Raw genomic sequence first — 72089 nt, forward strand, 5'->3', positions numbered from 1 at the left:
GAGATGATAGGACACCAAGTAGCAAGCATTATATGGAGGTTCCTTTCACAGCAAGGAGGCATTTGGAGAAAGAGGAACCTCATCTCCAAGTAGATCTGAAAACTTCTTTAAAATAGCAAGAGATATGCTCGAATTTCTAACTTAATATAGGACAAGCAATGGATGTAAAGAGAGAAATACCAGCAGGCTATTTTCCAACTAGAACCTCATGCTACCATAACATTTCAAGAGGCTGGAGGCTTGTCCACCTCCTAAGTCACACCTAGGATCCAGACAGATGTTGTAAGTGCTTAACAGATGTTGTAAGTGCTCAAAGGGCAGGGAGGATATTCTTCCTTACCTATGAAGAGATGAACCTAGAGAATAAATAATTCTATAAGGTGATCTCACCATCTCTATGTCCAAAAAATACCATGGCTCACCTTAATCCTTCATCTCAAACTTCTACTTCAAAAGCCTCCTAACACCATGTATGTCATGTATGTCAGCATCACTATCACCAATGAAATCAAATCATCCACATAAATGACTAATAGCATGATCCCTCTATCTGTCTTTTTCACATAAAGTGAAAAATTTGCATTGGATATCTAAAATCCAATGGTAACTGGGATGCCTAGCATCGCCAGCCTCTCAACTAGGAATCCACTCTTTGACCCAAAATTAATATGCCATGAGAAACCTAATGCATAAGAAGAGGTAACTCTCACTTACCTCACTCGTGTGCTTGTCAAGGGATTCTCTGTAGCCGTCATGTCATAAGGAAGAAGTGTGCAAGAGCTCAACCTCCTTGTCATCACCACCACACTAAAGCTCGACCCTCCTCACAACTCAATCTCACACACTCCCTCTCTCACATACATGCAAGCAAGCACACATAAGAGCTCAAACAAGCAAGAGGCAATCAAGAAAGTAATAGCATAGGAGAGTAGAGGAGAAGAGCACTCTATTGAATTAGCATAAGAGAATACCATTTATGAGTTAAAATTGACCCATATACTTGGCCCATAGTGTTCACACTTTGGTCGGTCATACTTTAAAGATAGGTCCAAGACCACCTAGGCTTGTGTAAATACCTAACACAAAGTATGTAACCTCACTAGCTAATCCCATGGCATACCCTTTATAGATAATTAGCGATCATGCACGCAAACTATACAATACATGGCACATAAGTGAAAATCAGGGTTATCATCAACTTAGCCAAAGTGGATGGAATTTATTGGGTGACCAGTAGTTGGTCTTTAGGTTTATTGTTTGCTCTTTTCGCGTGTCATTTTTTCTTTCTCTTTTATTCTCTCATTCACCCCTTACATAAAAAAATGATGAAGAGATATTCCCTTGAGCTTCTTTGCTAGTTGATATTGTATAAGAAGTAGAATCTTCCTTATAATTTCTTTATCTTGTTACGTATTCCAAACTTTAAGTTACTTTGCAAAGCCAAACTTGTTGAGATGTGGGCACTGGAGGTTCAATTTGGATTTGCTTTCCTTTATGGACTTTAGAGTAATGCAAGCTAGGATTAGATTCCAATGATAAGACTCTAATGTACTTGGGCAAGTTGTCTAGTGCTTTTTTTTTTTGGGAACACAAATCCAAATGTTACCTTCAAAGTAGCTGTGTGCTTGCAAAAGCCTTTTTGGAAACCAACATTGAGTAACATGTGGGTTTGTGTTGCCATGGTCATTTCTTCTCTTTCTCTTTGATTTTACTAGTTTGGGCTATGCAGTTGAAGAAGTTATTTTGTCCTCTTGACATGTAGGCATTAATAACCTTTTTTTAATGTTGCAGCGGTTCTTCTTTCTTAGGGAGTTAGATGTAAGAAATGAAGTTTGTGAACCACTAGATAAGGTTTGTGTAAGTGGACTGAAGGGGGTAATACTATGTGTATTTGAGCTTAAGGCTTCTTCCCTATGTCTCTCCTTGGAAGTGAGCAGATGCAATGAAAGGTGCATGGAGTGTAAGGCCTTGAAATCAAGAGATTTTGTTGTACTCCCACTTTCATCAACCAAATCCTCTGTACCATCGGTTGCTAATGACCAATTATTACCAACGATGATTGGAACACTTTCATCAACCGTTGGCTGCTAATGACCAGTATCACCAATTGTGGCCAAGGATGATTGGACCATTGAATTTGTCCATATGCATGACCAAAACACTACCAATGAAGTGCTCATTGCAATAAGAGATGTCAATTTTTAGCAAACTAAGCATCTTAGTGTTTTTCTTGTTGTTTCCATTTACTCTCATGTCACTTGGTTCAAGCTAGGATTTTCCTTGACACCAAGCAAAAAAATGAAAGTTAATTATGTGGAGATTTATTATCCATCAATGCACTAAAGAGATATTTTCCATAGGCACTAGCCAACTCAATACACTTTCATTGTGGTGCTGAAGCTATCGCAGTTGAGACCATAGCTGGTTTAGCACACAATGTAGCAGCTACTGTAGTGGCATGTCTCTCAAGGTGATTGAACTTTTCAAATATAGCTCTTGGGCTAACTAAAGTATTTATCCCACTTGCCATTATTTTGTGTGGTATTTTCTTTGAGGGGGGGCTAGAAGGTTCATTGATCTTTTTTGAGGTGGGGCTAGAAGGTTCATTGATCTTTTTTGGTTCTTTTTGAGGACTACATGGCCTTGGAGGAAATCCTATGGGAACCACACAAGGAACTTTGGGTGAACTGGCTAGTGATTGCTTCAATGGTAATGAAGCTTTGGTGATGTCGGGTGCAACTACCATTGATGGCTCTAGGGGTTGTTGTGTAGAAGCTACAATACCGAGTTCTACTCCCTACCATCCCTTTGAACCGAGTATAACATCTTGTCCCACATTATTATGGATTCTATGCACTTGCTAGGTTGTAAGTGAAAAAAGTCAAGGTGTTATTAATTCGAGGATATGTTTGGATGAAGGGAATATGTAAGAGCAATGGCATATGTAGAATTATGTATTGTGGACAAAGAGATTATGGTTGAGAGTCATTGTGTATAAAGTGGTTAAGAGTTATTGCGTGTAAAGTGTGACCTCCTTTAACTTTATGATGAAAGGTGCACTGGAGGCAAGCATGTAGAGTCTAGGACTTTGGACGAGAGAGCTAGTTCATTTTTGGACATAGTGTAAAAGGGGTTTGTCACTTTCCATAGGGTTCGTTGAGGCCCATACTACCTTGGCATAGTAGTGTAAATACCCCCTTTCTCTCACATTTGGGGTTGGTGCGCTCGCTACTGATAGGATGTTAACTCTCTTAGGTTTGGTCATATCCCTTAGTCCAAGATCATAATTTTTGGAGTCACACACTTTTGTTTGTGATTAGTGTTGAAATGATGGATTTCACTTAAAATCATTGTACAAGTTCTAAGATAATGAAATAATATCAGATTTTCCACATACTTGAGGTGGTTTGTACAACCATCTCTCTCCTATATTGATGAATCTTGTACTTTCATGTGTCTAAACCATGGTAAATCCTAGTACATAGTTTAGGTGGTTTGTACAACAATCTCTCTCCTATATTGATGAATCTTATACTTTCATGTGTCTAGGCCATGATAAATCTTAGTTTTACCCTTTGTCATTAATTTTTGGTGAAGCGAATGGTCATAAAAAGATTCACACTATGCACAAAAAGATGAAAGGATCATCCAACACATGTTCGAGTATGTTTTTCATATGTATACGGGTCAAGATGGATATGCTAAGAGAGCATATATATGTGAAACTTGTACAAGGAAAGCACAAGCTTTAGAGGTTTAGGCATGTGTGATATTTGTTAATGAAGAGGGTACAAAATACCTAATAAAATGTTAATAAAGAGGGGTACAAAATACCTCTCTAGAGAGGGGTACAGAATACCGGTACAAAAGACCCCTCTTTATGTATGATGATGGTTCTCATATATATTAAAAAATCAAGGTACATAAGAGGGCATATATGTGAAAACCCAAGCTTAGAAACGTGCCAAAATAAAACAATTGCCAATGAAGAGGGTACAAAAAACCTTAAATCAGGAATAAAACGTTGGGTTTACCGGGGCCAGCCGGTCGAGCCGGTGCTCCTTCTGTCTCTCTCTTTCTTTTCTTTGGCCTCTGACTAGTTTTTCCCAGCGTCTTTCTGTGCTCGCGAGCAGGATCCACGCCGTCTTCTTCACGGAAAGGCCCTCGCTTCAGCTCGCGCCAGGTATGTTCCTGTATATACCTCAGTCAGAGTTGCTACAGCTATGGTTTACGGTTAAGGCTAGGGTTAGTTTTCAGGTTTCGACCCTTACCGTTTGCGTCAAGCATCTCCCTCGCAGCGCTCCATTGCTAGGGTTTTTCCTCCCGGCTTCCTTCTTGATCTATTCTGTTGCGCGACATCTCTCTAAGCTTCGACTGTGTATTCCTGTATTTTCGATGTTAGAGTCACGCAGGTTAGGGTTTCCTTTTCAGGAATCCATCGCTAGGGAGGCTACCTTGATCCTTGCTACACATTTCTTCGTGGCTGATTTTCGCTCATGGAATCCTAACGGCGGGCCTAAACCTTGTTGATGGTTATTTGTGTGCCTTTTACCTCTTCTATGAGTCTACATTAATGATCTTGCATGATTTAATTATCTTTTATGATGTTTCTTGAAATTCAGGAGCATTGCTATAAGTGGATGTGGATTTATATGCGGGAAGTTTTCACAGCTGCAGTTATACAGGTGGTATCAGATTCTTCAGCATAAGCAAGGCATTCCAAGGTTTCCTAGGGCAATGATTGGACGGCACAACTGACATCTTGCTTGGATGTAAGGATTCCAGATTGAGCCATAATCCACCGGTTAGGATGCAGTGCAGAAGGGCTGACCGTAATACGAAGGAAGGTCTTTGTTTATCTGGAGAAAACATAACGATGAGAGACATCAACTCTACTTTGCGACAAACCCTGGGGACGGGAATCTTGGAATGGCGCGTCTCTGGTCAAGGAGGAGATGAAGACAGAGAGAGAGAGAGCCCGGTTCAGTTCAATTCAGCAAAGGAGCTACATGGAACTGATTTTATTGACCTCGAGAAACCATTAGAAATGGAGCAAGAAGAGGACCTCTGTCAAAGTTTGAGGCGGCGGAAGAGGAAGCAAGAAAGCATTAAGATACACAGGGTTAACCCCAACTTGGCTCGCTGTAAGGAAACTGTTGTGGGTCACCAGAGTAGGGCTTTCGGCAAGGCACAAGATGAGCAGGTAGAAGCAATGGAGATGGAACAAGTAAATGGAGATTTTGGCAATGTGAAAGGAATGTTGCAGGCTGGTGGTTCTCGACCTCAAAGTTTGAGGAGGTGTAAGAGGAAACAAGAAACTGGTCAGATACATAGAGTTGGTTCTGACATTGGTATGACTGCTGCTTATGGCTTCCAGCATGGTTCTTGTCGCAGAACACACGATAAGCATGTAGAAGGAGCTGTGGGAGCAAAACTAGCCACTAAAAATAGATCTCAGGGGACAATACACTCAAAAGTACCCTCTGACAAGGAAGTGGGGACCACACTTATTGCTTCAGCTGTGACAAGTAAAGCAAGAGGAATAGCTTCCAACACAACAAAGAAATCAACTCGAAAAGGTTCAAGGAGGGCTAAACTTGAGCTTGAATGTGCAGCCCCAGCTGAGACTCCGCTTTACAACGGTGGTTCAAGTAGATTTGGAGCGTTTCTGCAGAATGACCACGAGAATGGAGGGGAGATTATGACCAACCCGGAGGAAGTGTGTGCAAGGGAGCAAACAGAGAATCAAAAGCTGAGGGCAGCGGTGGCTGCTTTACAAAACCAACTGGAACTTCTTTATGGTCTTGCTGACAAAGGGAGCAAGTATGTACACTGTTTGCTAGCGTCTCATTGTGTGTGTCACCTGTCCTTCCCCCATTTGTTTAGTTTGTACCTGCATTTTTGAATACGTACATTATGATATGTTAGGGACTACGCTTGTGTACTTTCTGCAAACCTACTGCGACCTGTCTGCTTGCACAGGGAGTTGCATGTGGCTGGCTTCTGTTGAAGCCTCGTGCTTGGTCCAGTCTACGCAGCCTCTACATTCTTCTGTCACCTGGTGTAGTGGCAGGTGCCTTGGAGATTTGATGAGGCCCTTTCTGCAAAGTGGTCATAGCTGCACAGATATTGTCAAGCTGACAGATGCCAATTATGTTGTGCTTAGATGCTTGTGAAGTAGTTTCACCAACAGTGACACTGACAAGCTGGCTACTGCAGATTAGGTTGTGCTCTCAGTTTGCCACAGGAAAAAACATGATAAAGAGGAGCAGTACATTTGGAGCTTTGGCTTGGGCGAAACTAGATTCTCTAGAATTTAAGAAAGCTGCAGCACCCCACTTGCCATATCCTCGGCAATTGCCTATTTTTTGGAGCAACTTGGTGATTAGTGTTGCCCAGCAAACATGGACCAGTAGCCATTGCTTTGTCATTGCGTTGCATCATTCCTCCCATCTCCATTGGCTTCAGGCAGGGCAAACGAGTATTTCTTGTGCCCAATGCTAGATTTTCGATGTCATGTGCATGCACATGGACATAGCTGATCCAAAACTAATCCCTCATTTTTTCAGACAAGCTCAGGAAAAGCTTAGGCATTGCAGAGATTTACCTCAGGTCGGCAGTGTTCATGTGTTTTTGGTGTCCACTGGAGCTGGCCGACAGCAGTTGGCCAGATGGCCTGGCTGCCATGGGCCTATAAAGGGCACAACATCGCTCATTGTTAGTTACCTCTCTCCTATATGGAGTCAAGTCTTGGATAGGACCCTCGAGGTCCAGATTAGGCTTTATGTCTCCTTTTTGGGAAGGCCAAAGGCCACAGAATATTGTACCTTTTTGTACTAAAGAAATATACTGAAATTACAGCACTCCTCTCTCTCTATTTTCTGTCTATGTTGATTGTTCTTGCATCAAGAGTTCCTATGCAGTGTGCTTAGGGCCGCAAGAAGACACATAGCTCCGTGCATGTTATAGTGGTATCAGATCATCAGGCTTAGCTATGCTGTCACAAAATTTCTTACAGCTTCTATTTTTTCTACTATTCATGTGTGGCATGTGGAGCCTGAGATGACATACATGTAATGATGTATGGCTGGTGTAGCTTGACATGGTGTGATGTGACAGTGTGGCCTTATTGTCCAGGATGATTGTTTCATCACCCAGATACACTGGAGGGGCATTGCTTTTGACATATGGGGACTCTTTCTTCATTGGATGCTTACTGTGTTATGGAGTGCAATTGAGGACGCTTGCTATTTTTTCAAGAGGGGGGTATGTTATTGTCAGAATATGCAGCGGAAATGATAACCAAACTTGGGTTGACAAGAGCAAGTAGAATGCAGAAAATAGACAGCACAAGAAACACAGAGAGATAGGTGTGTAAACTCTTCTCTATACACAAGATCCCGCAAATAACTGAATGATACAATGGTGGGGGGCATGGGGCCTATTTATATGCCCCATGCATGCAGTCGGCCTGCTGTAAAAGCTCTCCACGACTGCATACAGCAGTCGGCCAACAGTAAATGGCCTCCACGACTGTAGGAGCAAGTCGGCTAGCCACCAGCACCTCCACGACTGCTGAATATGCAGTCGGCCAGCCACACGACTGCTAAATGGACAATCAGCCAGCCACAAGGTACTCCTGCTAACCATCTGGCATCCATCCACACCATGGAAAAATGGGAAAAAATACGGGGAGTGAGGAAAAATGATAAAACACCTTATACAGGGCGGGCACACCCACAACAGAGGCCCTGGAGTATTAATATAGACAGGAGATGACTTCTAACACCCCCTCCCAGCTCCTGGCTGTGAAATCAACCCAAGCGAGCTGGAGTGCCGCCTGAGCGTAGCCTGAGGTAGAGACTTCGTGAAGAGGTCCGCTGCATTGTCCTCCGTCGAACAATAAAGTAGCAAGATGTCACCAGCCACTTCTCACGTACAAAGTGATACTGTATCTCTATGTGCTTGGTTCGGGCTGAAATTGTGCAAAGATTAAGTGCTGAAATGTGCATGAGGATCACACGTGAGAGAGAAGGAAGAGAGCGGTTGAGAAATGAAAACCGTAGGGATGTGAAATCCCACGATTCCCTTCATGCATATATTATTATTATCAATAAAAAGTCATAACCACTTACAAAGGTTTTGTACCACTTATTCATGTCCATACATTTATTAATGTCCATTGTGCATTGTGCACATTAGATTGACCTCATTAATTCTGACACTCCCCCTTAATGATCAATCTATTTTCTTTTACACCCAACATATTTCTAAACTTTTCAAACTTATCCTTTGAGAGAGCTTTTGTGAGTATATCCGCTGCTTGGTCTTCAGTAGAGCAATAAATCAGCTCTATCTCCTTTGATTGCACCTTTTCCCGTACAAAATGATATTGTATTTCAATATGCTTTGTACGTGCATGAAACACTGGATTCTTTGCTATTTGTATGCAACTTTGATTGTCACAATATATTATTGTTGGATCAGCCTGCTTCACTTTGATTTCTTCCATGATTCTTCTCAGCCATATAGCTTCACATGTTGCACTCTTTGCTGAAATATACTCAGCTTCAGTAGATGATAAAGCAACGGTGGGTTGCTTCTTACTTTTCCATGATATTGCTCCACTTCCAAGAGAAAAACAATAACCTGAAGTAGATCTTCTATCTTCAACACTGCTGGCCCAATCTGAGTCACAGTAGCCAGCCAAAGTGAGAGTACATGCTGAATTATATTCAATACCATAGTTGAATGTACCTTTAAGATATCTCAACACCCGCTTTGCTGATTTTAAATGAGGTTCTCTTGGATCAGCCATGTATTGGCTGAGCATACTAACTGCATATGATAAATCTGGCCGAGTTATTGTTGCATATATAAGGCTGCCCACAAGCTGCCTATAAGCGGTAGGATCCACCTTTCTTTGATCTCCACTTGATGTGAGCTTTTCATTGACTTCCATTGGAGTAGAAAGAGCTTTTGAATCAGCCATATCAAACTTCTCAAGCACATCTTTGATATACTTTGATTGTGTGAGAAACATGCTATTCTCTTGACGCCATACTTCAATACCAAGACAATAATGAAGTTGGCCCAAATCTTTCATATCATATTCCATGGATAAGCTCCTCTTTATCTTGTCAATAAGAGAGCTATTACTTCCTGTGATAACTAGATCATCAACATACACTATTAGAAGCAAAAGATCTTCATTATGCTGAAATATATATAAGTTTGGATCACTTTTACTTCTCATGAAGCCATTGGACAGCAAATACTCATCAATCCTTGAGTACCATGCACGTGGAGCTTGCTTTAATCCATACAATGCTTTCTTGAGCTTGCATACCAGCTTTTCTTTGCCTTTGACTTCAAATCCTTTTGGCTGCGACACATATACCTCCTCTTCAAGAATGCCGTTGAGGAAGGCACTCTTGACATCCATTTGAGCAATCTCCCAATCATGATGAGTTGCTACAGCCAAAACAACTCTTATAGTATTCATCTTTGCCACGGGAGCAAAGGTTTCTTCATAATCTATACCTTCTTGTTGCACATAGCCTTTTGCAACCAGCCTTGCTTTGTATTTTTCAAGAGTACCATCAGCTTTGTATTTGATCTTATATACCCATTTTGTTCCTATGGCTTTCTTCCCATGTGGAAGATCAACAAGACTCCACGTATCATTCTTCATAATGGAATTATATTCTTCTTCCATGGCTGTCCTCCACTCTTTGCTCTTGTTGGCTTCTTCAAAAGAATCTGGCTCTTCTTCACTTAACACTCTTGCCATGAGTGCTAAATTGACATTGGCTGAATGTTTGCTCTTCAATCTTTGGCTTCGTTTTTCACCTTCAATACTAGATTCTGGCTGCTCCTTCATTTGACCATCTTCTATGGTCTTTATGTACCATTTTGGAAGCTTTTTAACATGGGTAGGTGCTGTCTCACCTCCCCCATCATGTGAGATTCTCCTTGGACTGTTTGAGACAGCCCCTTGAGGACTTTGAGGATGTCCCATATCATCATTAGTGGCTGGTCCCTTATGCTTTTGCTGATTTTCATCAAGAACACGAGCACCTGTGTCTTCATCAATCTCATAAAAGATTAGTTGATCATCAACTTCATGAATTTCATCATTATGGACAGCAAAGGTACCTTCATTGAAGATCACATCCCGGCTGATTATGATCTTCCTTGCAACCGGATCATACAACTTATATGCTTTGGAGTGTGTAGAGTATCCTATGAAGATACACTTTCTTGACTTATCATCAAGCTTTTGCCTCCTTTCTTTGGGAACATGTGCATATGCAACACAACCAAAAACCCTCAAGTGAGAAACATTGGGTTTATATCCGGAATATACCTCTTCGGGTGTCTTTCCATCCAACACTTTAGTTGGTGATCTATTTTGGAGGTACACGGCTGTTTGGACAGCTTCGGCCCAAAAATTTGATCCAATATTTGCATCCTTCAACATGCATCTTGCCGCTTCCACAAGAGTGCGGTTCTTTCTCTCAGCCACTCCATTTTGTTGTGCACTATATGCTGCGGTTAATTGCCTAAAGATGCCATGCTCCATACAATGAGAATCAAAAGCCTCCGAGTTAAACTCACCTCCCCGATCAGTCCGGAGTATCTTTATCCTTTGTCTTGCTTCATTTTCAGCTTGAGCTTTCCATTCTTTGAAGACTTCAAGTACATCTGACTTATGTTTGAGAAAAAACAGCCAACACTTCCTTGAGTAATCATCAATAAGGGAGAGGAAATACCGTGCACCACCCAATGAAGGTCTTTGGGCTGGTCCCCATAAGTCACTATGAACCAATACAAGTGGCCTCCTTGCTCTAAATGAGCTTGCTTTTGGAAATGGAGCCCTTGCATGCTTGCCAAGAACACAAGGCTCACATACTCCCGGTATTCCTTCAATCTTGGGTAAGCCCGTCACCAAGCCTTTGTCATGAAGATACTTCAATGCTTCAATATGCAAGTGACCATACCTCCTATGCCATAAATGAGATAATTCAGCTTTTTGAGTCATCAGAACTTGCTGTCCACCCATTGTAATCAGCTTATACAGCTTGTCATTGCTTCGTATGCCACGGGCCACCTCTTCACCATGCTTCTCAAGGTCTTTTATGATAAAATGGTCCTTAAAGAACTCCACGGACATGTGCTGGTCTGTAATACAGCCAACGGAAAGCAAATTTCGTGCAAGATTAGGAATCCAAAGCACATCTTTAAGCATACCTGTGTCACCATTTCTGAGCTTGATTGGTATATCACCATGTCCTTCAATGCTTTGAGTGCTATCATCACCCAAAACCACTTTGTTTTTGTTGCCTTCATCAACATAAGAAGAAAACCAATCACCATTGCCCGTCATATGGGCTGTAGCTCCCGAATCAACATACCATTCTCCTTTGTAATGAGAGTGAGTTGATTCAGCCATCAAAAGGAACTCATCTTTGCTTTGTCTTCCATCATGTGGGCTATCTTCTTCCACATAATTGCTGTTTTGCTTTCTTGAGTAGTTGGAGAAGCCTCTCCCCCTACCTCTCATGCTTTGTGCATGTTGTTTGATTCTACATTCACTTTCAATATGGCCATCTTTACCACAATAAAAACAGGGACCTTTACCTCTTGGATTGTTGTTGAAGCCTCCTCTTGAGCCTCCTCTAAAGTTTCCTCTTGAATTGCCTCTATAATTACCTCTTCCACGAGAGGTGTAGCCTCTTCTATCATCATGGGAAGAGCTTGAATCTCCCCCTTCTTCATTGCTGGTCTGATTTTGCCTTTCATTGTTTCTCCAAGTTCCTCCTCTACCACGGCCACGCCATGGTTTGCCTTTGACATTGAAAGCTTCATCCTTTGCTTTGACACTTTTTGTGCTATTCCCTTGTCTTCTTAGCTCTTCTTGGAGAAGAAAAGCACTCAGCTCTTCAAATGATGGTGTAGATTCTCTCACCATGAGAGAAGTAACTAGTTGTTGCCATGGGGAGTTAGGCTCATTCATTGTGAGCCCATTCATTGCAATGCTCACCATATCTACATCACTCACCATCTCATCCACCGACACAAGCTGATCAGTAATATCCTTTAAGCGAGTCAAATAAGATGTGATTGACTCACTAGATTCCTTCTTAAATGTGTGTAACTTTTGCTTTAAAAACAGCAACCTTGTTGTGTTTACCGATTCATAAAGGCCTTGAAGTATGCCCCATGCTTCATTTGAGGTTGAAGCACTACTTATTTGTGGAATAATGCTGTCCTTCACATTCATGTTGATGTAGACAAGAGCCATTTGTGCTCTCCTATCATACTTCTCCCTTTGAAGGAGTTCTCTTTCATATCTTTCCTCTTCAAGCTGTCTTTGATTCTCTTCAAGAACCTCGGTGATCATGGGTCTTCTCACGGTTGGTCTTTCTTCCTTGCCATTCGTGATGTCCCACAAGTCCTTCACCTTGAGAATATTCTTTAACTTGAACTTCCAAATGGGATAATTTTTCCCATCCAACTTCCCACTCTCCGGTAGGATCAGCATATCAAGCTTTGCCTCTGCCATGTAGGCTTTTGGACAGCACACACTTAGTGAGGAAATCTTCTCCACACAATGGAGATTAATGTGGTTCAATAACCACACAATGGACAGCACCACTCTTCCACAAATGACCTTTAATTTGTCATAATTTAAATGCTACATACATTACCAACATGTTGCAGCTTTCCATCAGCTTCATGGTTGATCTTTGACCTTGCTCTTTGCTGGTCATACATGCCATTAGCCCTCTTCCCGGGCAATCCTTTGAATGCAAAATTCTTCAAGTCTTCAAGGGCCTTGACATGCCCAAACACATGGGTTGTGGACAGCAGCACTTTACTTCCATTTTTGACATAAAATCAGGTCCTAACTTCAAGTTTGACACTTCAAACATGAAATGCTCCACTTTGGCTTGAAAAATCAGCAAGTATGTGGTCCCTTGAACATCACATGCATGGCTGGAGCAGTAATTTCTTCTTGGACAGCAACTTGGGCAACATTTGCCTCAACTTTCTCCATGATTTGGAAACCCATTGATAGGGCCATCAATTAATCATTCATTTGCCCCAATTTGGGCAAGTTTTCCATCAAATTTTGGAAGAAAAACAGGGCTGAAACCCTAATTTCAGATTTTCATACCTTCCATTGATCAAATTGGCTTCGTTTTGGGACTGATTTGCTCACCTTTGAGGGCTGAATCATCTCCAATTCTTCATGCAAGAAATCGCCTCTGATTTGGGGCCCAATTCTCCATCGATTTGCATCAAAACAGGTCGCTTTGCTTCTATGGTGCTTGCTCCTTCAAATCGCCTCTTTCCTGGGATTGCATGGGACTTGAATTAGGGATTTGAACCCTCTAAATCAATGCTGGTCACCCCTGGACAGAAATCGTTTTTCTCCATGCTCTCTCTTTCCTGCGTTTTTGCTATCCCTGGAACCCCCTTCTTCTCCTCTACACGTTTTGCTCTGATACCATGAAATTGTGCAAAGATTAAGTGCTGAAATGTGCATGAGGATCACACGTGAGAGAGAAGGAAGAGAGCGGTTGAGAAATGAAAACCGTAGGGATGTGAAATCCCACGATTCCCTTCATGCATATATTATTATTATCAATAAAAAGTCATAACCACTTACAAAGGTTTTGTACCACTTATTCATGTCCATACATTTATTAATGTCCATTGTGCATTGTGCACATTAGATTGACCTCATTAATTCTAACACGGGCATGGAAGACCGGGTTTTGAGCAATAGCTATACAACTCTGGTTATCGCACTGGATGACTATGGGCTCCTTCTGTGGAAACCCAATCTCGCCTAGCAGCCTCCGCAGCGGCCAGCCACACAACCTCACAAGCAGCACCACAAGCAGCCCGGTACTCTGCCTCTGTCGAAGAAAGGGCAATAGTTGGCTGCCTCTTGCTGCTCCAAGAAACTGCTCCTGAGTCGAGGGTAAAACTGTATCCTGAAGAAGTAGATCTCCTCGTGTCTGGATCTCCTCCCCAATCTGAGTCACTCCAACCTTGGAGCCTGACTCCATCCCCTCCTGTGTAAAGTATCCTTCGCGGTGAAGCCAACTGCCTCCTCGCTTGAAGATGATGAAGCGTCGGAGTCCATCATCTCTAAGTGCACAAATGCCGGAGTCTTTGTAGCTGAGGCTGAGGAATCAACACTCTTCCCTGTCCGCTTAGGGCACTTCCTCCAATAGTGGCCTTTCTCACCACAATCATTGCAGAATCTTTCGGCCTTCAGCTTCTCTCGTTCTGAGTCAGGCTTCTTCTCAGAAGACTTCTCCGGTGAAGCCTTCCCTTTGCCCTTGTTGTTATTCCGGTCTTTCGACCATTGGCCAGTTAAGGCCTTCGAACCGCCGCTGTGAGGAGGGTTCGTGAAATGTTCCTTCTGGTCCAAGACCATTGGCACAAGCTCCTCCCAGGTAATGGTGCAGAGCCTGCCACTCGTAATCAACGAGGAATAGAAAGTAGAATACTGAGCAGGCAAGTGGGACAGCAAAGTGATGGCCATGTCTTCAGATGATATCTCTTTCCCAACTTGTAGGACTTCTTGCTGAAGGGCCTGCAGCTTGTTTATGTGTTCCCGCATCGTTGAGGACTTTGCAGGGTCAATAACCCGCATCTGCACTTCCAAGGAGATCCGTTTCATGGGAGATACCCTGTTATAAAGAGAAGCCAAGTGCTCCCATATGCCTCTCGCCAGCGTCATGTGCTTTACATGATTTATTACTTGTGGTGTGCAGTTGAGGAAAATAAATGACCGGACCCTGGCGTTGACACGATCCCACATGTGTGCCTGTGCCTCTCGGTCCTTCCTCGTCGACAGTAACTCCCCTTCCTCTGCTTCCGGCCGTGGAACCCCGATGATGATGAAATCAGCAAGGTCATATGACTCCAGCACAGACTCCATCATGACCTTCCAGATGCCGTAATTGGACCCGTCCAACTAACAGTCCACTGTGAACGTGGGGAGAGTCGGAATCTTCACGTGCTTCTCAGCCATCTCTAGTAAATTTGCCATCACGGGGAGTAAACTGAAAGGGTGGGTGGGTGGGGAAAAAAAATCTGTAAAACCTGCAAGTGGCTGTCCAGCACCTTAGCCCGCCTTTCTCTTGCACCTTCTCTTCCCAAACAGTCCAAAACAGTCCACCAAACAGCAGCCTAACTATCCCACTCTTGCTCAGAAAACTCCCAAGATCTATCACGAGCCTAGGGCTCTGATACCATGTCAGAATATGCAGCGGAAATGATAACCAAACTTGGGTTGACAAGAGCAAGTAGAATGCAGAAAATAGACAGCACAAGAAACACAGAGAGATAGGTGTGTAAACTCTTCTCTATACACAAGATCCCGCAAATAACTGAATGATACGATGGTGGGGGGCATGGGGCCTATTTATATGCCCCATGCATGCAGTCGACCTGCTGTAAAAGCTCTCCACGACTGCATACAGCAGTCGGCCAGCAGTAAATGGCCTCCACGACTGTAGGAGCAAGTCGGCCAGCCACTAGCACCTCCACGATTGCTGAATATGCAGTCGGCCAGCCACACGACTGCTGAATGGACAGTCAGCCAGCCACAAGGTGCTCTTGCTAACCATCTAGCATCCATCCACACCATGGAAAAATGGGAAAAAATAGGGAAAAAATACGGGGAGTGAGGAAAAATGATAAAACACCTTATACAGGGCGGGCACACCCACAACAGAGGCCATGGTGTATAAATATAGACAGGAGATGACTTCTAACACCCCCTCTCAGCTCTTGGTTGTGAAATCAACCCAAGGGAGCTGGAGTGCCGCTTGAGCGTAGCCTCAGGTAGAGACTTTGTGAAGAGGTCCGTCGCATTGTCCTCCGTCGAACAATAAAGTAGCAAGATGTCACCAGCCAAGATCTTCTCACGTACAAAGTGATACTGTATCTCTATGTGCTTGGTCCGGGCATGGAAGACCGGGTTCCGAGCAATAGCTATACAACTCTGGTTATCGCACTGGATGACTGTGGGCTCCTTCTGTGGAAACCCAATCTCGCCTAGCACACAACCTCACAAGAAGCACCACAAGCAGCCCGGTACTCTGCCTTTGTCGAAGGGCAATAGTTGGCTGCCTCTTGCTGCTCCAAGAAACTGCTCCTGAGCCGAGGGTAAAACTGTATCCTGAAGTAGATCTCCTCGTGTCTGGATCTCCTCCCCAATCTGAGTCACTCCAACCTTGGAGCCTGACTCCATCCCCTCCTGTGTAAAGTATCCTTCGCGGTGAAGCCAACTGCCTCCTCGCTCGAAGATGATGAAGCGTTGGAGTCCATCATCTCTAAGTGCACAAATGCCGGAGTCTTTGCAGTTGAGGCTGAGGAATTAGCACTCTTCCCTGTCCGCTTAGGGCACTTCCTCCAATAGTGGCCTTTCTCACCACAATCATTGCAGAATCTTTCGGCCTTCAGCTTCTCTTGTTCTGAGTCAGGCTTCTTCTCAGAAGACTTCTCCGGTGAAGCCTTTCCTTTGCACTTGTTGTTATTCCGGCCTTTTGACCGTTGGCCAGTTAAGGCCTTCGAACCGCCGCTGTGAGGAGGGTTCGTGAAACGTTCCTCCTGGTCCAAGACCATTGGCACAAGCTCCTCCCAGGTAATGGTGCTGAGCTTGCCACTCGTAATCAACGAGGAATAGAAAGCAGAATACTGAGGAGGCAAGTGGGGCAGCAAAGTGATGGCCATGTCTTCAGATGATATCTCTTTCCCAACTTGTAGGACTTCCTGCTGAAGGGCTTGCAGCTTGTTTATGTGTTCCCGCACCGTCGAGGACTTTGCAGGGTGTCACGTGCATCCCGCACTTGGATGCCACGTAGACATTTCTGTACAGAAGGTGCAGGACCTGGGATGGTGAACTGGTCCCATGTGAGCCCAGTCCGGGACGAGTCAGCCAGGGATCCATCTCAGTCATCCGAGGTCAGGTGTGCATTGTCCTGCACATGAGTCCAAGGTCAGTGTGCATTGTCCTGCACATGAAGCAGTGCCAGTCCGCGCTGTGAGTCTCCCTCTGGAATGATGTCAGATGTGCTGTGTATCTGGTTTGCAACTGGATGCCAGGCCTCTGTAGGCATGTAGGTTTGCATGTAGAGATGGGGCCAGCCCATAGGGCTACCCCAGTGCAAGGTTTTGCATTTTGCATTCTTAGTATGGGCATGGGGGAGGTGTAGAACCACCCCCAAGGGGCCAGGAGAGCCCAAGATATGCCCACCAGCCATGGCATGGGCTGGAAGGGGCTATCGGCCAGCTTTCAAGCTGCTGGACAGGTAGCCTACAGGTCTATTACCCCACCCAGCTAGTCGGCCAGGTGTAGGGAGCAATCCCACACCCATGCGTTGACTGTCCAGCAGCCAGGGTGCTGCCCAGAAACATGCGCAGGCTGGACTGCAGGGAATATAGTGTGAATACACTTTAATGATTAAATTCAGTCGTGGAGCTCCCTGAAGCCAGCCGACTGCATGAAGGGAGGGGTATAAAAGCCCAGCCAAGATCTCATTGAATCCATCTCATAATTCACCAAGAGCTCCAAGCAACCAAGGGCCAGGACAGCCAAGAACATTGCTAAAGCAAAGGGGTGAAGGACTGAAGGTCAAGGGCAGGTTTTCCAGCCAAGAAAAGGTCAAGTACTTTGTATTTTGTTTCAGATTTACATCATTCTAATAAAGCAAATACACCATCCGTGGTGGGGGCCCTACAGAGGGTAATTGGGACCCAATACTGTGTCCTCTCCATCTCCCCCTTCTCTCTCTATTTTCTGCACATCGTCTTTCAGTTTGTGCGTTAATTCCGTTGCGAAAAGAGTGCTGTTTTCTGAGTTTTGAAGTACCGATCCTTCTCCGAAGCATTACAGGGGTATCAGAGCTCACTTCAAGGACAAAGATTCAGCAAAGAAAACCAGAAAATTTTTTCGCTCATGTGGTTGGTTTTTAGACGCCGGTGGACTACCCCTTTCGGAGTGACTCCTGTCCCTCGAAGGACGGTTGGTTTTTAGCCTCCGGAAGCCTCCGGAAGCCTCCCACACAGATAGTGGATGGTCAGATTGCGTTCCGGAAAGGAACTGCATTTTCCCGCTATGGCGAACTTCGGCGACGAGAGAGAACCAGAACCATGGGACCAGAGTGCACCAGGCAGCCCAGCTAGGGCACCCGGCTTGAGTGTACAAGACATGTTCCAGCAGATGATGCGAGCAATCGCAGACCAGACAACCAAGTTGGATGAACAGAAGGCGCGGATTTTGGCTCTGGAGGAGCGTTCTCGCTCTCCAGCGTCGCGTTTTCCATCTCCTCCTCCCTCTCCTTCCGTATCCCAGATACCAGATCCTCGTCACAGGGACCCTCTCGCAGGGTCACAGCCGCAGCCATGCTCCTTGCTTGAGATGCAGATGCGTGCATTGGAGATTCGACAACGGGAAGACGAAGCCATGCGACGAGTGGAACACGAGCGTTACCTCCGAGCTTTGGACGCCAGATTGACACCGGCGGCGCCCTCGAATCATTTTCCCGAGAAAATGAATTTCAGTAAGTATAATGGTAAACTCGATCCCACTACTCTGTATTCATGGTTACATCAATTTGAAGCTTACTTTGCCGCAGTTAGGAAATCAGATATTGACAAAGTGATCTTAGCCAGTTGGTACTTGGAAGGTGAGGCCATTCCTTGGTGGACTCAGTGGGCTCATGCCCACACCAGATCAGGTATGGCAGCTTATGGGTGGGACGAGTTCGTCCGTGACCTTAAGCAGCGGTTTTTACCGCCCCACTACCTTGAGCGACTCGAAGACGAGTTCAGGGGTGCGCGTCAGAATGCGCAACCAGTCCTTCAGTTTGCCAATAGAATTTCGACCTTGTGTCTACAATTAGGCTTATCTGATGCGGACAAGAAAGGGCAGTTTTTGTATGGCCTGGACACGCAAATCCAATGGGAGGTGCATATGTTTAGACCAGTCACCTTTGAGGACGCACTCTCGCTTGCGCAGAGTGCAGAAATGAAACACAATGATGGCAAGCCCAAGACTTCCCAGCCGGCTTCTCCCAAGGCTAACGCCTCGGGGGGCAAAAGCCAGAACCAGACGGGGTCTTCCCCAGGACAGAGCCCGGGAGCCTCTGGCTCCAAGAACTCGAACAATGCGTCTAAGCTTACTCCAGACCAGAAAGCGGAGGCAGGCAAGACAGGTGGCAAGTTGAGTGCTGAGGAGCTTTCTCAGTACAGGAAGGAGGGTAGATGTTACTTTTGTCACACAAAAGGACATACTTCTCGGAAGCTCTGGGTAGTCTTCTTTCAGCCCTAAACACTCTTGGAAACCTTCTGATGCAAAAACGCACCATCTGATGCAAAAACGCAGGTAGAGAGAGAGTAGAGAGAGAGAATGAGAAGTGCTGGAAATTCAGTATATACTATGGTACAAAAAGGTACATATCTTTGCAGCCCTTGGCTGCCTCCTTGAAAAGGTGATAACACACCAAAACTTGCCCTAGACTAGGATCCTAATGACTCTCACCCCTAGTGGGTGGAATGACTAAAACAAGGAGCAAGAAGCCCTTTTTATATGGGACTTTTGACATTTTATGCTGGCCGACTGCTGGTCGGTCAGTTCCATGTCCAAATAATCCCTTTTTGCCCTGCCCGCCTGCTGCTGCCCCTTGTCTTTGATGCGCATGCTGCACACCCCTCTGCTGACGTAAGCCGACAGCTCCTCTGGCAGCCAGCCTCCACTGTCCTGCAGCCGACGGCCACTTGATCATGCTTTGCTCCATGTCCACCTCAGTTGAGTCACCTGAAGCTCCTACCTTCTGGTTCTACTGGCTCATAATCTTCATCTGCTTGCCCCTTCTGGATTTAGCCCTAGAAATGTCCATGGCATTGCTGATGCACATGACATCCCCCTCTGCTAAACTTGATGACGGGAATCCAACCTGCTCTTGGATGACTGTCATCATCCCAATCCTGTCCTGAAGTCCCTCTGTCATCTTCCATCCCTGGCAAACCTTTTTCTCTGAAAATCCGATCTGTTCTCCAAACCACTCTGTCTCTGATGAAGATCTATGCATCTAGTCTTCCTCTAGTCCACAATCCATTCCTGCCCTGACTCTGAACACCGTCTTGGTCTTCGTTCCTGGAACTGAGTCTGGCACTCTCACATCACCCTTGGAGGATCAACCTCCCTTGGGACCGTTCCCTTAGAACCTATCTGGCTCACGGAACTGCCATCCCCATCTGGCACTGTGGAACACCACCAACAAACCTCCTGGGAGTTCTTCCCGATCTGTGTTCCCGCCTTGGGCTTCGAATCCGTGTACTTTCCTGTACCTTGGACCTGTACACCATCATATGGGACTGAATCAGTGTTTAGCTTTGCTGAGCCTGATGCTCTGATACCAATGTAACGCGCGGAAGCTCTGGGTAGTCTTCTTTCAGCCCTAAACACTTTTGGAAACCTTCTGATGCAAAAACGCACCATCTGATGCAAAAACGCAGGTAGAGAGAGAGTAGAGAGAGAGAGTAAGAAGTGCTGGAAATTCAGTATATACTATGGTACAAAAAGGTACATATCTTTGCAGCCCTTGGCTGCCTTCATAAAAAGTGGTTAACCCTAAAATCTGTCCCCTATGGGACCTCTAAGGATCCAAACCCCTAGTCATGTTGCAAACCCGCATCTGCACTTCCAAGGATTGTCTTTCCTCAAGATAGTTGTCCCTTTGAATCACTATCATTTACCCTCTCAAGGGGCTTGTGCCTTCCTTGTAGAGCATCAGAACCACGTGAGGCACTTGATGGGCCCCTCGAATTAGGCACTTCCAAAGGGTTGCCTTGGCTGTCCATTGTGTTAAGTGTGCTAGAAGCGGGGTGTCCAATACACAGGTTCGTTTCCCCACTAGGAAGTGGGAACAACCGTGCTCTGATACCATTGAAACCGATCCCGTCAAGTGGGAATAGACTCCGTTGGACACCCACACGCGTAATAGCACAACTTAAATATCACAATTTGAAATGGACAACTTAATAACAACTGAAAATTGAAATGAAATGTTGATAGATGGACACCAGCATTGGGGCCGGAACGGGCCGACCCCCCCCCCCCTCGATATATGATATATTATTGGGAGTATTTAACAAATACAATGCTCCATGGGTTCAATGAACCAGATGATGTTCATGTACAACTGAGATGATACAGTACCAAACAAGAAACTCAAAGTAGACGTTCGAAGCACTGCAACCACTTGAGTGGTCAAGTCTCTACGGTCCTATGCCTTCACTGGAATCCGCGGAGAGCGCACCACTGGTGTTCTAGGACCACGCACAAACAGGCGCTCCCGTACTAACGCCTAGCTCTCCCGATCTCGGCACCCATGGACCGTGGTTCTCCACAAGCTTGGACTACCCGGCACCGAACGGGTGTTAGCGGTAGAGAGAATCCTTTATCAAGTTTACAACAAAGTTCTTTACTTAAATCTGAATTCACTTACTTGTAGCTCGCAAATGGAAGACAGATACCGGAGGTGTCTGTGTGCAGCTACTAGAGGTGGACACCAGGGCGCAGCAGCTTGTTGAGGAGGAGGAGGAGGAGCTGCCTGTATAGAAGGTGTAGCCACCTAGGAGGAGGGAGATGCCGCCTATGGGAGGGAGGCGCAACCGTCTGCAAAGGAGCACAGCCGCCTGCTGTGCAGGAGGAGGAAGCGTAGCCTGAGGAGAGGACAGAAGGAGCAGCCGCCTTTGGAAAGGAAACGCCTGGCTGCAGCCTGTGCCGCCTGCAATATAGAGGGCAGCCTGCTGGAGAGCAAGCGCAACCACCTGCAGAAGGTACAACCGCCTGTATGGGAGGAGGAGCAGCTGCTATGGAGAGGAGGCAGCTGCCTGCTGGAGAGGAAAGGGAACACTTGGCTACAGCCTGTGCCGCCTGCAGTATAGAGGGCAGCCTGTTGGAGAACAAGCGCAGCCACCTGCAGAAGGTACAGCCGCCTGTATGGGAGGAGGAGCAGCCGCTATGTAGAGGAGGCAGCCGCCTGCTGGAGAGGAAAGGGAACACCTGGCTGCGGCCTGCGCCGCCTGCAGTGTAGAGGGCAGTCCGTTGGAGAACAAGCGCAGCCTGTTGGACAGAGGGAGCCGCCGTCTGCTGAGGTGGTGGAGATGGCGCAGCCTGAAGAGGAGGAGACGATCGCCGGTTCTGTCCTTCCACGGCTCTCTTTTGTAGAGATTGGAGAAGTTAAACGACCGCAGCTGGCTGGTGTTGGAAACATGGATCCTCCCGCTTCCCAGGAGGTCACCCATCCCAGTTGTGTTCTTGCACAAGCGCGCTTAACTGAGGTGTTTCACAAATTGGTTTAGCCATCCAGACCCCAAAACCTTAAGGTGTTAGGTGACCTCCGGTAATCCAATTTGTAGAAACCTCAACTTGCCAAGATTCAAACCCAGTCTCACCACGTGAGCTGGTTCTCTCTAGAAGTGTGCATTGCTTGTCCAACACCCCCCCTCAAGCCACACTTTGGTTGAGGTCTTAGCTTCCAACATCACAACCTAGGCTCTGATACCATGTTGGAAACATGGATCCTCCCGCTTCCCAGGAGGGCACCCATCCCAGTTATGTTCTTGCGCAAGCACGCTTAACTGAGGTGTTTCACAAATTGGTCTAGCCATCCAGACCCCAAAACCTTAAGGTGTTAGGTGACCTCCGCTAATCCAATTTGTAGAAACCTCAACTTGCCAAGATTCAAACCCAGTCTCACCACGTGAGCTTGTTCTCTCTAGAAGTGTGGATTGCTTCTCCAACAGCTGGCTCCCACGTTTCCATGGGGGCGGCCAGCTTCATGGTGTGGTGTGGGTAGGTGGCCATGCACCCATACACACACAAAAGGTTAAGTGTGGCTCCCCACCTTGACCCATATGTGGGTGCCCATAATGGGTGCCCACTTTTAAATAAATGTGAACTTACAACCTTATAACATGAAAGTTAGAAATAAAACTATTAAACCAACAAGTGCAATACACTTACCACCTGTTCACATGCAACAAAACTCGTCAGAAGACAGAGCAAACTTCACGACTCACTGGCAGGCGTCCCCGCTCAGTAAGTGGCACGTCAAGCAGGCAAACACAAGAATACAAGTCATGCGAAAACAGTTTCAAACATGCAAAACATGAGTGCATGTGCAAATAGTATCATGGACATATCTCCCGTTCATGGAACAAATACAAAACATCTGTCGGTACGACATAAAACATAAATCCTGGTCTTCCTATGGAGTGATAGTCCCATAGGTAAAACACAGTTCCAGGCACAAGCCTCTCTATGGAGTGACAGTCCCATAAGCAAGACACGTCACAAATACTGGCTCCTCCATGGCGTGACAATCCCATGGATAGAACACAGTCCAGGTCATACACGGGTGGCACCAGTCTGGCTCCCGTCCATACGACACCATCCTGTTAACACACGGGTGGCACCAGTCTGGCTCCCGTCCATGTTAAGCAAAATTATTGGCCTTTTCACATGAGACACCGGCCTCGCCTCAAGTGAACGAGACACAAAACTAGAGATGGATCGAATGGTCGGCCAATTGGTGACAGCTACATTCAATAGAATGATGGATCGCATATTCCATGGGTATAGAAAATTTACAAGTGTCTTCTTTGATGACATCCTAGTCTTCTCGAAGACCAAAGAAGAGCATAGAGCTCATTTGGCCATTGTTTTTGAAGAACTCCGTAAGCATAAACTCCTCATAAATGCAAAGAAGAGCGAGTTCTTCTTGTCAGAGAGACATTATCTTGGGCATATTGTGTCCAAAGATGGAGTGCGGATGGATCGTGCAAAGATTGATGCAATTCGGAATTGGCCCAAATTGAGTTCGGTGCATGAGATCCGTAGTTTTCTTAGATTATGCTCTTTCTACCACAGGTTCATTCGGCACTTTGCATAGATTGCTTCTCCTTTGCATGATTTGACAAAGAAGAAGGCCATGTTCAAATGGATTAATGTAGAGGGATGCATTCCTCAAATTGAAAGATGTAACTACTTATGGTCTAGTGTTGATCATTCCGGATTTGCAAAAGCCTTTTAGTGTGGAATGTGATGCATCTGGAAATTGCATAGGAGCTGTCCTTAAGCAAGAGGGACATGTCGTGGCTTATGAGAGCCGTAGATTGCATGATGCAGAGCTATCTCTTGGCATTTATGAGAAAGAGCTCTTGGCTGTAATTCATGCACTTACTATATGGAAACGTTACCTTCTTGGGGCTGATTTCATTGTGAAGACAGATCACGAGAGTTTGAGGTATTTTCTTACCCAAACTAAGTTATCAGAGAAGCATATCAAGATGGCCAATTTTCTCTCTATGTTTCATGTTCAGATCTTGTACACCCCAGGAAAGAAGAATGTAGTGGCCGATGCATCGTCACGAAAGTCATATGTAGCAGCTATCTCGGTTGCCTCTCATGGGGACTTGTTTGCCATGCGTGATTTGTATCATACGGATGCTATTTTTGCCACTATTTGGGCTGATTTGATGGTTGGTCATGCACATCCCTCATATGTGATCAAAGAGGGTTATCTCATGAAAGATAATTGCCTATGTGTGGTGTCTGACATGAGGCAAAAGGTTTTGGATGAATGCCATGCTCCTCCATCTGCTGGTCATAAGAGGCATAATGCCTACTATGCACATGATTGAGCGGTATTTCTTTTGGCCAGGTATGAGGAAGGACATAGAGGCACATGTACGTGCATGTATCACCTGTCAAAAGGTGAAATTTGATAGGCAAAAGGCATCAGGTTTGCTTCAGCCATTGCCTATCCCGCGCAACCATGGGAAAGTATTACAATGGATTTCATTATGGACTTGCCACGCACCCAACATGGTAATGATGCAATTTGGACAATTGTGGACAGGTTTAGCAAGCAAGCTCATTTCTTACCGATCAAAAAGACCATCAAAGCTGAAGATATGGTTAAAATATATCTTGCACAAGTGTTCAAGCATCATGGAATGCCGAAGTCTATTGTGGGGGATAGAGATCCTAGGACTACAAGTCTCTTTTGGCGGGCCTTATTTGATAATATGGGAACCAAATTGGACTTTTCATCAGCTTATCACCCTCAAACGGATGGGCAAAGTGAGGCTGCAAATTCAGCTATGTTGGATCTCTTGAAATGTTATGTGGCGGATCAGAAGTCTTCTTGGGAGAAGTACTTACCGCTTGTGGAATTTGCATACAACAACACGGTGCATGCATCTACGGGAAAGGCCCTGTTTGAGATTGTTTATGGTAAGGTGGTTTTGCCACCCATCCTTTGCACAAAGGATGAGATATTTGCAGGAGCTGATGAGTATGTAAGAGACTTGGATATTGCTTTTGCTCAAGTGCGGACAGCCATTGCAAGGTCACAAGACAAGCATAAAAAGGTTGCCGACAAGCATAGAAGGCAATTGGATGTTAAAGAGAATGATTGGGTATTGCTGAAATTTGAGAAAGCAAGACTTGCAAAGAGGCCTGGCAAAGAGGGTGCATATCCTAAGCTTGCAACCAGGTACTATGGGCCTTTTCGAGTGATTGAGAAGATCAATGAAGTGGCTTTCAGATTGGCATTACCTAGTGTCATGTGCACACACATGTACATACTTCTCACAGAGGCTAACCCTAAGGAGGCAACAAGATAAAGAAGAGAAGATCAGAACAGAACCAGATTTTTGGAGCATTTTCTGTGGAGTACCTTGTGGAGGGACACATCATTATGTGAATTATTTGTCCAGGAGCTGGCCGACCAGCAGTTGGACAGTCCATGGGATATTCTCCAGCCTATAAAAAGCAAGTTTGCTCATTGTTTTAGTCATTCAGCCCCTTGTTGGCTGGGTCATAGAACTAGGAGTTTGTTTAGGTATTTTGCTACCTTTTCAAGGTAGCTCACGGCTGCAAGGATTTATGTACCTTTTTGTACCATATGAATATACTGAATTTCCAGCCATCTCTCTCTCTCAACTCTCTCTTCTGTCTGCGTTTTTGCATCAGCATGTTCTAAGTGGTGTTAAGGGCTGAAAGAATACTCTCAGAGCTTCCGCGTGGATGTCATGTGCATGCTTGCCCATGTACATTCTCAGGGCTAATCCTGAAGGGGCAGCCAAGAAAAACAGCATTAGAGCTAGGACCTCGAGCACAAGGTACAGATGAGGCAGGAGGTTGGACTTGGAGGACTTGGAGGGCTCAATCGGCTGCAAGACAACAAGGGTCGGCGGTACCAGAGGAAGCCGGGCTGCAAGCACATCATTACAAGGCAAGAGATCCAGAAGGTGCAGCCCGACCAGAATTTATTGGGGTCCAATCTAGTCGGTTGGTTTGACAACAGTCGGCTAGCTCATCCATTGGTCAAGAGCCTATATATAGCATAGAGTGCTCGTCATTGTATTCATTCAACTCTTTAGGAGTTGGGTCCAAGTAGGGACAGATCTTGGTGTTTATCACCTTTTGTATAAGGCAGCCTATGGCTGTAGTGGAGGTATCTTTTTGTACCATATATACTGAACTTCCAGCCATCTCTCTCTCTCTCTCTCTCTCTCTCTCTCTCTCTCTACTCTGTCTTCATGTCTGCGTTTTGCATCGGCATGTTTCCAGTAGTGTTTAGGGTTGAAAGAAGACCCCCAGAGCTTCCGTGTGTTACACCTAGTCGTTGCCACATACACAATGCTTTTCATATGAGTCTCCTTCGCGAGTATGTAGGGCCGGAGCCCAGTGAAACGGTCATCGAGGATCCACCACAAGTGGATGAGCTTGAGGAGATCTTGCAGCCAGAGCAGATTGTGTATCACAAGGAACGCAAGCTTGTTGCAGGCAAAGTTGTCAGGCGTTACCTTGTCAAGTTTAAGAACTATCTTCCCATCGATGCTAAATGGGTAGATGAAGAGTTCTTCAAAGATTGCCTGCATGTGCTTCAAACATATTTGGATGCTTTTCAGTTGCGGACAACTGTGTGTAGAAGCCAGGGGGGATGTCACCATTTGGCCACCCAATTGGTCCATCCGTGCTTTCTTATCATGTATGTACATTGCATTGGTGTCCATGGCAATTGTTTATGCTGAGGATCAGTGCCACTCCTGTGATACTGAGGACTTGGCTTTCCGTTGGGACTTGTGCCTCTGTGTACATGCTCGGAAATACTTGGTGGATTGGTGTTCCATTGGGTCTGGTTGGTACCTTGTGTACTTGCCTGGAGTACGTCTATTTTGGTATAGTCTCATGAACGGGGATTGTCCATGCCAATGCCACATTGCATAGCATCTTTATGTACTTGCTTGCAATTGAAATCGCATGATGTTTTCATGCTTGCTTAACCAATGTGTAGTTTCGGGTAAGGGGACGCCCGCCCACGAACCGTGCGTATGAAACTGTCTGCTGACATGGTTATGTTGTATGTGACAGGTGGTAAATATTGGTCATAAACCTAGCCTTAGGAGTTAGCATTAATTTATAAGTGAGTGTGTACACACTTCATTAAGTTTTGGGCGACCAAAACTCACTTATAAATTATGACCAGCCCGGTGTTCACATACACTGATGTCCCGAGGTGGACATAACCCAATGTCCACTGCCTAGACCTTATCCCCTTTGTACAAAGGGAGTAACCAGCCATGTGTCCACTCTAGCTTGCTCCACAAAGCACCTGCCTGCCACCTACATTGGACAACTCACCACCTCACTCCTCCTCCTCTCTCTAGAGATTGGCGCCTTCTTCATGAGGACTTTTGGGCTGCATTTTCTGCACTTTCTCCTTCCCAACTCCATTTCCAAGCTTGCTTAGGTGTTTCTCAAGCTTTCAAGACTGTTTCCAGATGCTAATCACTCTCCTACACACTCCCAATGACTGAAATTCAGCAAAATAGCTCTCTTTATTGCTGTAATTTCTGGGCTTTTTGCTGAAAACCCTAATTTCAGCCCTCCTTTCTCAAGTTGAATCATAGGGGAAGCTTTCCCAAGGTTCCCTTCATCCTCTTGAAGACTTTTGTCGCGAAGAAATGCGACAAAGTGAAGACCTCATTACTCCAAGGACTTCCATCGCGAAGACTTCTGCTGTCATCGACTCTACTTGCAATTGGTAAGCTTTTATGCTTAAATATGGAAGCAAGTAGCAGGAGGGAGGAACCGTTACAAGATCACATATCTTGTGTAGTGTTCTCTTGTTCTACGTGCTCTCTTGCAGATTGTTGCTACCATGTGTTGGTGGAACAATAGAGAGCAGATGGTAGGGAACATGGGCACTTGAGAGGGTAGTGTGGATTGCAAGTCTACATCGACAACCACTTGTTTGCAATATTGTATTCATATGCATTGGTATGAAAATCTGGTCAGAAATGCCCATGACACTATGTACTTGATTCTCCCTCTCCCAAGATCAATATACTTTATTTGAGGGAGGGGTCGGCCATTCCGGCTCATTGTGTGTCTCTTGTCAATTTCAGCAAAATACTTCTTGTATTTGAGCAAGTGTCCATCAAATCTTAGTGTATTTAAGTGTATTGATTAGCATTGTGTTCAACCAAGTTACAGAAGCATTATCTTTTGGGGGCTAAATTTATGGTAAAAACAGATCACCAGAATTTGCGGCACTTTCTTACACAGCCTAAACTCTTGGAAAAGCATCTAAGGTGGGCAAACTTCTTGTCCATGTTCCATTTTCAGATTTTGCATACCTCGGGCAAGAAGAATTTGGTGGCGGATGCTTTGTCACGCAGGCCACAAGTGCATGCCGTGACTACCGCCTACCATCAGGACTTATGAGGGATGTGAGATATGTATGCTTTGGACACATATTTTTAGCTTATTTGGGCCGATTTAAATCATGGTACTACTGTCTCATCTTATTCGATTAGAGATGGGTTTCTGATGATGCAGAATCGTATTTGTGTAGTGCGTGAATTACGCTAAGAGGTTATAGAAGAGTGTCATGCTCCACCATATGTTGGTCATCGTGGTATTCTGTCTAGTAGTCATGGTGGTATTCTGGCTACTAGACAGGCTTTGGAAAGATATTTCTTTTGGCCAGCTCTATGTAGGGATATTGAAGCTTATGTGTGAGAGTGCATAGTGTGTCAGAAAGTCAAGTTTGACAGACACAAGACACCCATTTCACAGGAACCATGGGAAAGCATTGCTATGGATTTCATTATGGATTTGCTGAAATAGGCACATGGAAATGATGCTATATGGACTATTATAGATCGTTTTAGCAAATAGGCACACTTTATTCTTGTGAGGAAAACAATCAAGCCAGAGCACATGGCAAAGTTGTTCTTAGCTCAGATTTTCAAACATCATGGCATGCCCAAGTCTATTGTGGGGGATAGAGATCCTCGGACTACTAGTTTATTTTGGCGGGCATTGTTTGATATTATGGGCACAAAGTTGAGTTTTTCATCAGCATATCATCCTTAGATGGATGGTCAGAGTGAAATTGCAAATTTAGTTGTGCTTGACATGTTCAAGTGTTATGTATCTGAGCAGAAGTTAGATTGGGAAAAGTATTTGCCATTGGTTGAGTTTGCATACAACAACATAGTGCATTCTTCAACTAATAAGGCTCCATTTGAGATAGTCTATGGCAAGGTGGTGCTTCCACCTATCTTACGAACAAAAGATGAAATCTTTGCAATAGATGAGTTGAAGGCACTCAAGGGTTAGGGTTAGGGTTTACACAGGTTCAAGCAAGCAAGCGTGGAAACCAAGATGAGAGAACACGACTTCCAATATGCTTCAAATGAATAAAAATCAAGTACAATAGCCACATGATAGTGACCCTAAAGGATAAGTGCTCACATGTCCGGCCATAAATGTGCCGGGTGGACCAAAACACTTATAAACTGCATATAAGTGAAACTGAACTAAACTGGGGGAAAAAACCTCCACTAACTGAAGTAAAAAGTGCCCCAGTAACCTACTGATGATCACTAGCACTCCTCTGGGTGCATACACAGCATAAAACCCAACAAACCCCCCTGGAGTGATATGTGATCACTGTACATCATCCACCAAAAGGAAACAAATTCAAAGCATTGCGGAATGCTTCAAATTTCGGACGTGGTAATGCCTTGGTGAAGATGTCTGCCACATTCTGATCTATAGGACAGTAGATCAGACTGATATCTCCTGCCTGGAGTCTCTCCCGAACAAAATGATAGTGAATCTCAATGTGTTTCGTGCGAGCATGAAACACAGGATTCCTGGCCACAGCAATGGCACTCTGACTATCAGTATAGATAGGTGTAGGCTCCTCCACTGAAATATCCATATCAGTCATAAGACGACGCAGCCAAACACACTCAACAGTAGTAGTGTAGGCTGCTCTGTACTCTGCCTCACAAGACGAAGTGGCCACTGTGGTCTGTTTCTTGCTTAGCCAAGAAATGCATGAAGCGCCAAGGAAGAAACAATTTCCACTAGTGGAATGTCTGGTATCAAAGTCACCAGCCCAATCTGAATCACTGTAAGCGTGTAACTGCATGTCACCCCCCTCAGGATAAAGCAACCCAAGAGACAAGGTACCCTGCAAATAACGGAATACACGCTTCACAGCTTGCCAATGTGACAACCGTGGGCTGTGCATGAATCTGCTCAACTGAGAGACTACATACTGAATATCTGGCCTTGTATTACACAAGTAAATGAGGCACCCAACAGCCTGAGCATATGTAGTGGCATCAAAGGAAACACTGTCATCTTGTAGTGATAGTTTCATCCCAGGCTCCATAGGAGTACTAATAGGCTTGCAATCCTGAAATTTAAACTTCTCCAGAAGTTTAGCAACATAACGTGATTGCAACAACCCAATGCCTCTGTTATCCTGCACAAACTATATGCCCAAATAGTAATGTACAAGGCCCAAGTCAGACATGTCAAATGTCTGTTGCAGTATCTCCTTAAAAGCTGCAATTTTGTCATCATTTGATCCCATGAGCAAGAGATCATCCACATAAAGACTGATGACCAGCAGATTTGTCTCTTCTTTCTTCACATACAAAGTGGCTTCTGATGGACTGTTCACAAATCCCTGAGTGAGTAGAAAAGCATCTATTTTTGCATACCAAGCTCGTGGAGCTTGTTTCAAACCATACAAGGCCTTTTTCAGCCTGCAAACTTTCCCCTCATGACCATGTTCTGCAAATCCCATGGGCTGAAATACATAAACTTCCTCCTCGAGGTCCCCATGTAGGAATGCAGTCTTTATGTCCAACTGGTGAACAACCCAACCACGATGTGCAGCCAATGCAATGACACACCTAAGTGTCGACATACGGGATGTAGGAGCAAATGTCTCCTCATAATCAATGGCCTTCTTCTGTGCATAGCCCTTTGCAACTAGACGGGCTTTGTACCTGTCAATGGATCCATCTGCACGTCTTTTCAACTTATAGACCCATTTAGTACCAATTGCTTTCTTGCCTTTGGGTAGATCAACCAAATCCCATGTTTGATTCTTTTTAATAGAATCAATCTCATCCTGCATGGCTTTGTTCCAATGCACATTATCTCGTGCATCCACAAATGAATCAGGCTCATCATCATCCTGTAAACTGGCTGCCATAACCAGATTCAAATCCATGATGTGTGCATGCTCATTGGTGAAGGGAGAAACTGAATTAGGGTTAGAGTTGAGTCATGGGAGACATACACAGAGAAGCAAGGGAGAGAGAGAGAGAGAGAGTTGTGGGGATAAGTCAACTCATGAGGCATGAGTGTGTGACTCCCCTATCACACATGTATATTGCACTAGTACACATAGTACACTTAGTACATTAAAAGTACTAAGTGTACTATGTACTATAACTTATGGGCTTGTACACACTATAAGGGTGGGCATAGTGCCTTTACCCCAACAACCTCCCACTTAAAGGCAAAGTGCCCTTAAGTAAAGGAAAAGAAAAAATCAGCATGTACATGATAATATACAAGGCCATATCAAGGCTGAAAATGGCCTCATCCAATGCCCATCAAGTGTCTGCAATGAGCAAACCGCTCCGGAGGCAAACTCTTTGTCAACAGATCAGCCGGGTTGTCATCCGTATGAATCTTAACAAGCTGAATTTGCTTGTTCTCTATCACCTCTCTGATGAAGTGATACTTCACATCCACATGCTTCGTCTTTGCATGAAAGACAGGGTTCTTTGGATGGCACTCTGACTATCACAATGCAACAATGGAATATCCCCTGTATAGCCCAAATCAACCACTAACCGAGATAGCCATAATGCCTCCTTGCAAGCCTCTGTGGCTGTAAAATATACTCGGCCTCTGTAGTAGATAAGGCAGTGCACTTCTGCATCCTGGATATCCATGACACAGCACCTCCTGTGAATGTAAATACATAACCGGTAGTAGACTTTCGGTTATCTGGATGACCGGCATAATCGGAATCCGTGTAACCATGCACTAATGCATCCTGTTTGCCAAAGCAAATGCACAAATCCTGTGTGCCCTTCAGGTATCTCATGACACCTTTCACTGCTTCCCAATGCTTCTTGCCAGGGTTGGCCATGTATCTAGAAACCACTCCCACTGCAAATGCAATGTCCGGCCTAGTAGCAACCATGGCATACATGAGACTGCCACAAGCTGAAGCATACGGAATCTTGGCCATATCAGCCCTGTCTCTATTTGACTGTGGGCTGTCCATAGCACTGAGTTTCACATATGGAGGCAAAGGAGTACTAGTCTTCTTCCCCCCGTCCATATTGAACCTCTGCAAAACTTTGCCAATGTATTCCTTCTGAGACAAATACAACACATGCTGATTTCTGTCCCGAAGTATCCGCATACCCAAGATGTGATTTGCATCACCCAAATCCTTCATATCAAAGGTTTGATGCAGCCTCTGCTTCAAGGCATCCATCTCCTTACGAGATTTTCCGGCAATCAACATATCATCAACATACAAGATGAGGATCAATAGACTGCCATCCAAAGCTTTCTTGGTGTACAAGCAGTGATCTATGTCACTTCTCCTGAATTTCTGAGATTTCATGAATGTATCAAATTTATGATACCATTCCCTTGGTGCCTGTTTGAGCCCATAAAGACTCTTTTTCAGCTTGCATACAAGCTTCTCCTTTCCACTTACTGCATAACCCTCTGGCTGTTGCATATATATCTCCTCATGGAGATCACCGTGAAGAAAAGCAGTCTTCACATCCATCTGAATCAAGTCCAGATCATCATGCGCAACCAAAGCCAACACAGCTCTAAGTGTGGTCATTTTGACCACTGGAGAGAAGATCTCATCAAAGTCCACACCATATTCCTGCTTAAAGCCCTTAGCCACTAACCTGGCTTTGTATCTTGGCTTTGCATCTGGTGCAACTTTGAGCCTGTATACCCACTTGCATGGCAAAACCTTCTTGCCTGCAGGCAAAGGCACCAACTTCCAAGTTCCATTTTTATGCAGAGAATCCATCTCTGACTTCATGGCACGCTCCCATAGAGCTTTGTCTGCCCTCTGTAAAGCCTCCTTATAACATGAGGGCTCCCCACAGTCAGTGAGCATCAAGTAGTCAACCCCTGGAGGGTCTAGTGGACCTCCGTACCCAATGACCATCATTTGCAGGTTGCTGTCCAGCGTGCATATCACCCATTGGTGGCTCCTGTTCCATGCCATAAGGCTGAAAAATCATGCCCGGTATCTCCTCCAACTGTGGTATATCCATAGGGATATCTTCTGCCATCTCTGGCTGTCCATTTGGACCATTTTCAGCACCATTTAAGGGCTGGTTTTCCTGCTGTAATGGCTGATTTACAGCCCTTTGTTGTTGTCCATGATGTCCATCATCATCAAAGATGACTCTGCCAGGCTCCTGTTGCCTTGCAGGCTCCTTATACATGCATGTTTCATCAAAAATGACATCATTGCTGCGTATGATCTTTCTATTCATGGGATCCCAAAGTCTATAGCCCATTTCACCTCTGTCACCATATCCTAGGAATATGCATTTGTGAGACTTAGGATCAAGTTTGGTGCGCATTTCCCTGCGTATGTGCACGTACGCAACGCAACCAAACACTCTCAAGTGCTTGTATGACGGAGGCTTCCCTGTCCATACTTCTTCTGGCACTTTCCCACCAAGCCTCGTGTTAGGTGACCTGTTTATAAGGTGAACGGCTGTCATAACAGCTTCAGCCCAAAAACCATGAGGTAATGCAGCATGTGACAACATAGAACGGACCTTCTCCTGTATGGTCCTGTTCATCCTCTCTGCTGTCCCGTTTTGTGGAGGATCATAAGGAGTAGAGAGCTCCCTCTTGATGCCTTTAGCATCATAAAAGTCCTGAAACTGTTTGGACATGTACTCTCCACCATTGTCGAAACGCAAAGCTTTCAGTGTTTTGCCAGTTTGATTCTCAACAAGAGCAACAAACTTCTGAAACACTGAGAATGTATCACTCTTCAAACGAAGAGGATAAACCCACACCTTACGTGTGGCATCATCAATAAATGACACAAAATATTTTGCCCCTCCCAAAGAAAGCTGAGGCATCTCACATACATCTGTATGCACAAGCTCTAACTGAGCATCTTTTTGTCCAAGAGCTTTCTTGTGGGGGCACTGTAGTTGCCTACCATATATACAATGCTCACAAAACTGAAAACTTGAAAACTTTAGAGAAGGCAAGTAACCCAAACGAGACAATTGCTCCATTCCCTTGACACTCATGTGTCCCAACCGGCTATGCCACATAGAAATTTCCGGCAGCTCGGTTGCATTTACATTAGCATGGTGACAAACACCTGCATGCATAAAGTAAAGAGTGTCCACCTTAGAGCCTCTGGCAACAACCAGTGAGCCCTTACTAATTTTTCACTTTCCACTACCAAATGTGGTAACATAATCAGCATCATCAAGCTGTCGAGTAGAAAGCAAATTCTTCTTGATCTCAGGCACATGCCTGACATCATGGAGCATAAGCTGTGAGCCATCTGAAAATACAAGCCTCACATCACCTCTGCCAAGAATCTTGCATGCATGGTTATCACCCAAATAAACCACTCCTTCATTGCCAGCAGTATACCTGACAAACAAGTCTCTGCAACCTGTGACATGAAAGGAGGCACCTGAATCAATGATCCATGAGTGCATACCATGACCACCTGTAAGAAGTGAATGGGCATCAAGTGAAGAAGTAAATAGGACCTCATCCTCACTGCCACCTGCATGTGACACATTGATTTCTTCAATCTTGACTCCACTTTTGCCCTTTGGCTTCATCTTTCTCTTTGTCTTTGCCTTTTCCCTTTTCCTTTTGATCATTTTTCCATTTGTAGCATTGCTTTTTAATGTGTCCCTTTTTGCCACAATAATGGCATTCCAAATCCTTTTTGGAGCGAGACTTGCTCCTTCCCCTTTCTTGGCTTTTCCCCCTTTGCTGGGATCTCCCACGTGCATTCATTGCATTGGACTTTCCAACAGAGTTGTTTTTCCTGTTCATCTCTTCTTGAAGAAGAGCACCCTCAACATCTGCATATGACAGCATAGCATTCGAATTGCTAGTGGCTGTCCTGAATGTGTCCCAACTCTCTGGCAAAGTGCATAACAAAAAAGTGGCTTTGAACTCATCGTCCATTGCCAACTTTTGATTAATGACCTGGCTGACAATACCATTAAACTCATTTAAATGGGCTGTCATAGAAGCCCCTTCCTTCATCTGAAGGCCTATGAGTTTTTTCAACCAATACACTTTGCTTGAGGCACTTTGTTGGGCATACAAGTCCTGCAATCTCTGCCACATTCCCCAAGCTGTCTTCTCTTCACGAATGCTGAAAAGTAATGAGTCTGACACAGACAACATGATAGTAGATCTTGCCAGCTCATCCATATCTTCCCACTCTTCAGCAGTAAGAGAAGCGGGCATTACACCCCTTTCTTTGATAGGCTTGTGCTGCTTTTTCTGGAGCAACACATTGTAGCACTGGGTTTGCCAAATATCATAATTATGCGAGCCTTCAAGCTTCTTGATGTGAAGCAATGAAGAGCTCTCACCTGTGGTTGCCATAGCAATATGCAACCTTTAATGCCTGACTCCCTGCAAATGTGCAAACACTGCACCAAAAGCACACAAAGTGCTCACAGTTTTTCTCCCAAGCTTTATCTCCCACTGCGGAAGCAAGAATGCAACTTTTCTCCCACTTTATGTGATGAAAACACCAAAATTTGGTTGCTGCAGATTTTGGACAGCACCTTAAATGTGCTCTTTTGCCCTTCCAAAGTACTGTACAACAGTACCAATTGCTCACAAATGATGTACCAAACCTGTACCGGCAAGTACAGCAGCTGAAATTGAACCTTTTGGTCACTCAAAACAATGTACAGCCATGCCAAAACATGCACAAAGCTGTGCCAAATCTGTACCAGCAGGTACAATAGCAATAAATGCTCTCCTGGCTGTCCAAATGAGTGAAAATCAGACTTTTACAATCTCGTACACTGCATACAACAGTCCCGAACAGAAATTGGGCAAAAGCCCCTTGACTGCAAGCTGATTTCTGAGGATTCAAGGCATAAATGTCTTGCCTGCTGCTTTGCCAAGCTCAACAAGCATACAAACTTGAAAAGCCCCTTGATTTGAGATCAATTTCTGATCATACATGGTACATTGACGCACATGAAGGCATCCAGAGTGTTCACGATGCTTCCCCCTGGCCACATATACATCCAATACATGAAAGCCCCTTGATTTACAGGCACATTGAGTGCTTGTAAGGCATCAACACATTATCCACAGCATCAAATGCGATTGCCTGCATGCAAATCAACCAAATCGGCACAAAAGCCCCTTGATTTGCACTGCAATTTGCTGCAATTTTGCCCAAATGTGCGATTTTTCACATCATACAGCATGTATGAGTGCTTAATTGCACAATTACATCAAAAGCCCCAAATTTCGACATCCAATTTCCTGCAAATTGATCCTGATTTGACCAATTTCACCCAATTTTGCCAATTTTGCTCAAAAAATTGAGCAATTGGGCACCTGTACCTGCTCAATTGCTTGAATTGATAAGAAATTCCCAAAATATTAAAGGCAAATACCTCTGAAATTTCTGATTTTTCTGAGTTTCTTGACTTGCAGGCTGAGATGGAGGCGGTGGTGGCGGCGACTTCGGTGCTGGGCAGCTTCTGGAGCAGCTGGGCAGCCACACCTGACTGTGGGCAGCCACGTGTGCTGGCTGTGCAGTTTGGGCAGCCACGTATGTTGGTTGGGCAGCCTGGGCAGCCACGTGGGCTGGCTATGGTAATGGGGCTTTCTTCGTTTCCACACGAGGAATTGCTGCTGCTTTCGACGCCAGGGACGTTGGGAAGTGTGTAACGCTACACGGCGCTGGCGACTAGGCGATGGCGAATACGTCAGGCGGGCTGCGCTAGGTGACGAAGGCACCCGAGTAGTCGACAAGCAGTTGATGATTTCGCCTAGCGCCTGTTCGCCAACGCTCTGGTTCGCACGCTTATGAGCGCCACCCGCAGTTGACTTCGCCTGTGTTCGCCTATTTTGCTGCCTTCGTTCACGCCCAGCTTGCGACCTTCACGTGTTCACGTAGAACTTGATGATGCTGATGATACGACACCTGTTGACACTTCTGCCAGGTGCTCCTTGCTCACCAGCGATGGCTCTCCCTCTAGCGCCAATAATGTGCTGATGCCTTGCTGCGCGTGACTCCTCGCTACGATCAAGGAGAAGAGGAAGGGAGGGATCACTAAGGGCTCTGATACCAGTTGAAGGGAGAAACTGAATTAGGGTTAGAGTTCAGTCATGGGAGACATACACAGAGAAGCAAGGGAGAGAGAGAGAGAGAGAGTTGTGGGGATAAGTCAACTCATGAGGCATGAGTGTGTGACTCCCCTATCACACATGTATATTGCACTAGTACACATAGTACACTTAGTACATTAAAAGTACTAAGTGTACTATGTACTATAACTTATGGGCTTGTACACACTATAAGGGTGGGCATAGTGCCTTTACCCCAACAATTGGTCCTTGTCTCCCTATGAGTACGACCAGCAAGAGGACCCTCTAAATGGCTGTCTTGTAATGTCCTCAAATACCATCTAGGTATATGTCTGACCTGTGGTGCCTGCTGTCCCATATTTGGTTCAGCTTCTGGCTCATTTGGCTGCTGAATTTCTGCACCACCTACATCATTTGCTGGCTGTCCAGTACCCTCATGAGTTGGATCACCAACTGTGGAATGAAACTCCATGGGTAGTAGACCTTCAAACACATCATTTTCAGCCTGATTTGCCTCATAACCAGCCATGGATATTTCTGATTTTTCATCAAAAATCACATCCCGACTGATGAATATCTTCCTGGATAGTGGGTCATATAACCTGTAGCCCTTGCTCTCACGGCTATACCCAACAAAAATGCATTTTGTGGCTTTATCATCAAGCTTCCTCCTCAACTCTTTGGGTATGTGTGCATATGCAAGACACCCAAAGATACGAAAATGCGATACAGAAGGCTTGCGGCCATGCCAAGCCTCAAAAGGAGTAATAGAAACCAATGCCTTTGTGGGACATCGATTCAAAATATGACAAGCACACATTACTGCTTCCACCCAAAAGATATGTGGTAGTCTTTTTGCCTTTAGCATACATCTGGCCATCTCCATGAGTGACCGATTTTTCCTTTCTGCAACCCCATTCTGCTGTGGAGTGTAAGGAGTAGTATACTGATGTTTTATACCTCTACTCCCAAGAAAGGAATTCAGCACATGTGACATATATTCCCCCCCTCGGTCAGAACGGAGAGTCTTCACCTTGCATCCTGACTCTGTCTCAGCAAGTGCTACAAAGGCCAAAAATGCATCATATACCTGTGATTTCTGTGTCAAAGGATAGACCCAGCATATACGAGAGAAGTCATCAATAAATGTTGCAAAATAAAAGCAACCACCTAATGACTTCGTCTGCATGGGACCACAAAGATCACTGTGTATAAGTTGCAACTTTGCAGTTGCTCTTAGAGCCTGATCACGTGGGAAGGAAAACCTGTGCATTTTTCCCAAAATACATCCTTCACAAATGTGATCTGGAGGCTTCTCCATGAGAGGTAGATCTGTAAACATATTATGTCGCTGCATAAGCATAAGACTACCAAAATTTACATGCCCCATGCGAGCATGCCATAACTCCGCATCAACCATAGCTGGAGTAAGAGTGAATGCATGATAAGCAGACTGATCCACTGGCTGAAATGCATCCAACTGATAAAGTCCATGACATATGTACCAGAAAGCATCAAGGTCAAGGCATTAGCTTTGTCTCTGACCATGCATTTATCATCATCAAAGTGGACCTGCATTCCACAATGTGCTAAAGAAGAAATGGACAACAAATTCTTCTTTATCCCTGGTACATATAAGGCATCTGTAAGGCGGAGAATGGAGCCATCAATGGCTGTGAGCTGAATCTCCCCAATGCCACGAACTGGATATGAAGCATTGTTGGCACACTGAACAGTTTTGCCAACAGGGGCAGGGCCAACATGACTAAACAAATCCCTGCGAGATGTGATATGCTTTGAGGCACCACTATCAAAATACCAAGTACATGCATGCTCTGTCAAACTGAGTGCCTGTGAAGACCAAGAGGCATCATAGCTGCATGTATAAAAACAGTAATCCCTGTCCTCAACAAAAGAAGCAGTCTCTGGAGGAGCTTTAGGAGCGTCATTAACAGACATCCCAGCTTCCTTTGCCTTCTCTTTGGCAATCCTCTTCCTACATTCCGTGATGTAGTGACCTGGCTTTTTACAGTAATGACATTTGCCCTTCTTCTTGGGCTGTCCATCACCTTTCTTGGTATCCTGTGAAGAACCACCATCACCTGAGTTTTGATTTGCACTCTTTGGCTGAGATTTCCCTTTCCCCTTTTGACCTGTAGTAAATGCTTGTTCAGCATTTGTGTTCATATTCATATTCTTCCTCATTTGCTCCTCTTGTAGTAAGAGAGCAACAAGTTCCTGATACTTGAGGGGTTCAACAGCATTCCTCATGCTGAGGTTCAAAGAGGTATGGAAGCCAAGTAAGATCTTGGCAAAGAGTGCAAGATGGTGGACACAAGCTGTGTCTCAGGAATAATCTCATCCACATTGATGAGTTGCTCTCTCAAATCCTGCAGCTTGTTTAAGTGGCTAGACATATCATCTCCTTCATTCATTTTCTGATTTTCCAGCTCTCTTTTCAAAAATGAGATCCTAGCCTCATTACGAGCAGCATACATCTGCTCCAAAGTCACCCATGCATTCTGTGAAGAGCCAGCTGAACGAATATGAGGTATAATGGACCTCTGAACTGACAATGCAATGAGTGACAAAGCTTGTGTATCCCTGGCATCCCATGTCTTTTGAGCATTTGTTCTCTGAACAGGCAATGGCTGTCCTGGAGCCTGTACCTGTTGTCCTCGTCCACGAGCACCCCCTTGGGGAGGAGTCTCTGGAGCCAATGGACCTGGACGTGGTTCATCACCACTAACAAAATCCCAAAGACCTTTTGCCACAAGCACATTTTTCAGCATAAAACTCCACAAGGAGTAGTTCGTGCCATCCAATTTGTCTTCCTTAGACAAATATGTGAATACATCACTTTGCTGTTGATTTGCCATTATGCTTTATGCACAATGTTGTACCTGTTTACCAAAAAACCCAATAGCAAAAACCCTGATAACAACTGTACTCCACTGAATACAGTTCACCCAAATCTGCCTGCACTCTCAATCCTCTGAATGTGCAGCTCAATGCACCAATGACTGAGTAGAGCAGCAAATGGCGTACACAATGCCAAAATGCCCCAAAAATGCCCAAATTTGCTGCACCCAAACTGTGCAAAAAAACCTGTATATTTTCTTGCTAGAAAATCTGCCTGTTGTGCCTGTATATTTTCACAGAGAAAATAAAAATGCCCAAAAATCGAAACTTGTAATGCTTACCAGCTGAGATTTCAACAGGTATAAGTTGACTGTAGTGTGCAGATACGTAGACTGTTGTACTGTGCAGGTAAAGATGACTGTACGGCGGATGTACTCGGCTGGTACTGTACGGAGCAGTGTACGGAGCAGTGCGAACAGGTACACAGCAGGTACAGAATGCGCAGAGAAGGTACAGTCGCCAAGTGTGTACAGTCGCCAGATACAGAAGGTGTGAGCAGGTACACGTCAGGATGGCTGCGCTTGACTGTACGGTGGCTGCGCTTGACTGTACGGGCAGGTACAGTCACTGAAGGCAATGCAGGCGGCGCACAGATGTACGGGCTGAAGGCAGACTGAAGGCGACCAGGCACAGTTGGTACAGGCGCTGACAAGTGCAGTACAGTACTGATGGCGCAGTCGGCGAACTGGTACGGAACCTGCAGTGTACCTGCTGAAGGCGGCGCAGGCTGTGTACGGGCAGGTACTGTTGTACGGGCAGCAGCAATACAGAGCTTCAATGCTCTGATACCAATTGAAGGCACTCAAGGGTTAGGGTTAGGGTTTACACAGGTTCAAGCAAGCAAGCGTGGAAACCAAGATGAGAGAACACGACTTCCAATATGCTTCAAATGAATAAAAATCAAGTACAATAGCCACATGATAGTGACCCTAAAGGATAAGTGTTCACATGTCCGGCCATAAATGTGCCGGGTGGACCAAAACACTTATAAACTGCATATAAGTGAAACTGAACTAAACTGGGGGAAAAAACCTCCACTAACTGAAGTAAAAAGTGCCCCAGTAACCTACTGATGATCACTAGCACTCCTCTGGGTGCATACACAGCATAAAACCCAACATGAGTATGTCCGTGATTTGGATACTACGTTTGCACAGGTTCGGACAGCCATAGAAAGATCTCAAGCTAAGCACAAAAAGGCAGCTGACAAATAAAAGCGAGAGGTGGTTTTCAAGGAAGGTGATTGGGTATTACTTAAGTATGAGAAAGCACGTCTTCGGAAGCGGCCAAGTAAGGAAGGCCGGTTTCCTAAGCTTTCAAATAGGTATTACCGGCCATTTCAAATTTTGCAGAAAATAAACGAAGTGGCATATAGATTGGTATTGTCCGATCACTGGAAAATACACAATGCCTTTCATGTCAGTTTGCTGAGGTCTTATGTGGGACCACCTTCTATGAAACCAGTTTTGGAAGATCCACCAGAAGTGGATGAACTTGAGGAGGTATTGCAACCTGAGCAGATAGTTTTTCATAAAGAGCGCAAGCACGCAGGTGGCAAGCTAGTGCGCAGGTATCTTGTGAAGTTTAAAAACTATTCGGCTATGGATGCAAAATGGATGGACGAGGATTATTTTGCGGATTATCCGGAACTTCTGAAGGCCTACTTCGAAGCTTTTCAATTGTGGTCAACTGCTTAGAAGCCGGGGGGAATGTCACAAAATTTGTTACAGCTTCTATTTTTCTACTGTTCATGTGTGGCATGTGGAGCCTGACATGACATACATGTATGGCTGGTGCAGCCTGACATGGTGTGTCTGTGTGGCACATGGAGCCTAACATGACAGTACATGTATGGCTGGTGTAGCTTGACATGATAGTACACGTGTGGCTTGTTGAACTTGACATGGTGTATATGTATGGCCCATGGAGCCTGCCATGATGAAATTCTCTGGGAACTAGCTATCTTGGAGATCTTTTGTATTTATGTTCTGGGAAGGTTTCGGAAGGATCATGAGTCCTGGACATTTTATCGGATACAACTGAGCAGATGGGTGTTTCTTCCAATCTAGCTACACTCATGTGTGTGCATGACTTTGATTTTATCTTTGGGTGACTTGTCTTGTTTGCCTGGACAATGCCCGAGATATTTGCCTGTGTTGTCCATGGGACCGGGGACGCCTGGGCACCCTGTGGACGTGTGTGCACACCTGTTTGGGACTAATAGGTAGTCTAGATGTGTTTTGTAAGTGGTAAGTGTACCCAAAAACACAATTTACAGCTTTATAGTTTCATATACTAATAATTACGGGTGTAGGTACACACTCACTTATAAGTGACCGGACAACTTATAAGTGAGTACACATTGAGTAGGACTTATTTAATACATGTGGCGGCCAAAAGCTGGGCACTAGACATTATTTGGGCCTCCTTCAAGTAGGCGCCCCCTTCTGGACCTAAAAAAGCACACATGGGAGCTAAAACTGGCAGAGGAGCTCTAATCTTGAGTAAGACTCCAGTTTTATGTGAGGCACCTGTTTTTCCGGGTGCATGGGAGCTAGTTGACTGCTTCTACAGGCTGTTTGTAGCCTTCTATCGCGACAAAAACCTAACAGGTGCATGGGAGGTGTTGGCTGACTCCTCCTACATATTCTCCACTGTTGGCCGGCTGATTTACAGCTTGAACAGAGGCTGGACAGGATATAAAAACAGAGAGGAAGAGCTGGTTGTGGGGGTCTGGACAGTTTTCCTTTTGATCGGGGGCTTGCAGGCTTGTGTATAGCTGCTGTTCGATTTCTTTTGAGGCTACCGAGGGCTGGTTGATTGCTGAAAACAGCCTTTGAGGGCTGGTCGACTTGCTCTATGAGCCAGACAGGAAGAAGACGATGATGTTGAGTTGTCCCGGGCTAATGTGGGAGTGCTATGGACTGTCCGTAGTTGTCCTGCATATGCTTGATGCCGGGAATGCTCACTTGTGCTGAGAATTATGAGCAAATTCAGTTTATGTTATGTTTTCTTGTTTTCATATTGTATTATCACTTCCTGTTCTGGTTGGTGGCTTTTTTGGTGTCTACGGGGGCCATTTCCATGCATAGGCATTCCCCATATTTCCCCCTATTTTATAGGCCTTTGATGTGGATTGCCCACCCTTTTTATGGCTATCATGCGTATTTTCAGGTCGTGTAGGAGCCTTGGAGGCAGTCGGCAAGCTAATATGTGGTGTATATATATGCTGCCCTCTTCCTCACTTCTTATTGTTCTTTCTTGATCACGTTGGTGAGCACCTTTAGCCCTTTGCCTATGGAGTCCACCCCTCGCCTACGGGATGGTTGTATCCACTCTTTTCTTGAAGATTAGTGCATCAGTGTTTTGCAGTTTTCTCTCATCTCTCTCTCTTGGAGCTTCAATGTTTTTGTCATTCGTTTTTTGACATGGTGTCAGAGCCCAGAGGCGTCTAGACTCGGAATCATTGATTGGAGGCTGATTTTCGCTTCTTTTCCACGCGAACTTGGTGGTTGTCCGAAGTGTTTCAAACCTGCATTTTCTTCTCCAGAGGGGCATATCTGCCCTTTTTCAAATTTTTTTCTCCTCTCCACTGTCTTTCTATCCTGCCCACCCTCCCTTCAAGTGCAGAGAGCAGCTCTTGGGCTGTTTTGGTGGCTGCGTTTTTCAGAGGAGGTACATCATGGCACTCAACCAACCTCGGGCGGTGTAGATACCCACTCTTTTGACTTTTCCTTCAGATGCCAAGTTGGATGGCACAAACTACGACATTTGGAAAGTTATGGTGGAAGCAATCTTGGAGACTTGTGATCTTGTGGAATTCATCACTCGATTGGTCCTTCGGCCTAACTTGGACACTGCAGAGGATGAGGATACGAGGGATGCACTTACGCACGAAGCTGTTGTGGGATCGGCTTAATGCCCATGTTTGGTCATTCATTCTTCCGAACTCTCAACCCTCATCGCTCACATCAAACGGGATACCCATGCACATGTTGCTTGGAAGAGATTCTCCGACATCTACGACCGGAAGATACTCTAGGTTTGTTAGTTTATTTATTTTTGATCTTTCAAATGCTTTGTTTTTGTCTTTGTTCTTCTTCACTATTACTTCTTTGTCAAATCTCTCAATTCGTCAGTTCAGATTTTTTTGACCTTGTGAAGGTATATACATCCTTGAAAGGCTCAACAATATACATCCTTGAAAGGCTCTCAGTACTTCACAAAGATCGACCTCAAAAGTGGTTATTACCAAGTCAAGATTTTCGAGGCCGATATGCCAAAGACTGCGAAGGCATTATGAGTTTGTGGCCATGCCTTTTGGTTTGACCAATGCACTGCGACATGCAACAAGATGATGTCATGAGTCTTCGCCGTACTCATCGGAATATGTCTTTTCATTTTTTTGGATGACATTCTTATTTTTTTTTGCCACTACAGAGCAGCACATGAAAGATGTGCAGAAGGTCTTGGAGCTTTTGCGAGACAACAAGCTCTGCATTAATGCCAAGAAGAGCATGTTTGGAGTTCAAGAAGTTCAGTACTTGGGCTATGTGATAGGTTCCGATGGCATTTGCCTTGACCCTGAAAAGATTAAGGCAATCCTCGATTGGGACGTTCCAAAGACATCCCAAGAGATACGTTCCTTCGTGGGTTTGTGCCAAGTATGTAGCTCGCATATGGATCGGTTTTCTAACCTTGCAGCACCATTGACTGATTTGCAAGGACGTGAAGACTAGAAGACTGAAAGTTTCAGGCACAGGTAAGGCTTTAGAGGCTTTCTTTGTTTTGCAAAAGGCAGCTTCCGAAGCACCAGTTCTTAAGCTCGTATCATGGGGTGATCCTTTTGAGGTAATCACCGACGCGAGTAATCTCGCCATAGGAGCAGTTTTCAACAAGAAGGTAGACCAGTGGTGTATTACAGTAGAAAGTTGAATGATATAGAAAAAAATTAGTCTGTATATGACAGATGTCATGTGCATGAAATGCCATGGACATCCTCAGAACTAATCCAGAAGGGGCAGCCAAGAAAAAGACCATTAGAGCTAGGACATGGAGCACAAAGTGCAGATTGGCTAGTGTGGACTTGGAGAAGGACTTGGATCCCTATCGACTGTACCAGAGCAGAGCAAGAGCTGTCGACTGAGAAAAATAGGTTGTCTGCTGAACGAGAACCAAGGTGGCTACAGGCGCATCACTTTTGATGGATATATGGTCCAATTGGCTGGCCAACGGCAGTCGGCCAGCTCTCCAAAGAGACTATAAATAGCAAGTTTTGCTCCTCATTGGATTCATTCATTCCTTTATGGAATGGGTCCTTAGGGTCCTTAGAGTAGGACTAGATTTTGGTGTTAATCACCTTTTGTATGAGGCAGCCTAGGACTGTAGAAAAGTACCTTTTTGTACTATATGAAATATATCGAATTTCCAGCCATCTCTCTCTCTCTCTCTCTCTCTCTCTCTCTCTCTCTCCCCCTTCTGTCTGCATTTTTGCATCAGCATGTTTCCAGTGGTGTTTAGGGTTGAAAGAAGACTCCTAGAGCTTCCGCGTGTTACATTGGTATCAAAGCATCAGGCTCAGCAAAGCTAAACACTGATTCAGTCCCATATGATGGTGTATAGGTCCAAGGTACAGGAAAGGACACGGATATGAAGCCCAAGGCAAGGAACACAGAATCGGGAAGAGCTCCCAGGAGGTTTGTTGGTGGTGTTCCACAAAGCTAGAGGGGATGGCAGTCCTGTGAGCCAGATAGGTTCTCGGGCAATGGTCCCAAGGTAGGATTATCCTCCAAGGGGTGATGTGAGAGTGCCAGACACATTTCTCAGGAATGAAGACCAAGACAATGTTCAGAGTCGGGGCAGGAATGAATTGGGGATTGGAGGGAACAGATGCATAGATTTTATTCAGAGTCGAGTGGTTTTGGAGACGGGGCCGGGCTTTCAGAGAAAAGGGTTGCCAGAGTTGGATGGATGACAAAGGGACTCCCGGAACAGAATGGGATGATGACAATCATCCAAGGAAAAAGTTGGAATCCCGTCATCAAGTTTAGCAGAGGTGGATTTCATGTGCATGAAATGCCATGGACATTCTCAGAACTAATCCAGAAGGGGCAGCCAAGAAAAAGACCATTAGAGCTAGGACATGGAGCACAGAATGCAGATTGGCTAGTGTGGACTTGAAGAAGGACTTGGATCCCTGTTGGCTGTACTAGAGCAAAGCAAGAGCTGTCGGCTGAGACAAATAGGCCATCGGCTGAACTAGAACCAAGGCGGCTACTACAGGTGCATCACTTTTGATGGATATATGGTCTAGTCGGCCAGCTCTCCATGAAGTCCAAAAGACTATAAATAGCAAGTTTTGCTCCTCATTGGATTCATTCATTCCTTTATGGAATGGGTCCTTAGGGTCCTTAGGGTAGGACTAGATTTTGGTGTTTATCACCTTTTGTATGAGGCAGCCTAGAACTGTAGAAAAGTACCTTTTTGTACTATATGAAATATACTGAATTTCCAACCAGAGACGGAGGAGCACTACATCTGTCGCTACACAGCATATTATGAGATTCGAGGGCGCTACCATTGCCTTTTCAGAGAGGGATTTGGACCACTGGCTAGAGTCATGGACTATTGTGATCAGAGATGCTTGGGTTTTTATCTCCTGGAGATCCGTAGGCTTAGAGAGTCCATTATTAGGAGCAGACGCCCGACTGGCAGGGAGTCCACACAGAGACAGATTACTGACTTCTTTAGAAGGACTACCCGGGAGGACACACAGCCGACAGCCCAGCAGAGCAGGCACCCCGTGGGACTCTAGTTGAGAGAGCTATCCAGTTGGGCAGATCCAGACGCCCGAGGGTTTGCGGATCCTCACATCGGAGACGGTGCCTACACCGGAGGATTCAGAGCATCATTGCGAGGCATAGGGCTCGTCCGACCAGGCATCTCACTATGGCAGATATCCAGGCTATCCGGTAGAGACCCATGCTAGAGCTCCTAGGATGATTACCACTCCAGCCTTATACTGTTGTACTCACTGTCACTTTTGTACTCCCCCATATTCATGTATTCATGTATCCATGTACTCATGTACCCCATTTTGACTAGTAGCATTAGCTTCCCACTCTTCCTAGTTGCTGCTTCCGGATGCTCCCTACTGATGTATTGTAGGGCTAGATACTTACCTTCAGTTCTTTCTTTTCTTTTCCAGATAGTGTATCAGATGTCACATGGTTGTAACTTTGGTCTCATAGGTCACTTTGGCCTTTTGAAGACGTTAATATAACATTTCATTTCATTTCATTTCTCTCCGCTCTCCCTTCTGTCTGCGTTTTTGCATCAGCATGTTTCCAGTGGTGTTTACGGCTGAAAGAAGACTCCCAGAGCTTCCGCATGTTACATGTTGCTAGGGGTTATCACAGCCTTGAAGTAGTGGAAACCTTTTCTTTATGGAAGGGAATTTACTTTGAAGACAGACCACCGGGCCTTGAAGTGGTTGCAAACTATGCCAAGTGTCCAGTGGAGCGATGGACAACACTGGTGGAGTTAGTTGTTCCAATAATTTGGAGGAATGATTGAGTTTGTACCGGGTAAGAACAACCCCGTGGCGGACGCTCTGAGTCGCAAAGGTAGTATTTAGACAGTATAGGAGTCCACTGTGTTAGAGATACAAGGAAAAGATTTAGGTAGTATGAAGACACAATATACAGATTATTCAGAATTTGAAACTCCTTACAGTATGGCCCTTCATTCAGAACCGGATCATTACACCATTTAGGACGGTTGGCTCTTTTACAAGGATCGACTATGTGTTCTTAGGGAGAAAAGACCAGCGCATCCTCCAGACCAGCGCATCCTCCATGATGCCCATGATTCACTTCTTGGTGGTCATCGCGGGATCAACAGTACCTTGGAGAAGTTAGAAAGTTTGTTTTATTGGCCAAAGATACGCAGGGATGTGTACAACTATGTTTCTTAGTGTCTCATATGTCAAAAATTGAAAGTACCTCATACCAAACAGGCAAGGTTGCTTCAGCCATTGTCCGTTCCTAAGGGTCCATTTCACGTCATTTTGATGGATTTTGTTGGACCCCTTCGCGCATCTACTGGATCTCGGAATACTCAGTGTATGACGATAGTTGACAGATTCAGTAAATTTTGTATGCTTATACCATGCAAACAGACGACCACAGCAGAAGATATCACCCGGCTCTTTCTCCGACGTTGATATCCAGTTTGTGGTTTGCCATGGACCATTACTTCAGATCGGGACCCAAAGTTTACATCTCACTTCTGGCGAGCTCTGTTCGACAACTTTGGTACCAAATTGCAATTGTCCAGTGCATTCCATCCCCAGACCGATGGCCAAACCGAGATTTACAATCAGTTGGCTTTCGATGTGCTTAAAGCGTATTGCCATGATCAGCATCAAAGTGGGAGCTTCATCTCCCGTTGGTACATGTGATTCTCAATGACACTCACTCATCCAGTGTTGGCCGAACTCCGTACGAGGCAGCCTTTGGTCGAAGATTTTTCATCCCTTCTTACGAGGATGATCTCTCCTTCCTTGGAAGCCAACAAGATGACAAACTTTTTCAGTCATAATCGAGTCCGTCAAAGAGCATCTTAACAAAGCTCAGGAGGCTTACGCCAGACAATCACGAAGAGACGTCAAGAAGGTGAATGGGTATATTTAAGGATCATGAATCAAAGACTCAAGCAAGTGGGCAAGCGCTGTCCAAAGTTGTCATTCAGAAGTTTTGGTCCTTTTCCCATCATAAAGAAGATAAGTGACGTCGCCATGCAACTTAGATTGCCAGACAGTTACATGATGCATGTCTTCCACGTCTCTTGGTTAAAGCCTTATATTGGACCTTTATTGCAGAATGTTCTAGAAGACTCAAGAGCATCAGCCAGAAATGGTTGATGAAGTAGAGGTTCTAGAGCCTGAGCAGATCTTTCTACATCGCTGGAAGCATGGTTCTAGACGTCTTAGCCAATTTTATGCAAAGTTCAAAGATCGAGGGACACATGAAGCCATTTGGCTAGATGAAGTATTCTTCCTCGAGTATCCACAGTTATTGGTGGACTACCTCGAAGCTATGAACCTGCCGCCAAGCTAAGCAGGAGGGAATGTCACGTGCACCCATGCACTGTGGTATACGGTGACAAATTGGCTCATCAACAATGCAAGAATCATGTACAGAAGTAGTAGCTTTTAGGATTTATTTGTCGTACCCTTTGTGAGCCTAGTCTGGGGCATGTCAGGCACGAGCTACGTATGTCAGTCTCCTAGCCTTAGAGTGTCGGGTCAGTCCTCTTAACCCACTATGGAGAATTCAACAAGTGTTCATCATATAGGGCATGTAGATGTCAGCCATAGCTGTAGATGCATTAGAATTTAGAGCATGTAGTCTCGGGCTGGTGTATTTCTCTCGAAGATAGCTTCACAGTCGCCTAAAGCTTATGCCTTGTATACAGTTCTCCAGAAGAGAAAATAAAGCAAATACTGCTACTTGCGTTGGGGGGGGGGGGGGGGGGGGGGGGATTCGCGACCCCATCTGGTGTCATCTCTACTACATCTATTTTCAGATTCATGCATGTTGTTTTTAAAGGATTGGATGTGGGACAGTGTTCCTTTCCTGCTCAAGGCATCGGCCACTAGGTTGGCCTTGCATGGAAGGTACTCCACACTAGTGATGGCGTGAAGACCTCCTTTCCATGGAGATATCTTCTTCTCCTTTGCTTCTTTGTGTGAAGGTTGAGTCTCACTTGGCTCATATTTGACAGTGTTCTCTTCATGCTTGTCATACCATCCATACATCTCATTAAATTTAACATCATTGCTATTCCACCAAATTGCTAGAAAATCTTGCTCAAGGGGTGTTGACTATCACTCCAATTCACGCTTGCATCATCTGAAGCCAACGCAAAGCTTGGTGGTCTGGGCGGAGCTCAAAGTCGCGCTCATAAAGAAAATGTTTCCAATGCTTCAAGGCGTGTATCACTGCGAGGAGTTCTGGGTCATAGATCGAGTAGTTCTTTTCTACAGGGATCAACTTATGGGGCATTTAAGCGACTGGATGCCCACTCTATTACAAGACCACTCCAATAGCGATGTACTTGCATCGGTGATCACTTGGAATTGGTCACTAGGAGGCTAATGCTAAACAAGGAGCCTCAAATAATGCAACCTTAAGGTCCTTGAAAGCTTGTAAACCCCGAGGGGTCATCTAGTGCCTCCGAGTCTTGACACCTTTAAGCAGATTAGTGAGAGCTACTGAGACGTCAGAAAACTTGTCGATGTCGGTGGAATATGCTTGGCAAATACTCACAAACGACCGAATGCCATATGCAGCTTCTGGAATCTCCCAATTATTTCTGCCACCTTTGCAGGGTCTAATTGGATGCCTTCGGCATTGATTATATATCTAAGGTAGTGACCCTTGTATAAATAAATTCTGATCTTTTCTCATTGACGTAAAGCTCATTGCTTTCTAGAAATTTCATCACTTTTTTGACGTCAATGTCCCAGCCTTAACCCACTTGGAGAACAAAGCATGTAGGTCACCCTAGGCTAGGTTAGTCACATAGAAGCATATAGCAGGCATGTAGGGCCAGCTAAGGGCCCTTTATGCCATGGAACATCTAAAAGGGCCAGATATGGGCCTGACTGTCCACAGTCGGCCAGCCCTTGAATGCTGTGCCCAATCGGCCAGCAGTGATTGGTTCCTTGTCGGCCAGCACATGCTTTGCACAGCCATGTGGGGATTACTTTCAGCATTTATGAGCATTGGCAGCAAGCACAACAATTAAAGGCAATATTCAGCAGGTCGTGGGCTGGAGTAACTGGCCGACAGCCATTTATCTCCACCGACCAGCAGCCTGGACCCATATTAAAGCATCCCCTCATTGCGTTGCATAAATCTCTCTCGTAAATCAGTATTCTCTCATAGAACATAGTGTAGATATGCATGCTTGAAGACCTTGCTCTTTGCAAGCATAAATCAAAGCCAAGCACCTAGTGCTTCAGTCCAAAGGCAGCCCTGAAGTTTGCTTCAGCAGTCAGCCTTCAGTAGTGCATCTCCCTCTACATAATGATGATACAGCTAGGATTAGGATTTTCTGCAGGAGGAGCTACGGAGGCTTGAACTCCATCTGGAAGAGAGAGAGAGAGAGAGAGAGAGAGAGAGAGAGAGAGAGAGAGCGATTGTAGAAAGAGGAGGGAGAGAGCTTAGAGAGAGAAAAATAATGCCCTAGAGAGAGATTGCACAACTCAGTACTTGATTAAAGTTATGTAAAGTACACCAAATACATGCACTGGTAAGAATCTCAAGCTGTAATGGTTTAAGAGGGAATATGTGCTTATTAAATAGGTGGCGGCCCAAGCTTTAAAAAAGAAAAACTCATAATGATTTTCCCTTTAAAAAAATATGGGTGCCCCTTTCTAGAACTCCCAAAAGTGGCCAGCTTTCTGTGCGCCAAGAAGCCTCTGGCTGTCTGATTCTCCAGTGCATAGCCACCTCTGTCTCTGCACTGACCCCTCTGCTGGCTGCCTGATCCCTTCTCTCTCTCTCTCTCTCTCTCTCTCTCTCTCTGCTGCGCCAACCAGCCCTTTTGTGTTGGCAACAGCCTGGCTGTTTTGCTCCACCAACCAGGTCCTGTGCTGCTGTGCCAACCAGCCCCGTGTTGTACTTGTGCACCTACAGCCTTGCTGTACTGTTGCGCACAGGCTGAGTACAGCCTTTGGCTGCACACTCAAGTCGCCCCTTGCCCACATGCTTCTTTGCATGTCAAGAGTATCATAACCCTTAGAACACACCCCTCAGAGAGTCGTAACCAGAGAGAACAAGAGTTCCACAAATTCTGTACATCCTTAACACGCATGAATCACACATTCCCCCACTCTCAGAATCCATACAACCTAACATGTCAGCAGAACCCTAAAAGCATAAACTTTTTTCCGAAGATGAAAACTTAAGAGAAATACCTTCAACGAGTATGCATCAAATCAAACTTAGAACAAAAGCGTAGAGAATACCCGGATCTTGCGAATCCATGGAAAGCGAAACGGAGAAGCTTATTGAGATGACTTCGATACCTTCCACGTTTAGGCTGCTCTGATACCAAGTGTTACAACCCCATGGATCCTCTAAATGCAAAATTAGTACAAACCCCCTGAGATAGGTGCATGCTAGCTCACCTCCTAACCATAGGTTCTGTGCTTTGAACCACCCCCGACCCAGGGGCTAAGGTCTGACTCCCATAGATCCATGCCAGTCCTTCGGCATGCCAATCTATGTGCTGCCACAGACGCAGTCGGAGTCTTGGTCGAACTCTAACCAATAGTGAGGTTACAACAACAATAACCTGTGGTTCACTTATATAGTGCCCACTGCTTCTATAAATAACCAAACTGTTATAAATAGCTAGTACACATGGATTTATTAATAATAACCTTCACCACACATATTAGCTTGTTTTCTCCTAATCCTCGGGCTCCCCTAACCCCGTTGGATTAGGCCCCCTAATTCGAGGATTAGTAATCAGGTACATAACAGTAGCCCATCTGACAAAGTTTTTACAACTGTCCAGGCAGCTTATTAGGCCAATTGCGGGCACCGGGCATGTTTGTGGACAGCCAGTAGGCAAACCAGATGGCTGGGGACTACCCAGATGCTCAAGCTAGACAGCTGGGCAGATCATCTGGACAGTTGGGCAGACCATCTGGAAAAAACTGGACAGTTGGGCAGGCTGAGTAGGTGGTTGGGCAGCCCACATGTAACAGCCTTGTACTTCTCTAGCTTCACTAATCCCTCAGTCAATATGATTAGCTGTGCAGATCGCTACGGGGCAGATCCAGGTCTTATCTCACCACCTCAGAGTGGAGACGGGGAGAGTAGAGTGCATTGTGAGGGGCGGACAGGAACTGTAGACTTTGTTCTACGGAGGCCGAGATGGAAGAGCATTACATTTGCAGATACCAGTATACTTTGAGATCTGGGGGAGATTTTACTGCCTTTTCCAAGATAATTTGACCCATTGCCTAGGATAATGGATTTTCCTGACCAATGATGCTTGGGACTTTTTTACATATGAAGCTCAACAGGCATAGAGACTCACTCATCAGAGAACATATCCCAGCCCCAGGACACCTCACAGCTTACCATTACTAGCTCCTCCTAGGTGCAAGATGGCGGCACCATTCGACACCTCAGAGAGGTACCTGAGCTTGCAGACCCACCATGGAGGACCGATCACCATACCAGGCCAACCCATGGTCCACCTCGACCCCCTGATCGGCAGCATCCCTCCACACAGCAGCTCCAGATCACGGAGATTCTCCAGACATATGGACACACTCCACCACTAGTGGTGGACATGGCGAGCCTCTTGACATCATAGACTCCCCTTATGGTGGATATTCTGGATGGTTGAGGATGATACCACACCCACATGAGCTCTCTTTTGTATTGATATGGAGAGGTTTTTTTACCATGTATCCATATGCTCACTATCGCTATGATGATGATGATGAGATAGACATCGCCTTTTCCATGGCTTAGTATCACATGCATAGACCCATTGGGTAGTATTCTTCTCTCTCTCTCTCTCTCTCTCTCTTCCACACACAAACACACCCACCCACCCACCAAACACACAGACACGAGTAGAACAAGTGATTAAAGTGTCCGAAAAGATGTCTCTTAAGAGCCCAACTCTTGATGTTCGCCTGCATGAGGCTTTAAAAGCGTAGTATGGTTGTTTCCATAGGCACTATACACTGTTGTCAACTGTGGTTAGATGGTACTTTCATACAATTATTCCCCACCACTTCCACTTTGTTTGTGTGTGCGTGCGCGCGCGCGTGTGTGTGTGTGTGAGAGAGAGAGAGAGAGAGAGAGAGAGAGAGAGAGATTGATTTTCTGTGACTTCATTACCAGGAATTGTGGGCACTGTCAATCAATTAAGGAGGAGATGAAAAAAATGTCAGTAAAACCTGGAAACGTAGATGCTGGACAATATCAGGCCTCTGATTTGGTTGTCAGGAGTGTTCCTACATGTGCACGAGTTTCATCTGCTGAAGACGCACAAGAGTGCAGATCACCTGTGGGAAGTTGCACAAGTGAGAGAGAAGTAATGAGCAATGACACATCAAAAAGGCAAAGCTTTCCTGTTTTAGTGGAAGAAAGGATCCAACAGATGGAGTCTGGTTTACCCTCAAGAAATGATATTGAGTCTGGTTTACTCTCAAGAAAGGATCTGGAGCCTGATTTACCCTTGAAAAGGGATGTGGATGAAGACTTCGAAGAAGGAAGTGATGCAGAATGTCACTTGTGTATTGAACTGGTGTCGCAGACGGACGATCCTGATGCTGACCAAGTAGAAGAAGGGCGTGCCAAGCATGGGTTGTTACAGAGTGAAGAGTATGTTTCAAACGGGTGTCCAGTCACTATTGAAAGGGAGTGTGGCTCTGATTACCTGCATGGGTCCATTAAAGGAGAACAAGACCATTTGAAAACTGTGTCAATGCATGGAGGAGGAAATTCGGAGAATACGAAGGATGTGCAGAGTTTCCAAGAAGGTATTGAAGATGTTGCAGGAGAAGGCGCATGTGAAGACTTGTCTGTGAAGAACAGCAAGGAGGAGGATTGCTGGAATTCAGGATTAACTCGGAACAGTTGCGATACATATGATGGTGGCACTGACAACCAGGGAGAGGAGGATGGATACATTGATTTGAAGTGTGGATGCACAAGTCAGAAATACGGTGACACGGTTGGTATCCTCAGGTTATACCAAAGTGGGATGCTTGAGATACACTGTCAATGCTGCTTGGGTTGTTTGAAAGGTAAAGGTACCTGTGTGTTTGCATGTGTATGCCCATGTACCTAAGTGTTCATGGGCTTCTGTCATGTCCTTTTTGGGTTAGAGAGGACTCTAATATCAACTGTGTTTTTTTTTCAGGAAAGCCAATGACGCCTTCTAATTTTGAGAAGCATGGTGGTAGGGGGGCATCAAAGAAGTGGAGGGATACTATATGGGTTGTGCTGGGGGATCGTAAGGTCCAGTTCTCAAAGGTGAAGGGCCTGGATGCTTTCGTCCGCCGTTACAAAGAGTCCAACAGAGCAAGGTTGCGCCAATCAGCTGCTGTCAAACAAGTGTACCATCGTGATGAGTTCATCCGATGCACGAAATGCTCAAAGAAGCGCCGGTTTCGAAGAAAAAACAAAGAGGAGTGCCGGCTGTTCCATGAGGCTTTGATGAACGTTGATTGGGAATGCTCGAACTATCCTTTTGATAGGTATGTTGTGGGAATTGTCTTTTCAACCAGTCTTGTGTTGCACTTGGTGTCTGATGCTGTGGAATTCCAGGTTCATGTCATGCCAGGATGATGAAGAGAGAGAGGTGCGGCAAGCCAATCGAGGATGTATGCGGTCACGGACCTGCCAGGGGTGTATTGGATGTGTATGCCTGGGGTGCCTCACTTGCAGATTTGAGGATTGTCCCTGCAGATTATGCGTGGAGTTCATGGCTAACAACCAATGAGCACAAATTTGGTCCATACATATTCTCCTCTTTCAGGTTAGTTACACAGGATACTGCCCGCCGGCCGAGCTGAGCCCTTCTTACGGGCCTTGATCTTCATGGGCAAAGGGATACATTCAATTGATCTTGGTCTTTTCTCTTATTCTTGTTCATGTTGAGGTTATAAATATGGCAGTGCCATGAGCTGCTGCATTCAATCGTGCCTTGGCTGTTACTGGTCGTCATCAGGTGCATATGTTCACCTTACATGGCTCGAGTGTATAAACATAACTCTGGTGTTGCAATACCTTGACTAGACACTTACAATGTATATCTTACGCAAGATGAAACGTGTCGTTCCATGCTCTATTTTCTGTCAATCAGTTGTTTTTCGTTACAAAGTTCTTCTCAAGGCTATCATTCTCTTTGCTTCACGCTTGTTCTAAAGTTGACACTCACACTCACACTCACACTCACACTCACACTCACACTCACTCACACTCACACTCACACTCACACTCACACTCACAAGCAAATGTATTTACTTCATCATAACACAAATTTCTGTATAATTTCAATAAAGCTCCATATCATTTTATATCTGCCTTTTGCCTTGTAATGTCAGGACAAGGTGCATGCAGTGCACACCTTACACAAGACACAAGAGTCCCTTATATATACCACCAAGTCTTTTTTCACAAAGTTCTTCTGAAGGCCTTCATTATCTCGTTAAACTGGCTTGGTTGTCAGCTATTTGCATGAGAAAATGTTTTTGTCGCATTGTATTATTCTCCTCAAAATATAGTTGTATCCACCAATAAGGTATGGCCAATGAGACCCAGTCCAGTCCATGCTCTTTGCAGTTTTTGTTGTATTTGATTGAGTATAGGATTGAGGAAGGGTCTGTAAGGTTTGTCAGTCTTCATAGGAGGTAATCGGTCAAGATGGTGTGAAGATGAGATAACTCTTGTGTTTTGCCATTTAAGGATTCTTACTGTACTATCAATCCCTAAAGCTCGCTGATTCTCTCATCATGTAGTAGGGTCTTTATAGATGGTTATCCATCAATTAATGATTCCCTATCAAGGTAGTGGTTGTGGTGGTTGCTTTGTTTTGGTTTCTTTTCCTTTTTAATTTTAGCAGAAGTGGTTTTTCAATGAGTGGTGATTTGGAAGGGTGCTTTCTAATGTTGTTGGGATTGCTCTTTGAGTGCTTTCTTACATTTGTTGCTTCAAGTTTTCAAACGTTGAGGTCTTTTGTTGGGTTGGGTCCATTCTTGAGAAGAACGGTTGAAGTACTAGACTACTTTTTGGGAGGTCTGGCTAATTGTGGAGCTTGTCCAAACAGAGGCGACACAATCAGAGCTAAGTAGATTTCGGGCATCCTTTTTGATGTCCAGAATAGGGCATTCTTGGCAATGGTGGTGGAAGTCACATTTACTCTTTTTCCTCGTGAAAAAGGATTTCCTCTTCGTTTGGTCTCTGTTTACTTGTTTACTTGGGAAGAAGTGCTCCCCCCAAATCATATTAGGGTGTAATAATTTTCTAAGATGGTTTTTTGTATACTATTCAATGGAGAAATGCAATAAAAAGATCAACTGTATGTGTAGGTTGTGTGACATTCATAAATACCAAAAGACTTGGTAATTTATTTTCTCAAATTTGGAGTAATAGAGAAGGGTAGATATTCCTGAGATTCTTTTAGGAGGCAAGTTTCCAATCTTGGGAGAGACAAAAAAAAAAGTTATAAATTTTAATAACGATAAATAGGGCACCAAAATCTTTTTCTTGGGTTCATTAGTTTCTAAGCAAGTAAGTGTAGAGTGTGATTTTGCTACAGGCCGTGCACCAACCTTTAATCATAGCCAAAGTAAGTGTACAGTGTGATTTTGCTACAGGCCGTGCACCAACCTTTAATCATAGCCAAATCCTGATTAGCGATGATGGCAGCCTGCTAGAAGCCCGATTAGCTCACATATATGGGCTGCAAAACAGGCCCTGCACCAGCCTTTAATCCCGCCCCCCTCTGTTTTTGAGACTACAAAAAGCACCAGTGGAAGGAAACAACTTAGAAATATGCCATTATCCAAACTTAGGATCAGTTGACTGCAACCTATATGCTTCAAGATGCTCTTTAAATGAGTCTTCATCTATCTGCTTTCGCAACAGCTGATAGGTAATCCTTTTGAGCTTTATGAAAAAATTCCATTAAATTTTCTTGCATTTGAGCTATGGAAAACTGTATGCTGAATTAGATCTTTTGCCTCTTCTTGTTCCTGTTGATCCTCTGCAATAGGTTATGCTAGGTTCGGTCCCAATGCTTTCTCTAGAGACCAACATGTTTTTTTTTTTTGGGGGGAATCCTGCAATGCCCGAGTAATCCAAGTCTAAAAAACAATCATTGATCTTTGAAATGATGTAAAAGGGTATATAATAGGTATATAATACCTATGAAAGCTTATGATACACCTTTTTAGGGCGCTTCCTTAGCTTGGTTTTCTCAAATTTCAGATCTCCCTCTTTCCCTATTGCTTATGGACAACCTTCCTATGCCTTTCCTCTTTTTTTTTTTTTTGAGACAACCTTCTAATGGCTTCTGCATGTAGGCATACACTGTTTCAAGATCATTGACATACTCATCAGCAACAAAAATCTCATCCCTTTTTTAGAGAATAGAGAGAGTATAACCTCCGCATACATCACTTTAATAAGAGCTTTCCCTATGAAAGAATCAATAGTGTTGTTATTCACAACTTCTAGTAGCAATGGTTTTTGCTCAAACATATAACCAAGTCAATTATGGTTGAATTAAAGTTGACAATTTACTTGTAAAAGAGAACTTTATTGGGACTCAAACTTTCCAAGACAAGAAGGTTGTGAAGCTTGCTATGTCCCACAGGCAATATTATCATTCACTTGGTTTACACTCGGAGGTGGGGTTGGAGCATGCCAATGTGTAAGGGATGTGCATTGAATCTTCTCTAGGAAGTGGTGCCTCTAATGGGGTCGAAAAGACCTCAAAGAAAACTTTATGGTGACTATGATGACTCATGGAAGGCCAACTTTCACCTCCCATTGAGGCCTCTTTCACTATATCTAGCAATACGGGGTTTGGTTGGATTGGTTCCAGAGGCAGAGGCTCCAAATTGGCACTTTTGATGGCCTCTTAAGAATATTTCACTGCATCTAGAAATGTGGGGTCTGATTGGATTGGTTCCAAAGACAAAGGCTCCATAATTGACACTTTCTAGAGGCAAAGGCTCTAGAATTGGCACTTTTTGTGGACTTTTAAGAGTAGTTACGGTTTTGATCAAGCCCTTTGTTATGCTGTGAGGCTCCCTCATGGGTTCTATGATTGGATCTAGATAGGATATGGGATGCACTTAAGCCAGGTACGCTTTCTTATTTCTATGAAATATGCCTACTTAGGTGCGGATTCAAAGTAGTGCATGAGGCTCTGAGCCTATGATAGGGTTGGTGAGTAATTATTACTTAATAATTATACTTAATGCTCTAATAATTGCTAAGTACAAGAATCTTCCTTGAAAGTTGGTACAGATATGGTAGGAAAATCTTTTTAGGAAATGGGTAGCTATGTCCTTGTATAAGTCTTTAAGCAGTTTTAATGGCTGGTATAATATTGAGGATACTTATGTCTAGACTCACATCTTTGAGCTAATGCCTCTCTGTAGGCTTATACCTCCAGACTCATAATTCACGTCTCCAAACTCATAGCTCATGTCTCTAGGCTCATGTCTATTTTTCATGAGATTGTGGGCTCACGTCTCCTAATTCGAGTGGTTTTTGGAAAAATTTTGAGGTTTTTTGATGGGGATGATTAAGTTTCCTAATCTTAATTAATGGTATTTATGCTAGTGATTGGGTTCTTTTTTATTTTATTTATTGATTTTATGTGCTCTACACTACCAATTCTAACAATACATGAACAAAAGCTATGAAATGCATGAACTAAAAATTAAAATTTCCTCACTCTAATTCACACTAAATGGAGATCAAAGCTTATGTTTTTCAAAATATTACACTCCTAATCACAATTGCCAAACTATTTCTTAGACTAATGGAACAAAATCAAAGCCTTATGGTCTTCAAAATTATGGAGAAGGCCATAGGTTTTCCTCTTAGGCAAATAGAATGACCTAATCTAATGCAAACAAGCCTTAAAATGAAATTAAAAAAAATCAGCCTAATCCAAAACTCCAAAATCGTGTGCCTTTTAGAGTGTGACATCCTAATAGCTCTGGGAAATATTGGATAATCCCATATTGCTCGGGTGATCACAATATTTCCTGGGGGATGCCAATATCTTGGAATGGATCTCAAATATTCAATGAGTTCATTGGAAAATATTGCCCCCACCATCCGACCTTAGGCATTTTATGTGCATGCCTTTGTCTTCTCTACCATAACTTCAAAGCTTTCGCTTATTTCTTTCATGAAATACACCTAAACTTTCCTAGTGTGGACATTTTCTACATAATAATGGCATTCTTTGATACTACCTTTGTTGGTCCCCAAACATCATAATGCACCACATCCCAAAGGTCTTTGACTTACATGCTTATCATGAAAAAGTGCATGCTTAGCTTTCTTGCCAAATTGGCACGCTTCATATACTCTATGCTTAGCTTGCTTGCCCAATTGGTGTGCTTCACATACTTTGTGCTTTCCATCCACTTTCAACTTTGCAAACATTTAGCCGTCCGTGCTGAATATTGATATGTCCAATGCGTTTATGCCAAATATGAATGTCTGTAACAATTACCCTTGTACCATGTGCAAACATTGCAACCCTTTACTTTATGCATGCTTATCTCCAAGTAAACATTCTGCCAACTCTATTTCCCTTTGTAACCAAGAGGAATTGGTTATTGAAATCCTCCACACAACATCCATGAGGATTAAACATCACTTGTAGACCTTGGTCAGTCATTTTCCCAACAAAAACCAGGTTTTTTGTTACATGTTTGGGTCTAAAGCACATTAGCAAGGTACTTCATTTTTCCATCTTGCATATAGACAAACATATTTTCCCAACATTCACAATAATAAGGTATGCTGGATCATCACTTTGTTTCCACATAACGTGGTTTTTCCAAATCCCTTAGTTCTCTGAGGGATCTTTTAGTCGTGGGAACTAAGTGCATGCTACATCACCAGTGCTGTTCACTTTTATGTTTAGCATGAAGATGCATAATTCTGCTTCTGTAACTTTCATCTTTTGATAACATTCTGTTTTTTATAGCAGTCTTTTGCTATCTGTCGTGGTTTGCCATAGTAATAACATTATGCCATTTCCACCATGATTTCTTTGCCATCTACCACCTCAGCCTCTTGGCTTCCCCTCGTCCTCTCTGGCTCCCCATCCAAATGACACTCTATGCTGTTTCCACCATGATTTATCCACCACGTCAGCCTCTCTAGCTCCCTCTCGTCCTCTTTGGCTTCTCCCCCTACTCTAGAGTGGCCTCTTCCACCTGTTTGTGAATTGGAATCATGTTGTTTGCTATGCATGATTCATGTTTCCCCACATTGGCTTGCACCTTGACCTCTAAATAAAGATTTGTCTCTACATCAATCCGTGTCAAAGTAGAAGGCCCGCTCTTGCATATTACTAGAGGATGATTTACTCCCAACATTCATCACATATCAGAAGGGCTATAAGGTCCCAAATATTTAGGAAATTTTCTCGAGTTCAGATCGATGTTCAAAACTGGTCATAATCTTTTCCAAGCCCATTCAAAGTGACCAACACCAAGTCATCATCATCAATTGGTGTGCTATAATAGAGGCGATGATATTAATCTTCATCATTGATACATAGCACACATGTAGCTATTGCTTTAATTACATCTTCTTAGTCTTCGTATTTATGCTACATAGCTTAACCAAGGGTATCCCATGCATCTTTTATGTGGCCAACCATAGAATCCCATTTAAAAAAAAGAACTAATACATAGCCTTGTCGGTCACTCTCATGCCATGCTTTTAAGGCTTAAGCCTGTTATGGAGTAGGATTCTCTTTAGGAAGCTCTCACTAATTCTCATCACCTGTAGGGTGAACTCCCAATATCCTTATTTGTCTTCTTCTTGAATGTCTATGCTTGGAAGTTCTTCTTGTCCAGCTTCTCGCTCACAATCTGGGATAGATTGTCACACATTGTTTTCTACAATAACTTTCACAAGTACCAAATATGGTATTATGTACCAAACAAAACTTGCAGGAACTTCTAAACTTAGAACAATCGTGCAATATCCAATAACCTGTTTGATAGATACATACACAATTACCAACGGTCCTATAGACTTGTTATACAACCACTTTATATGTATCAATCACATCAACGTACATTTGCACACATCAAAATATATCTTCCATACATGTGCAGATTCCAAAGTCTCTGTAGGCATCAACCACTGTGCATAATAGACTGTGTAAAAAACGTGTAAAAAACATACATATAAACACAACATAGTTAAAAACTATCCTCTCGACACTCATGTTGAGTGTCTATGAAAATGTTGCACACCAAAAAACCGGGTTTAAAATGAAATCACATGCCCAAAATAACACTAATAAGGCCCTTTGGGTTGCCATAGTATACACTTCTCTACAACCATAACAAAAAGATAAGAGTACATAATATAAGGAATAATTAGTCTACTACTAAAACATACAAGGTCCATAGTGTGAACTTGACTATATGAACTGGCACTATAACTATGCCATAACTCTAGCTTTTATAGATCCTTTAAACCACTGGTGGCATATTAACCATAATCTCACATACCATACTAGTGATATCAGTACATATGCGTTATCTTGGCGTGTCATCCATATCCGTTAATAGTTGAGCTCGATATCTCAATAAATACAAGCAAGCAAGAGAGTAGGAAAGAGGAAGAGCTCACACACAGCTATTCAATTACAAGGGATTGTATTGCGTTAATGTTTAAAAATGACTTATAGACAAATGACTAACATTAGGCTGAAAAAAGCTTAAAAATAATCCTGACACTGGTTCTAGTCCTTAAGCAAATATGTGCATGAAGTTTGTGACTTCCCTATTTGGCATTAAGCTCAAGGTAAGGACAGTTTATAAAGTTGTGCCATCTTACAAGAATTAGGCTTTTATTACATGTGGGGTTGTGTAGAGCCCTTTCAATAATTTGCATGCCACAATGGTGGTAGATAGGGTATATCTCCACAAATTACAAAAGGTGCATCTTGGTAAACATGTTAGGGATTATTATATCTACAAGGAGCTAATGAGAAAAAATATCTTTAAGCCCACTAAAGCAACCAAACCAAGGTGGTGAACCCTTACCTCTTCTTCGCAAAGCTACTCATCCATGTAAGTGATATCTATGTCCATAGAACCACTAATGGAAGATAAAGCTTCGGTACCATAGGACATATCTTTGACCATAGATCCACCAATGGAAGATGAAGCTTTGGCACCATGGAATCAAGAGGCAAAAGGAAGAGGCAATATAAGAGCCCACTACTCTTATTGCTAGCACCCTTCAATGTGTATCTTGTTCACTTTATGCATTAGAGGAAGGTTAAGCATTCTGAGACCTTGATGAGTCATACTAAACATCTTCCTTCTTTTGGCATTCTCCTCATTATGAGAGGTACTTGCATCTCTATTGTGTTTTCATGCACTTACAGTTGCATCTTTGTGAACATGATGGGAGCTGGCATTGGTTGCTTTGCGAGTTACACATGTTCTTTTTTGTTACATTATCTATTAATGCATGCTTTAATCTTTTGTCACATTGTTTGTTAAATACATCCTTTAATCTTTGTGCCAACTCATTAACATCTGTTTCTAGTGATGAAGGTATAGCTAGAGACATTCTGGCATTTGGCATTGTGTGCACAACATCTGTGTGTGGCTTTGTATTGGAATACAAACAAGCATACTTGTGGATTCATCAATAGCCTTTGTGATGGGAATGCATTTAGTTTGAGGCAAAGGCATTGGCATACATATCAACACATGCATTTCAAATATTATAGCAATTGGCATTGTGGCTTGTGTGGCTTACAGCCCTTCAATTGGCACTACGTCTACTTCCTTACTCATTTGAGCTTCTTGTTGGCTTGAATCTTATGCTTGTGATAAAGTAATGTGCTTACATGTTTGTTTATCTATTTTTGTGGTGACTTCCATCCCATGGTGATGTTCATTTTGCCACACTGGTTTGGACATCCTTAGCTTCTTCTTTTTCTAGAGCTGATTTTGCTCATGGCTTTGGCTTCACTAGTGTCTTCTTGGCCCTCTTTTTTTTGAACCTACTCCTTACCCAGATTCTTTATTTTTTTTGGAAATGTAAGAGTAGCGGGCTCTTACATTACCTCTTCCTCTGCCTCCTCTTGGCTTCCACAATGTCTTCTTGTCCATCTTCTTTTTAACCATGGAGAGTTGGGTTGGGAAGAGCTTGTTGCATCACTTACGCACACAGAAGATGACCCAACACATACATAGAGAACTTATGTAGAAGATGGCCCAAAATTTACATAGAGCACTCACGTTGAAGATGACCCAACAATGGATGATGTGAGCTAGTCTAGTACCCTATATGCCATGCTAATCACACTAGCATTGAATGCCCAAACTTGAGATCGAGACAAGGAGTCTCATTGTATGAACCACAACATGACTCCTCATTGCTATCAAAACCAACCTCCAATAAGGCTATAACCACTCACCTTACTTAACAATAATGTAGGGCAATCTTTGGCTTTGCCACAACTAGCAAAACATTTTATCTAATGCACCTTACCTAGTAGTGGGGCATCCCATGCCTCATAGAGGAGTCTTGAGAGTACCCGAGATACCCTTACACCTCTTCCACGACTAACTCCTATGAACCAACTGAATTTAACTAAGATTCTCAAGGGGGATGAGGAGGGAGAAGGACAAGAGAGTGTTTACATTGAACCCCTAGAGGCCTAGAGCCCCCTTGACTCAAATCCTAAGTCATTACATCATGGATATGGTGTGAGTGTTCATGCTCCATGAGACATTACTACCCTTTTTGCCTTTCTCTCTTCTCAAGTCTAAATACCCATCTACTCCTTACTTTAAGGAAGCCCGAGATTATTATGGAAGGTCTCAAAATAATAGATGGATATGAGTCTATGCCTGCCCAAGCATGGACGAGAAACCACCACCACCACCCTCCTTCAAAAATTAAAAAAGAGAAGAGCCTATGAGCCCATGCTTGCCCAAACATGGAGGATCAACCACCACCACTATCCTAAAAAAAGTCAAAAAGAGAAGAGCCTATGGGAGAAGTCAGAGAATCAAAGAGTGCCAAAAGTTCACGTGAACAAATTGTCTCAAAGGTTATTGGAGATTGAGAGTTCGACTCTCATAAAAGCTAGTGCATATCCTGTACACTAATTACAAAAGCTCACATATTTTTTTTTCTCAAAGGTTATTGGAAATTAAGATTTCAACTCTCATAAATGCTAGTGCATATCCTATACACAAAGTATAGGCCTAGAAAGCTATCATAGTGAGAGTGTTCCATACCACAAAACATTGATGGTCTCTCCACCACCTTCTTTCTCTCTTATTAAGTCCAAATCCCCATCAAATCCTTAATTGTATATCCTATACACCAATTGCAGGCCTTAATAGTTATCATAGTGAGAGTGTTCACACCATAAGACATTGCTGGTCTTTGCACCTTTCTCTCTTCTCAAGTCAAAATCCCCATTAGCTTCTTACTTCATGAAAGCCCAAGCTTATGAAAGGGCTTAAAATATTAGACGTATGTGGGGCTTAGGATAGATATAGTAGAGGATCAATCACTAGTAGACTCCTCAAAAGAGAAGAGATTGCAAAGGAAGCTAGAAAATCCAAGACTCTCCCATATGTGCCTGTAAACAAATTGAGTCATCACTACTTTGAAAGTGATGATATGAATGTAGAAATGCCTATATAAAATACAAGGGATCAAAAGTCATGGCTATCTTGAGTATGGAGGAGCTCAAGAATCACACTAAGAAATACTAGGAGAAGTGGGGACAACCTATACCAGTTATTTGTTGTGAAGCTTAGTGACGGTGCCACTATAAAACCTATGGGACTTTTATAAGATATATAAATCATGTGTACAATAGTTGAACTCTTATTAACTGCTTTTTAGGTAAACCCTACATCCGGGAAGAAGAAAGTCAATCAATGATTAATTTGGGACATGAACCATATTTATATCTAGGAAAGAGACGAGACCTTGAAGGTAAATCTACGTACATGGAAAACACATCCCATGAGTGGAGAACCTTTTGTTGAAGACATTGTTACAATTACAAGATTCACATCACTTGACATGTGCCTCACTTATCACAAAATGCTACATGAAGAGTGTGAGAGATTGGACTTTTTTCTCTAGTTAGAAGACTCTAAGAATTGTAGATGCATATCTTGGATGTTGATCTGTGGGATCAACCCTTACCTCTTGAAGTGCTGCCACACCTCATGAAGGTCATTAGACTGCCACCCACACATTTCTAGTCTAGCTACAAGGCCGACACCATAAGGCCACATAGTGGGATGACATCCACCCATGTGCCCGCACCATTACCTCGTAATCATTAGTCTGTTAGGATTTTAGATGTAACCAAGAGGATGGATGTATAAGTGACCTATGAGGATTGAGATGATGAGAATGAGTCAGAGGGAGGCAAATTCTCACTCACTCACACTCTAGCATATTCTCATAGAGTAATGTATAGAAGTGTTCTCTTGTACTATCTCTTGTAATCTTGTTTTTAAGATAATTCTTTAACTATGTGACCTTCTTTCACTTCATTAATTTAGTCTTCTTTAGTAGTTTATCCATGTACCTCTTGTAGTCTCTCTTGTAGTCTTGTTTTAAAGATGTTTTAATCTAGCAACTTGTTTACATATGTTAACTAAAGTAATTCAAACAATTGTGTGAGACTCATTGGCGATAATTCATCAGCCCATGGGACAAATCTTCCATGTTTTTAGGTTTATCTTCAAGGACTAGTTTCCCCTTTGCACATATAAACATGATTAAATTCCCAACCATGAAGTAGCCTTGCTTCTCTTATGTACAGGCTTCCGAGGATCATTGTGTATGACCCTCTTCCCTAAAAATCCATCAGCACCAATATGTGGAGGAAATTTAATCGAAAGGTCTTGGATTTTGCATTTTGTAGGATTCCTATGGGTTTGGCTATGTTCCCATGGGCAAGCTTGACCACGAGGCTTATGCCTATCGAAGTGGAAGCCCATGATGCCTATGGGTTTGGCTGTGTTCCCATCGGCAAGCTTGACCACAAGGCTTGTGCCTACACTAGTGGCGGGCTTCCCCAAGCATCCTAGCAATCCTTGGTGATTATGTTAACACCACCATCCAAGATCGCAGAAAGATCATATATCTCTTGTTATGTCCCTTGTACACAATAGGTAACACTTGGTTCATTTCATGGATTTCAAAATATTGTGCTTAGTGGGGCATGGTTCATCCTCCTCCTCCTTTGGGCACTTTTTGTTGTCCTTTGGTTTTGGCTATGGAGGAAAGGTGTGCTTTTCAGTGAGGCATGGTTCATCCTCCTCCTCGGGTTCTGTTGTGTGGGCTATTAAATTCCCATTCATCCAATCTATTAAGTCTCTCCAAAGTTGAAAATTTCCTTGCAAAAGAGAACTTATAGGATTCTGACCTCCAATGTAAGGAATGTGAAGTCAAACTCCATGAGGATCAAAAGCCGAATCCTTCTCATTATATAGCACATGACTTATTTACAAGATAGAGAAGGGCTTGATGGTCTACAAAGAAAACAAAGTTGTTGTACATCACCAAAAGATAATGACAATACTTCTTGACAACATAGATCATTCCTACTCTTAGTCATGGTATAATTTTGCTTTATGTTGGTGGGCTAGCAAAGCTAACAGGAAAATCATGTTATGCTTTAGCATCTGGACTAGCTCTCTATTAGACTAGCACCCTGACTAGCAACCAATTGTGAAGGTAGATGCATCTATCTGCACATGGAAGATAATTTTCGAGTTGGGAGCTTATAAGATGCACTGCCAGAGATAACTTGCCAGAGTTTCATAACCAAACCCTTCTTGGAGAAATTTGCTTTGCCCTAAAAAATAATGACTAGACAATAAAAGGTGTAATAATCGATGCAATTCCAAGCTTACGATAGAAGGGGTTCTTTTTGCTTTCTCAAAGTGTACAAAGTGGTCTCTGACATTGTTTGCTTTAAATTGCTAGGGAACTGGCCTAAGGTCTTCCACCTTAGTGTCTTCTCGTAGAGTGAGGGAGATTTTTAGTCTTTATAGAGCTTGAAGGCTCTTTCTTTTTAGCTCTTTCTATCATTGATGGTAGAAAACTACATGGGAGTCAATTGCTTCAATGTATCAGCTATAATTATATGTACTTCCTCCTTTAAAGAGATACATCAATTTGTTCTTGGCACATTTTTGTCACCATGTTGCCACCTCATCAAATTTTGGTGTGTATCATCACTACCATGCTTGGCATGTAGACATTTTTGTCACTTCTTCAAATTTTTGTGTACATATCATGACTGCTATGCTCGCCATGTAGACATTTTTTTATCATCAATGATGGAATACCTCGTGTGCTTGTCTTCTTAGTAGGGAGATTATCTTGTGTGTTGAGAGGGTCAACAAGTCACATCTATCTTGAGTATGGAGGAGCTCGAGAATCACACCAAGAAATAGTAGGAGAAGTGGGGACAACCTATAGCAGTTATTTGTTGTGAAGCTTAGTGACGGTGCCACTATAAAACCTATGGGACTTTTATAAGATATATAAATCATGACATTTGGCATTAGTTTTTTCCACTCTTTTCTGTTGAAACTAGTACAATAGTTGAACTCTTCTTAACAGCTTTTTAGGTAAACCCTACATCTGGGAAGAAGAAAGTCAGTCAATGATTGATTTGGGACAGGAACCATATTTATATCTAGGAAAGAGACGAGACCTTGAAGGTAAATCTACGTACATGGAAAATACATCCCATGAGTGGAGGACAAACCCGTACATAAGAGAAGCAAGGCTACTTGGTTGGGAAACTAATCACATTTATATGTGCAAAGGGGAAACTAGTCCTTGAAGATAAACCTAAAAACATGGAAGATTTATCCCATGGGCTGATGAATTATCGCCAATGAGTCTCACACAATTGTTTGAATTACTTCAGTTAACATATGTAAACAAGTTGCTAGATTAAAACATCTTTAAAACAAGACTACAAGAGAGACTACAAGAGGTACATAGACAAACTACTAAAGAAGACTAAATTAATGAAGGGAAAGAAGGTCACATAGTTAAAGAATTATCTTAAAAACAAGATTACAAGAGATAGTACAAGAGAACACTTCTATACATTACTCTATGAGAATATTCTAGAGTGTGAGTGAGTGAGAATTTGCCTCTCTCTAACTCATCCTCATCATCTCAATCCTCATAGGTCACTTATACATCCATCCTCTTGGTTACATCTAAAATCCTAACAGACTAAAAATTACAAGGTAATGGTGCAGGCACATGGGTGAATGTCATCCCATTATGTGGCCGGCCTTGTAGCTAGACTAGAAATGTTGGAGTTTATTAGGTGGTGTGGGTGGCAGTCTAATGACCTTCATGAGGTGTGGCAGCACTTCAAGAGGTAAGGGTTGATCCCACAGATCAACATCCAAGATATGCAACTACAATTCTTAGAGTCTTCCAACAACAACTAGAGAAAAAACTCCAATCTCTCACACTCTTCATGTAGCATTTTGTGATAAGTGAGGCACATGTCAAGTGATGTGGATCTTGTAATTGTAACAATGTCTTCAACAAAAGGTTCTCCACTCATGGGATGTGTTTTCCATATACGTAGATTTACCTTCAAGGTCTTGTCTCTTTCCTAGATATAAATATGGTTCATGTCCCAAATCAATCATTGACTGACTTTCTTCTCCCCAGATGTAGGGTTTACCTAAAAAGCAGTTAATAAGAGTTCAACTATTGTACAAGTTTCAACACAGAAGAGTGGAAAAAACTAATGCCAAACGTCATGATTTATATATCTTATAAAAGTCCCACAGGTTTTATAGTGGCACCATCACTAAGCTTCACAACAAAAAACTGGTATAGGTTGTCCCCACTTCTCCTAGTATTTCTTGGTGTGATTTTCGAGCTCCTCCATACTCAATATACCATGACTTGTTGACCCTCTCGACACATAGGATATTCTCCCTACTAAAATAAGACAAGCACACGAGGTATTCCATCACTGATGATAAACAAAAAATGTCTACATGGCGAGCATAGCAGTCATGATATGTACACAAAAATTTGAAGAAGTGACAAAAATGTCTACATGCCAAGCATGGTAGCGATGATACACACACCAAAATGTGAAGAGGTGGCAACATGGTGACAAAAATGTGCCAAGAACAAATTGATGTATCTCTTTAAAGGAGGAAGTACATATAATTATAGCTGATACATTGAAGCAATTGACTCCCATGTAGTTTTCTACTACCATCAATGATAGAAAGAGCTAAAAAGGAAGAGCCTTCAAGCTCTATAAAAACTAAAAATCTCCTTCACTCTACAAGAAGAGCCAAGTACTAAGGTGGGAGACCTTAGGCTAGTTCCTAGCAATTTAAAGCAAACAATGTCGGAGACCACTTTGTACACTTTGAGAAAGCAAAAAGAACCCCTTCTATGGTAAGCTTGGAATTGCATTGATTATTACACCTTTTATTGTCTAGTCATTATTTTTTAGGGCAAAGCAGATTGCTCCAAGAAGGGTTTGGTTATGAAACTCTGGCAAGTTATCTCTGGCAGTGCATCTTATGAGCTCCCCAACTTGGAAATTATCTTCCATGTGCAGATAGATGCATCTACCTTCACAATTGGTTGCTAGAGTGAGGGTGCTAGTCTAACATAGAGAGACAGTCCGGATGCTAGAGCATAACATGATTTTCCTGTTAGCTTTGCTAGCCCACCAACATAAAGTAGAATTATACCATGACTAAGAGTAGGAAGGATCTATGTTGTCAAGAAGTATTGTCATTATCTTTTGGTGATGCACAACAACTTTGTTTTCTTTGTAGACCATCAAGCCCTTCTCTATCTTGTAAATAAGTCATGTGCTATATAACGAGAAGGATCAGGCTTTTGATCCTCATGGAGTTTGACTTCACATTCCTTCATCGGAGGTCAGAATTTCATAAGTTCTCTTTTGCAAGGAAATTTTCAACTTTGGAGAGACTTAATAGACTAGATGAATGGGAATTTAATATCCCACACAACAAAACTCGAGGAGGAGGACGAACCATGCCTCACTGAGTACACCTTGCCTCCATAGCCAAAACCAAAGGACAACCAAAAGTGCCCAAAGGAGGAGGAGGATGAACCATGCCCCACTAAGCACAATATTTTGAAATTCATGAAATGTATTGTGTACAAGGGATATAACAAGAGATATATGATCTCTGCGATCTTGGATGGTGGTGTTAACATAATCACCAAGGATTGCTAGGATGCTTGGGGAAGCCCACCACTAGTGTAGGCACAAGCCTTGTGGTCAAGCTTGCCGATGGGAACACAGCCAAACCCATAAGCATCATGGGCTTCCACTTAGATAGGCATAAGCCTCGTACCCATAGGAATCCTACAAAATGCAAAACTCAAGACCTTTTGATTAAGTTTCCTCCACATATTGGTGCTGATGGAATTTTAGAGAAGAGGGTCATACACAATGATCCTCA

At 43.8% G+C, this 72089-nt stretch overlaps 1 protein-coding gene across 4 annotated transcripts; it reads left to right on the top strand.

The window, feature by feature from the left end:
- Nucleotides 1-4050: 4050 nt before the first annotated feature.
- LOC147614659 (uncharacterized) lies at nucleotides 4051-56658 on the top strand. Of its 4 annotated transcripts, none has more exons than XM_086779928.1 (7): nucleotides 4051-4183; nucleotides 4432-4532; nucleotides 4623-4685; nucleotides 4778-5823; nucleotides 54694-55601; nucleotides 55718-56054; nucleotides 56125-56658. In XM_086779928.1, the coding sequence occupies exons 2-7, from the start codon at nucleotides 4530-4532 to the stop codon at nucleotides 56297-56299; spliced, it is 2532 nt and encodes an 843-aa protein (XP_086636054.1). In that variant the 5' UTR covers nucleotides 4051-4183; nucleotides 4432-4529; the 3' UTR covers nucleotides 56300-56658. The 4 variants fall into 4 exon arrangements, with proteins under 4 accessions (XP_086636054.1, XP_086636056.1, XP_086636055.1 ...); XM_086779930.1 differs by having other exon boundaries at nucleotides 4786-5823; XM_086779929.1 differs by lacking the exon at nucleotides 4432-4532 and having other exon boundaries at nucleotides 4074-4183.
- Nucleotides 56659-72089: the final 15431 nt, after the last annotated feature.

This window comes from Cibotium barometz, chromosome 41 (assembly GCF_041138505.1).
Source record: "Cibotium barometz isolate CiBa-2024 chromosome 41, ASM4113850v1, whole genome shotgun sequence".
Classification (NCBI taxonomy): Eukaryota; Viridiplantae; Streptophyta; class Polypodiopsida; order Cyatheales; family Cibotiaceae; genus Cibotium; species Cibotium barometz.

Excerpts from the sequence above, each read along its gene's own strand:
- LOC147614659 (XM_086779928.1), top strand. Across the intron at positions 4,686-4,777 it reads TCACAGCTGCAGTTATACAG|GATTCCAGATTGAGCCATAA; the intron begins GTGGTATCAGAT and ends CTTGGATGTAAG. Across the intron at positions 56,055-56,124 it reads TCGAACTATCCTTTTGATAG|GTTCATGTCATGCCAGGATG; the intron begins GTATGTTGTGGG and ends GTGGAATTCCAG.